Below are 72089 nucleotides of genomic sequence, written 5' to 3'. Positions count from 1 at the left end.
ATAAGATCCCATTCTCACAACCACCATGAAAAGGTAGTTTCTATTTGTGTGTTTAAGGTCGGTGTCATCACTAGATTTTTTTTCCATTCAAGCTTGACCTTGAATGCTGCACTCTCCCCCCTAGTCCTGCCTCTTCCATATGGTATCTTTCCTCTTGTAGGGGAAAAGCTCGCAGTTACCACACACGTTTAACCTACAACTGGGTGAGGCATGAGTGGAGATAGGACAGGAAGACCATTTTGGACTTTTATTTGCAAGGCAGATCTTTCAACACACCTTTTGCAGCAGTAAAACTATTTCTAATTTTATTCAGGAACAAAAGGAGAGAGAACTCTGACCTTTGGGCACCCCTCTTTCAAGTATCAACTTTTTCTTCTTGTATATCTTTCCTTTGAAATAAAAATACATGTGGCTCATTTCCTTGACTTCAACATTTTCTATTTGCATGACTTAGAAAAGTTACTTAACCTTTCTGTGACTCATTTCCCTGTCTATACAATGGTAATAATAATAGTGCATCCCTTGCAGTTTGTGTGAATTAAGTGGGTTAACATACAGTGTGACTCTTAAATCACATGAAAAAGTTTCACCTGGCACATGAAAAAGTTTCAGATATGTTGGTGCTGTTGTTGGTATTCCCCGGGCCACATAGTTTGCGCTGCCAACATCTCAAGGGATATTAGGTTTCAGAATTAGGTTGGGGTCTGAGATCGTGTATTTCAAACAAGTTCCCGGGAATGTTGCAGCTCCTTGGTTCATGCTTCGAGGAACAAAGCAGTGGAGTCCTCTCAGTTCCTATTGTTTGACATTCCCATGTCTGTGTTTTGTCTCTCACAAATTGGCCCCTGTGAGAAACCACTACTGTTTCAGTGCCCTAGAGCTATTGTAACAAAGTACCACAAACTGGGTGGCTTAAAATGACAGAATTGTCTTCTCGCATAGTCGAGAGACATGAAGTTCAAAATCAAGATGTGGGAAGGACTGTGCTCCCTTTGAAGTCTCTATGGAAGAACGCCTCCATGCTTCTCTGGCTTCTGGGTAGTTCCAGGTATTCTTAGCAGCACTCTAATCTCTGCCTCCATCTCCACATGACCTTCTCTCTTCTTGCATTGTGTGTCTGTGTCTGTTCTCCTCTTCTTATGTGGACACCAGTTATGTAGGATTAGGCCCCATCCCAATTCAGTATCACCTCATCATACGAATAGCTGGATCATCTACAAAGACCCAATATCCAAATAAGTTCACGTTCACTGATACTCGGGGTTAGATCTTTAACATATTTTTGGGGGGACACAATTCAACCATTAATGCTCACTTTCTTTTTGTCTTTATAAAAATGGCTATTTACTTTCTGCGCTCATTTTTCTTAATAATTTTGCTTGTGTGTTGTTTGCATAAGAGGTTGGAAAAAGTGTTACTGCTTCTGACCCTTTGTAGTGGATAAGCCCCCTTCACCCATTTATGCTAACCAGGCTGTCCTCCTTTCTGCCTTAAGGCCAGTCATCTTACCATATTCGAGAGACCCAAATCTTCCATAACACAGTATTTATGTTCTTTTAATGCATTTCTCTTCAGTGACCTTGATTTGGCAATGAAAATCGCTATGTCATTCTCATCACATAAATCAGGCATACTGTGGGTCTCAGCTTTCCTTTTGGTTCACTCCTTTTACTAAGTTGTTACCATTTTCTTTCTTTTCTTATTTCCTTCCTCTTTCATCATAATACTGTTCCAAGGAACTCCTTCATTCCACAGCTCATTCCAGCTACAGATGCAAAATCTCATTGCCTTATCTTTCATGCATACAAAACAAAACAAAACAAAGCACTTAATTCCTCAAGTAAACTAAAAATGCAACAGCTTCTTAGTCATCCAAAGTTCCAGAAAATCCTGATCCAAGACTGCTTTTAACGCACACTGAAGTGTTTACAAGACCCTGTGGCCCTTCAGACTCCCACAGAACAGGTATTATAGGTTGCTGAGTTGATAGTACAACCATTTCGTTCTTGACTTTGCTGCTCATTTTAAATTCCCACACTTATTGTGAAAGAATTTCTTTCAGTGGATCTGTTTATGTATTCTGGTGAATCATCTGTCACAGTTGCTTCGAGTCACAGGTCTGGGACACGCTGTCAATTTCACAGTACAAAGTATAAGAGTGAAAAACAGAAACATGAAGAGAGGGAAAACACTAAACTTATTAAAATAAAATGCAAGCATTAACATCTGGGAATGTAAAACAACCTTCAAAGGGAGTTAAATAGTTTTCAAGTAAGAGAAAATGTATTTGCACGCCCACAGTGTGAGATAATTAGAAAAGGCCTAGGTGAGATGCCACCTAGTACATGACTCCCAGCAATGTGTAGCCATTGATAGAGGAGACTTTCTCTCCAAGCTCCTTATTTCAGCAGGAACTGTGAGGATTGAGTTGATGTTTCCAGGCAATCATGAGCAAGCATAGAGACACAAATCAATTTGAAAATATATTCAAAATACTCTAGCCCTTCTGTGCAGGCCCAATATATGAGTACCTACTTGCACTGATCACTTTGTTTATTCAACACATATTTATTAAAGATCTCCTGTGAGATAGACCAATGACCAATGTCACCCTCATGCAGCAGATGTTACAGTGGAGGGGACATTCTGAGGCATGACAGAAAAAATGGAGGAAATGAAGCAGGACTGGGAAATAAGAAAGTGAGAGGGTGGGACTTGCTATTTTGTATACCAGGATGGTCAGAGAAAAACCTTCAGATAAAGTGGCAGGTGGGCAGAGATATCAAGGAGGGAAGGAAGCAAGCCAAAAGAAAGGAGCTCTAAATTAGGAAGATGGATGGCATGTTCTAGTAAGAGCAGAGAAGGTACATGGGAATAGACTAAAGGGAGGAAAGATAGGCAAGGTATGGCATGAGATCAGAGAGGTGATGGGAACCTAAATCTTATAGGGTTTTTCAGGCCAGTTTAAAGAGTACCTTTTCCTCTGAGTAAGACAGGAAGCTACTGAAGCGTCCACAGCAGAGGAATGATTTGATTCAACTGTCTGGGAAAGGATACCTCTGGCTGCATAGACTGTAGAGAGACAAGGACAATCCAGGAAAGATATTTAGAATGCCACTGCAATAACCAAGCAAGAGCTGATAATGGGTTTGACCTGGATAGTAGCAGAGAAGGTAGTGGGATGGAGTCGCAATATGGAAGTGTTTTGAAGATACAGAGGACAAGGATAGCTGAGGAATCAAACGGAGTGTGAGAGAGAAATAATAAAGACAGAGATTCTTCTTCCAAGAATTGTGGACTGAGCCCTTGGGAGGATGAAGTCACTACTGATGAGATGGGAAAGACTGAGGAAGTTGAGGTGGGGAGGTTGGAAATCAAGTTTGGTTTTGGATGTGTTCATTTGGAAATACCTATTCAATTTCCACATGGACATATCAAGGAGGCTTTGGATCTGAGAGTCTGGAGCTCAGGGGAGAGAGTTGGGTTCTAGACATTTGGAAGATGCCAGAATATGGATTGTTCTTCTTTATCAGTGCAGAAATTACCTGACTTTATCCAACCTAAGCAGTCATACTGTACATGTTAACAACACATTTTGCAGGGCCAATTCTGGCCTTTTGCAATGTTCTTCTGGTTTCTAAGATAAATAAACATATTATATGTTTCCCACTGGATGCCTTTGCTGAGATCTTGTCAGCATTTCCAAAACAGTCCTTATTTGAGCGACACTAAGAAAAAAAAAATCTCTTGAGGAGAAAGAATTTTATCGTTTTTGGAAAAAAAATCCCTGTGTTTTCTTTTACGAGTTTAAAATTGGATAAAAACAGTCAAGTTTCTGTTTCCCCCAAGAGCTCACATTAACAAAAGTGCAGCCTGCCTTAAATGTGGGCTGATAACTTGCTGGTGGTTTGACAGTTATGAATACACAGTCTTGTACCATGAAGAAGGCATATTACTGAAACAACAGGAGGCCTCAGTGGGCCTCAGGCACTGTACCAGCACACTTAACTAGAAAACCATGGAAACATGTATAAATTCCACAGTTAAGGTCATTTTTTCATGGAATCCTAGTATAGACAATTCTGTAATTTGTACTGATTGCTAGTTTATAAAGACTCCATATAGTCACTTGGTCTGTGATACATAGTCTCATATAGTCACTTGATAAGTGAAAAATATAGAATGTTTCTCTTGAAATATAGAAAAAATATAGAAAAATATAGAATGTTTCTCTTGAAATAATTTACTTTTTCCCGTCTTATCACAAAACCAGTTATGTGTGTATGAGGGATAAGAGTGGATATCCTCTTGTGATATTAACATGCTCGTAAAAGAGAAAATAAAATTTTAATTAATTTATTCATTCATTTATTTCTTTAGTTCACACATTTATTGAGGATTTGGAATATTACTGAAACTATGCTAGATATGGAGAAAATAAAAACAAAACAATGCATAGTTTCTTCTCTGTAGTAAAAACTATGGGATGTAAAACTGAGATATTATTTCAATAAACTTTAAAAATGAATAAGAATATATTGTCTGAGAAGGTTCTGGGAGAAAATGAAAGTCAAAAGTGTGTGTACCCGTTCATCGTTAAAAATTATAATGCTAGACAAATTTCCTGTGGCTGTCCTTGACTTTAGGAAAAACATCTGGAACACTGTAAGAAATACCAGGCCACCTACAAATCACACAGCTTTTACTGAGGTCTCGGGAATGATAAACAAAGCTTATGAAACCAGATGTTTCTGGATGGTGTTATTGTGATTAAGATCCTTCTCATGCCATCTGGATTAATAAATAGATTTTTTTTCCTAGGGTAATTCTTCCTAGCTTCAGAAAGTCTCACTGATAAATATATTAGAGGTCTATTTCCCTAACATGAGTGGCAATGGACTTCATAGATTTCTGAAAGGAAAAGTCAGTGTGGAAAACTTTACGCATGAGTAGGCTGTACAGGGTAGCCAAGGTTTAAAAGATGCTGTCATATTCCCAAAGCATACATTTTCTTCTGATAGCCTGTGTGCATTTTTAAACTCCTTTCTCAGAAATAATGCCCCGTCCTTAGTTGACAAATGTTGGAAATGAGGTAATAATGTCAACAGTCTTTTTGTACTCTATTAGAACTCCTTGACCTTGGTTCTTTCTGACTCTTACAAACAGGAAACTGATTTGAAGTTGTTGTTGCTTATTTACATGGAAAAACATTAATTCTTTTCCAGCTTTATTGGTATGTAACTGACATATAACATAGAAACTTAAGGTGTACAATGTAATTATTTGGTGATATATATATACATATATATATATATCACCAAATAATTACATTATTACTATATTATATTACTATATTACTATTATTATTATATATACATATATATATAGCGAGAGAGAGAGAGAGAGAGAGAGAGAGAGAGAGAGACAGAGACAGAGACAGAGAGAGACAAAGAAATGTATACAAGTGGACACTTTGGTCAGCATTGCTTAAGCAGTAGCTTGCCATAATGAGAAGTGTCTGGACTCTGATGGTAACCACTTTGAGCACCTCTTGTAATTGCAGAAGTCAAACTTGACTTATTTGTCTTTTCTTATTAGTATATATTCAGTATTACAATTTTAATGCAATTTTCCTTTCTTAAAATGTGCATACACCTTTTTTAACTCTCTCTCTCTCTCTCCATATATATATTAATGATTTCTACAATACATTTCGTTAACACCCATCAGTTTATATTCATTCTCTGGATTTCCTTTCAATAGCTATAATAATAAGAGCAGTGCTATTTTATATTGATATGGCAGCTTTTAGTTGACAAGTGTATTCACTGATATAGTCTCATTGTTATTTTACAACCAATTGTGCAATTGATTTATATTCTGGTAAGAAAAAAAGAGACAAGAAATAAATAATGTAAAAGGAAGGGACTTTGATAGACAAATGAGATTAAACAAAGACCTAATCCATCAGCTAGGTGATAAGGAAATGAGTTGCTAACAAGAGTTGGGGAGAAAAAGTTCCCTCTGCCTGCTCTATGGTATCCCCTCTACTCCTACACTCTCTTACCTCCTCATTCTCTCATTTATCCATTTCATCCCATTTATGGAGTGAATGTTTGTGACACTGCAAAATTCATGTGTTGAAACTTACCGCCTCAGTGTGATGGTACTAAGAGGTGAGAACTTGGGGAGGTGACTACCATTAGATGAGGTCATGAGGGAGTAGACTTCATGAGGGGGGTGAGTGCTCTGATAAGAGTCTCCAGAGATCTTGCCTTGCTCTGCTCTCTACCATATGAGGACAATGAGAAGTTGGCCATCTGCAACCCTGAAGAGGGCCCTCACTAGAACCCGATTGTGCTGGCCCTCGATTGCGAATTTCCAGCCTCCAGAGTTCTAGTAAATAAATTTATTGTTTCTAATCTACCTAGTCTGTGGTATTTTCTTAGAGAAGCCTGAATTGACTAAGGTAATTCTCACCATGCATAGAGGTTCACATCCCTGACACACAAATGGATCAGAACAGGGCAGCTCTGGCTCAGAGGTGGAAATCCCCAGAGAGGTTATGGGGCTAGTGCAGGCCCAGGTCTCAGAGCTGAAGGAGAATATGCCCAGGGGATCCAGATAGCTCATGTGGAAGCCTGAACTATAGCCTCAGAATCTAAATCAGCTTCCAAGGCAGTGGAGAGCAACCATAAAGATTAAAAGCCCATGGTCAAAATGAATTGGGATAGTCTTTTTGTGTGTGTGTTTATAAGATGAGTGGCATTAGACCTATCAATTTATCACTTTAAGATTAAATGGGCAATAATAAAGACACTTACTATAAAAGTTATTTAGGAAAATTAACTGAGATATGGTATGTAAATAATAAAATATAACATAAAATAAAAGGGAGAATTGAAGTTGTGGCAGGGAAAAGACACTACTTTGAAAACCACTGATCTAGAAAACAGAAATTTTGCAAAGCTCTACTTCTACTCTAAATAAATATTGAAGGACTAGTGTGTATGAAATAATAGATACTGAAATAGAAGGGAATAGAAAACTGGATGATAGGCAAACATAGTTTAAAGAAATAAAATTTCATTGTGAGAAAAATAATATAGTTTCAGGGACAGTAAATTGGTAAATCAACACTGTAGAAATAAGACAAAAGAAAAAGACAAAGGGATGAATGATCTAATGTGATAACAAATAAAAACAGTACAAGAAAATCATCCCATGAGTAATTGCTATTCTTTAAAAACAAACTGACTCAAATAGTGCAAAAGGAATAATCAAAAGCAAAACAGGAAAACCTTCTCTGAGTTGAAAATTTTAATCTGCCACTTAAAATGGGACCATGAAGTATCAAAAAAATAATGAGAAAAAAAAACAATCTTAATGAAACCTGGTAAAGTAACTGGATTTCAAAAATGAATATAATACTAACCACACACACACACACAAAATTACACATGCATAACGTGACACAAGCAACAATAAAAGAGTCTGTCTACAGAGGGAAAATTATTATACCTGCCTTGGACTTCTCTACAGCATTAAACTTCAAAAGAAAATGGAGCAAAATTGTCAGAATTTTCATAGAAAAATTTGTAATTATGTGTCTGCACTCTTTTATGTTATTTCACAAAGACCTGGGTTATAGTAGGTAGTTAATACACATTGGTTAATTTAATTAAGAAGGAATAAATACAAATGTGAGTAGAGCAAACCTTTTAAAATTAATAGGGAACAGAATAATGTACTGGTAATAAACCCACTGAATTTTAAACAAGGAGTATGAGTTTTACTCATTAAGTAGTAATTAGTGTACCTATTTTTCAACTCTACTTCCTGATAATCATTAGCAATATTCTTAGCCTTTTGTTGTCCAAGAGAACAGAATATGATTTTCATTGCCTTCAGTTATTGAAATAAACACAGGTTGTTTCTTGTCAATATACGATAAAGTCACTGATTTGTTCATTCAAGTGTTGGGAGTGTTTTTGATAAACCATCAACAACTACTACTGGCATAACATCCAAAGCATATCCTCAATCTGTCCCCTTTTCATCATCTCCAACCAATCAACACCATCATATGTCACCTGGATGTGATATATTCTGAGTGATTTTTCCTGCTTCAACTCTCTCCCTTTTTCTACTCCACTTCTAAACAACACCACTTCTACAATAACTCAATCTATAAGGCTGTACATGAAAATTCCTTGTCCAACTCTCAGTACCTATATGCCAAGCTTGATCTACTTCAGGGCATTATACTTGCTCTTCCCTCTATCTAGGACTCTGATCTGTGTTACAATGTCATTTGCATGATAATCATTTATAAAACAACATACATTTTGATCACTTCCCATCCCTTTTTCTTGTTTTATTTTTCATAGTACTTAAATTATTTTATAAGTTTATCTTGCTTTCTTGTTTATCTTTTTCTCCCCCAGAGAGATAAACTCCTGGAGAGGAGAGATGTTGTCTGTCTTGTTCTTTGCTGTATGTCAAAACATAGCATAATTCTAGATACATAGTTGGGCATTCCATATATCTTGACGGAATGAATGAATGATTAAATGAATGAATGAATGCTTGAACAAAGGAGACTGGTTGGTTAGTTTCTATACATACCCTCACAACTAACTACTCAGGTTTTGGATTATTGTTCAAAACCGTGCAAACTATTTGCTTTTATTTATTTCCTTTTCCTTCATTTGGAGTGCTCAGGGGAAAAGTCCAGTTAATAGAGATGATTTGTAACTTGTGTTCTGCCAGAGGAATCTGAGGGAGTCACTTGGATACTAGAAGGGAAAAAAATAAGTTCCAGGTGACACAATTTTAGCACATTTAGTAAAGTCTGCATCACTCCTTGTAAATATGCACTCCTTGTAAACACCTACGTTATGAAATGAGCTTGTGCTAGTAGCATTTCTAATACCGAAAATTCATTCTTTTCAACAAGGTTACTTCCATTTTGTCATGAGCATCCAAAGAATGATGATGATGATCATGGTGATGATGATGATGATGATGATTATATATATATAGATATAGATATCTATATCTATATATACACCTATATATATACATATATATATATATATATATATATATATATATATATATATATATAGAGAGAGAGAGAGAGAGAGAGAGAGAGAGAGAGAGAGAGAGAGAGAGAGAAAAGAGGGAGAGAGAAAGAAAAGGACAGAGAAAAGAAGATTGTTCTTCTTCAACAGCTGGACCAAATTAGAAAACCAAATGAAATTCTCTGGGTTGGATTCTGAACCCAGAAAACTGCAGTTGTGGTAAAACACCACATTATTTTTAGCAAACGAATTAGAGAAAATCACATCTGTAGTATTGGGTTCTGAAAATGTTGGTGACTTAGATACCTTAGGAATCAGTCTTCAGAAACTGTAAGGTATTGTTGCTGGTGAAATGGAAAAACAGAGTTAAAGAAGTTTAAAAACAGTCACCTAAAAGAATCCTTTTTGCAAACAGAGCAAGGGTTTGTTTGAGGTTTTTCTATGTTTACACTAGCGCATAATGTCTGAAAAGCCTTCTTTGGTTATATCAGACTGGACATCTATTGAAAACAGTATTTTTTTGAGGTGAGGTAATGTTTTCTGAGTACCCAGAGTATTTATTTTCTTCAAAATAAATATAGGCATAAAAATGAGGGGAGATGTGCTTGAAAAAATATAATATTTATCACATTATTTGAAAATGTGATGCAATTTGTAGAATACATAATTTTAATTTTGTATTATATTAGTATAATTTCATTTCCTAAAACTACTATAATTGTCAGTGTGAAAATTAAATTAAAAGTTTTCAAAGGGTTATTGAAAATGCTCACATAAGTTTAACAGGCAAATTCTTCACTTTATTTTTGGTCGGGGTAAGAATACATAAATAAGATAATTAGATCATAATTACAAAAACAAAACAAAACATAAAGTAATGAATCTTGCATCAGCATGTAGGAATTAATCATTGTTAGGTATTGCCTCTTTCTTAGACAGTTATTTTGATATTAAACTGTGTAAATTTATGATACTAAAGTTAAAAGGAATCTTTAGCTCAAGGAGATAATTGTTTCAATGATTTCATTATAACTTCCTTCATTGTTAGATATACACCGTGTTTCCTCGAAAATAAGACATAACCAGAAAATAAACCCTAGCATGATTTTTCAGGATGATATCCCCTGAACATCAGCCCTAATGTGTGTTTTGAAGTAAAGCACCGAAGACCCAGTTTTATTTTCAGAGGAATACGGTATGCTGCTGCACGTGCGTACTGTTATATCAATGCAAATAAAAATTATGAACTTTTGTACCACACTTTTACTGATTTATTTGAATTGAAATGTTTCTACTTCATTACACAAAGAGTATAATTTTCATGATGTAATATATTATATTATGTGAATTTACCACAGTCACATATTCATGCTCTTACTTCTGTACTTTAGAGTTTCTTCCCACATCGTATTATATAATGTTGAAAAAAGTATTATTCTGATTATAAATCACTTAATATTTTGATATCTAGATATGGGGATTACTGGATCAAAGGCTATGAACATCCCACTACATTTTGCCAATTAAAACAATGTTTCTTAAATTAGTTTCATTTTATAGGTCCAAAAGGGTTTTTTATTATCACTGTTTGCTATTATTTTTGTTGTGGTTGTTTTCTACCTCTTTATACTTTTCTAACTTCATTATAATGATAATCATTGTAGAGCCCAAAGAAGTTAAATGATTGCCCAGGAAAACAAATAAACCAACAAAAACCAACAAATTAGTGAAAGAACTAATGCTACCACCTGTCCTCCAGTCCTGTATTTTTTTAATCACGCACATGCAACATTACTGTTAATAGTATGTGCTAAATTGGCCATGAGAGACTGTTAAATCTGTGAGATTCAGAGCATAAATATTTTTGAAACATAAATTGTTTGAGAAGTAGAAGTTTTAAGAGACCACTGCGGTGCAAAAGGACCAAACTTAAATGCTTTCAGGATATGGCATGAGAAGTGTGGGAAAATTCTGTTATCTCCCAACATTTTGCAAGACCTCACATAATCGCTGGATTACCTCCACTATGAGTTGATTCTTAGAAGATATTCAAGAGACTCCTACTATAATAGAATCCAGAATCCTTTATCATATGTAATGTTTTTTAGGTCTGACTAGATTAAACCATGACCTTCATTTATGTCGCCATTCATTCCACACATATGTGAACTCCTACCCTGTGCAGGAAACACTATGATAGATGCTGGAGGCACTACAGTGAAAATAACATAAAAAGCAAGTATTGTCTGATTTTGTTGAGGGATACATGTGCACGTACATGCACGCATTCTCTCTCTCTCTCTCTCTCTCTCTCTCTCTCTCTCTCTCTCTCTCTCTCTCTCTCACACACACACACACACACACACACACAGTAACAGAAATATAAATAAAAGGCAAATTGTAATAGGTGCTATGACAGAAACAAACAAGAGTAACTGAGACTGGTAGATAACATGCTGAGAGCAAAGCCCAAGGGATTCTAGGTACTATTAAGTATGGTGGAAGAATCTGAGTTGAGTGGGGAATGTGGAGAGGGTTGGTGAGAGAGCTAGTACGCAAAGGGATATGGAAAACATGAGAGAAAGTATTGCCTATGTCAAAGATGATAGAGCTGGGAAGTCATGGAATTTGGAGGCAGACATCCTGTTGCTGAGGCCTGATTTTTCTCCATCTTTAGCACAAGCTTAGTATTAATAATTTATATTAATTAATTCATTGGGTTTTAATAAGGATCAGGTCAAATAATATACACGAAAGGGCTTCTCTATTGTCAATCACTAAAATGTTAATGATCATTATTGTCTTTGTCAAGAGTGATAAACAAGTGACTTTATCTGGCAATCATTACCATGAAATACTCTTTGAAGAAATAAGATGTTAAAATGAACTACTGATGGAGACATGTTTATAGAAACCACACCTGGTTAGACATGGTACATTGGAGTCACAGTCTTCAAACACATAATAGTGTCTTGGACATCTTTCACCACTTCAGGTGGAAAGATTTGTGCATTTGTGGGAAAGGGAGACCTGGGAATTTCATTTATGTTTGAACCCCTGCTCTTTTCCTAGTGTTACTTTTTCCTTCCGATATTTTGAAATATTCCTAGGCAGAAAGTGATATTTGGAATTGAGGAGGGGAGGCACAGGGTTCAAAACTAACCACATATATGTTACCTATATTTATGGAATACTTACTTTGTGATAAAGGTGTTTGCCTTTATCACAAGGTAATTAAAGGAACAGTAAAGGAAAACATAATTGGGAAGTAGGCAAGACAGAAGGAAAGAGGGGAGTCAGTGTTCATAAGGATCCTGGGATGTTCATGGACAAAAGGATATTAGAAATTTGGGGAAATGCTTTCAATGACTGTGGTCCATGATCCAGCACAACTCCACAACTGTTTCTCCATTAGGTACTCATCTTTTTATTTTATCTTATATATTTTTTTCCTTAGTGGCAAAATGAGAGAATGAATCATTTAAGGATTCCACTCTGAGTCATGATCATGAAGATCACAGAAATAAACGCAGACTTGCGAGGACTCATGTCCTCCCTCTTCTGGTTGCCCAGTCTAAAGCACAGCATCACTTTTGGGAAGTACAACCCACATACCCACAGGCAAATTTCTCAGTGTATTTTTCAAGTTACTCCAATGTCTATTCCCAGAAAGGACATTAACCAGACCCAGAATAAACTCATTATAATTTTATTTTTCCTGACTTCCAAAGGAATGTTGAATTCACAATTTGGCGATGTGACAGCTTAATTACTCTACTAAAGATTGCATCTCAACTCACTTCCCTAAGTGAATACTAAAAGCTTAAAAGTAGAAACTCTAATTCTCTAATATAGAGTATAAATTAGGAGACACCATGTGATGTGCCTAGAATTGATTTTAGAAAAATTATTATGAAACATATTAGAAGACATAGACCTCAAGAGCAGACTTTCTTATAATGAAACACATTTGGAGATTTCATTTAAATGTACCTATAGTTCGACAAGAGATTTCATTTAAATGTACCTATAGTTCGATAAAATGTTTGGAAACGGTTACAAGCAGAATAGTGGCTTCTCAAAGATGTTCATCTTTTAATTCCCAGAAGTTGTGAATGCGTTCCATCGTGTAGCAATGAGGAGTTAAGGCACCTGATCAAATTAAGGGTGATATTCGGTAGAATAAAAATAGGGAGATATCCTGGTTATCTGGGTAGGACTAATGTAATCACAGGGTCCTTAAAAGTAGAAGAAAGAGGCAGAAGTGTCAGTGTCAGAGTGATGTGATGTGAGAAAGACCCAACTGACCGTTCGTTGCTGGCTTTGCAGATGGTGGGCTGAAGAGACAAGGAACTTGGGCATTTCTAGCACCTGGAAAAGGCAAGGAAATGAATTCTCCTTTAGAGCCTCCGAAGGCATGCAGTTCCACTGACACTTCAATTTTAATCCAGTAAAACTCATTTTGGATTTCTGAACTCCAGAACTGAAAGATAGTAAATCTGTGCTCTTTTAAGTCACTAAATTTGTGGTAATTTGTTACAGCAGCAATAGGAGACTAATAATGGAACACACCTTGGTCCCTTTTCTCCCTCCCTCACTATACTGAAGGAACTTTGACCTTGTTTCTGTTATTGCAGAATCAGCCACCCAAGAGAGAGTTTGTTTGGGAGTCACAGCCAAACATCAGAAGTGACTCAAAGCCAGCCAGAGATGGTGTGAGACGAACCATCATGAGGACTGCCACAACATGACTGACCTCAGAGATGAGAGACTACAAACTCAGGAACCTCAGTCACCTGTCGCAGGGATTAATCAGGAAGATACCAAGAGGGACAAAAGAACAGTAATAGAGATCCCAGTAGCCCTCCTTCCTTACCTCAGTCCCCTTACACCAGGAAGATATATTCAGTGTCCTCCATACCCAGATTCCATCTTGTGGAAGATAATAATGAGGGAGCTAAGGAAGGCCTGGAAGGCTAAAGGGACAATCTAAATTGAAAGAGACTGTTTAAATAGATAGAGACTAACAAAATGCCAGACAAATTCACATTTCCTGTCATCCAGTGCTGGGAGAAGGGAGATTAAACAAAAAAAAATGAAAAATAAATATTCCGATTTTCTTTGTACATCTGAATGTAGTACATTCATTTTCAATCAATATAAAATGAATAAATACTCTGTGACTATCCAGTTTCCAGACTTGCAATATCTGACCAAATGGAATATTCCTGAAGACCCTGAGTTTTTTTTAACAACTTTCCTCCAATTTACATTATTTGTGGACTGAATAGATAGGCATGAGACAGGTCATGCTGGACACATCTCTGCTTCCCTCCTGGAATCCTTCTGTTTAACCTCAAATTTCCTCCATTGCACTCACACATTTTTCATTAAAAAAAAAAAAAAAAGGTGGAGACACTGTTTCCATAAGAGGACTGAAAAAGCATAAGAGCTATAACGTGGCTCTTTAGTTCATACAGAAGACCATAAGAAATCAGGCATTTGGAACATGAGGTCCTTAGAAGATCATTTCAATAGTGTGACTATCATGCCTGATATTAGCATGAGGCCTCCAAACTTAGGGTGGTCAGATCTTCTAGTATATAGAGAAGCAAAAATAGAGGAATGAATAGAATATAACTTACCTATTTTCGTCTTCTTATCCTAATCAGTTTTGGAACTTGTTAAAAATGTAGATACCTCAGCCACACAAATTCAATCAGTACCTCCCAGGAAAACCTCTTGGGACTCTACATTTTTTTAAAAAATTCCTTCAATGATTTTGATCAACAGCCCACTTTGCAAATCATTGACTTATTTCAAAATTTGAGTCACAACCACTCTAACTGGAGGAACAAAAGAACATGGCTTTTTTTTTTTCTAATATGAAAATATCTCAACCAACAAATCATTGCCAAGATTACTATAATGTATCTGCCCCATTTTCATTATGGAAAGTTTAGAAAGACTTTTGCTGACATCATAAGACTTTTGCACATCCTTTGTTGTGCAAAGGAAGAAATTGGACGTAGGTTGAAATATAATAGGTTCGGATGAGTATCCAAACATACACATTCTGCAGAGGGGAAACTTAGAAGCACAGTAGAGTTTTCAAATTTGAAGTAATTATCATGAAAACATCTTTGTGGTTTATGAATAAGTCAACGACAACTTGTATTTTAAAACCCCAGAGCTATTTTGTGAAATTTCCTTTTGAAGCTTAGGGAAAACCAAATAACTCTGGAAAATGTGTATCATCTGAAAGTGTATTAACTACTTAATCTTACAGGTCAACCATTTCCTTGCAAATATTGTTATAATTGAGAAAGAATATTTGTAATGAAAGGTACATATTAAATTTCAGAACCAAGGCTTTCAACACTAAAATAATGAGTACTTATTCCACTCGATGTTAGACATCAATTTGTTTTTAGTGGAACCTGTTTTATAATGAGTCAACATTATATCATTTTCAAAACATGCTGCATGACTTTGGTACTGAAAAATACACTTTTGGGTTATTTAAATCTTCAAAACTTTGTAGTTTTATGAAGATATGCTTACTAGACTCCTAGGAAAGTGTTCATTGTAAATATATTAATCCCAGAATATTTTTAATCTTATATGTTATTTTCACATAGTTAAATCTTTAATTAATTTAACTCCTTGGAAACCTATGTGTTCTGAACCATCATAGCGTTAATCAAAAGAAAAGAAATTTATTTTGAACTTTGAGTATATCTACAGCCAATCTATTCATGTATTCATCTGCAAGAGGCCAGTTGATTCCCATGTACAGGGTCCTCCACCCCCCTGTACATTTGAAAAGCTTTCCCTCTGCCTGGAAATGCGTGAATTATTCTCCCCTTGGCTATCTCCAGCTCATCCTTCACTGATTTTTCACTTTCTGATGTAAAAGCTTCTTCAGTAAATCAGGGCCAGTTCTGGTGCTGCTGCTCTATGAAACGGTAGTGTCTTGTTCTTCTTCCTGTGGAAGAACTTGCCACACAGTAAATAACTGCATGTTTATTTGCATCTCTTCCACTTAGACTTTGTGCTTTGTAAGAACAAGGGCTGGTCTCTAGTGCAATATGGTGTCTACATCTTTATAGACATTTATGAGTGGACTGATGAATTATTGGGCTTCCCTTTAAGGGACAAATCAGAATTTTTAAAGCTGCCTCATACTTATTTTATAGTTTTCTATTGATTTTAATTTGAATTGCATGTTGGAAATTAACCCCATAAGATTTTTTCTCAGTGCTTGAAATCTTTAAATTCTTAATTAGATCCCAGCTGCAGACGTTAGAAAGGAATATTTTTGTGCAATTAACTCATTCCTGCAATTCCTCATTGCAATTGTATGTATCAAATTCATCCATCTTCTTTGTCACCTCTCTAGTTCAAGCCACCATCTTCATTTCTTGCCTGGACTAATGCTGTTGTGTCCCATTTGGACTTTCTGATTCCTTATGTTATTATGTTACTTATAAACAGTCACTAGCATTCCAAAGCACTTGAATGAAAATCCAAAATGCATAGTATGAACTATGATGGCCTATAGTCATTGATCATTGTTACGTAATCAATTACAATTTGCATGACACTTAACAACCAAGATTTTACCATCTGCATTAAAAAATTCTTAAACCTCTGCATTAAACATTTTTTTCCTCTATTTCTTCATCTTTTCAAAATCAGTTTAAATATAGATCATCCAATAGGGAGACTTTCTCTGCTTTCCCATGGGTGTATTCTCTTTGCATCATATTATTTTATTGTACAGTAGTTATAATAACCTATAATTTGCATTTAATTTTGCATGTTGCTTAATGTAAACATTAGTATAAATATTAAGCATTTATGAATATTAAATCTACTATTTTATATACTTAACTTTACAAAAATCAATCACTATATGCTTACAGTGTTCTAAGTAATTTAATGTATCAACTCATTTAATCCTCTTAACATCTCCATAATGGAGATAATTAACCTTGTTTTATGAATTGGAAAATGAGGTTTAAAGACTTTATATACATGAAGTTAGTTGCAGAGCAGATAATAGAAGAGACAGAAGCAATGGGTCCCATCTCATGCAATTTGCTTCTGTAAAATGTACAGCCTTCCATGTCCCTCTCTTTCTTACGTGCTGACTGTGGCAGACCTCTATAACAATAATACTAATATTTATTGCTTATTGTAGTTAATGAATTGTTCTAAGAGTTTAACATGCATTAACTCATTTAAACTCATAATTAAAGCTTTTTGAGATGGATAACATGACCATTTCTATTTTAAAGAACTGGCAAACAAAGGCAAAGAGAATTGCTCAAGATCACACAGCACATATGTTATAGATCACTCTTAACTACTAGATTTACTCAGTGAACACACACACACACACACACACACACACACAGATTATTGGGGAAGTAGAAGTCAGGATGCCTGGCATCATTTTCCTATTTTTAGTTGGTTTAGTACACTCTTGATGTACTTTTTAATTTTCATATTTGAAATTATTATTACACTTCCTAGTCCACTCCACTTAAATCCAATTAAATATGTGTAATTATACACATTATACACATGATACTAGACATATAAAGTCATGATACCTGGTAGACATGGTGCACGTACAGTGATGTGCATCTGTCATGAGAGCTCTAGAGGAAATGTCAGAGAAACTTCCAGGTTTGAACTTTGAACATTGAAGCAAAACTACAATGTCATGGGCACATTTCTTGTGCTTTACATGCTTTCGTGAAAAATAAAGGGGAGTTTAATTTGTTCTTACTTATCCTGTCAGAGAAAATTGAAATCCACATCAGCATTGCCCATCACAGAGATGTCTTCTAGTTTGGTTGGTTCACTGATTGAGACAAGATAGTCTGGAGAAAATTTGACCTGAAGAAAATATTTAAAAGAACCTATTTTAAAATAGTTGGACGGTTCAAGAGATTCAAATTCTACCGTAATTCGGTCATGGCTTAGAGTTTTCCAAAGTTAATCAATTTACTATACAGATTCAGTTAAAAGCTAGCTATTCATACACACAGCAAATACTTAGATAAATGCTAAGACAATCCATTTTTGGATGTCAAAGCTCAATATTTTTAAAATGTTACCCACTCCTAAGCTGATTTATAAAATCAATGTGATCTTTTTTCAAATACAATAGTATTGCTTTTGATATTACAAAATGTATATTAAAATCCATCTAAAAATATACAAGTTGAGAATAACAAGGAATATTCTGAAAAAAATACTTTGTTCGCTCAAGAAATACATGTGGAGGACCTGCACCAAGCCGAAGGGAGAGATAATATCTAGAAAGTCAAAGATATAAAATACACTGCTCAAACATGAACAAACAACCTAAAAATAATTCCAGAGAATGGTAAAGGGCAATAAATTATAATATCTTAAAATGATGGAGAATAACTCAAGGGGTCTCATAAACTACATCCATTTGGGTGGTTAGAAAGCTTGTCTGAGGAAGTAAGTTGAAACATAAGTGACAGGCAGTCAACAATTAAAAAGGTCTAGTGCAGCCGTTCTCAAAATGTGGGTCATGAACCTCAATATACTCAGGGAGTCCACAATGTAAAAATTATTTCTATAATATTGAGATGTTATTTGAATTTTCACTTTAATTATCTCAGAAGGGAAAAGCAGAGTTTTCAGAGGCCATACAGCATGTGACAATATCATTGTTCTGATGGCTAACGGAACACCTGCTTGCACATTTTTGTGCTTTCTAAAATTTTCTATAGTGGTAGGTTTAGAGTATAAATGGCAGGTGCAGAATATTTTCAGAGATTAATTTAGTTTGTTCTCGGTAACAATACTGTGTTCCTGCTCTCTTTGTATATATTGGCTATTAATTTTATAACTTAGTTATTGTCCAATCAATCACTGCTTTGTAATCTTCAAATTTTCCTCATGTCAATACAAGTAAGCAAAAGTAATTATACTTTGTGGTCTTGTTTTACAATAATTTTTAAATCTGTTTTTCAAAAATATTTCTAAATTTTTAAATTTTGTCTAAAATGATTAGTATTTTGAATTTAGAGTTTATTCTATAATAAAATTAAATTTATAATATATTCTTCTCTTATTTAAGGATGGATCACTGTCATAAGCAAGGAGATTTGAAGACTTTCTCAACCCATAGATGCATTGCACAAAATTGGCCTTAATAAATTAGAGATTTCTCTAAGTCAAAGAAAGGAGGAATTTACTCCAAAGTCTTAAAATGTGCATATGCTTTTTCCAGAAATTCCACTTTTGGAATTTTCCTAAAGCTACATGACACTAGTACACAAAATTTGCTTTCTACAACATTGTTTGTCATAACCATGAATTAATTGAAGTAACAAACAAAAACATTGAAACACTCACTACTGGGCAAAAATATAGACAAATTTTTATATATTTGTACAATGGGATACTCTGTAACCATATAAAATACGATACAAAGTTATATGTATTAATAAGACAAAATAAGAAAAAATATTTTAGGTGAAAAGTGTAGGATATACAGGACAAGAGACACAGACAGAGAGAGAGATGGAAATAGAATGTTGTCATATATATATATAGGAATTCTGAATATAATATAAAATATAAAATCTGAACAATGATTACTTCTAGGGAGTGGAATTGGAAAGTTAGTCGGGTGAGGAGTTATTTTAACCTGAAATCCTGGAACGCTATTAAATATTTCAGCATGTTATATCATGCATATATATTATTTTTATCATGCAAATGAATTAATGCAAAAATATAATAAAGCCTATTATTGATAATGTTAAAATTATATTTTCATGTAAAATGCAAAGAGAAGTGGAAGCAATTGAAGAATTAAAGTGTTTAAAAATATACATCTATATGAGCATAAGGTCTATGAAGAGGAAAGACAGTTCCTTGGCTCATAAAAAATGCTGAAATTAAGAGTGGTAATATGATATATAGATTATATATTACAGAAGTGTATACCTGAAACCTATGTAACTTTACTAACAATTGTCACCCCAATAAACTTTACTTAAAAAAAAGAATAAAGCTTCACATCTACCAACCATGACCAAGATGATATGATAACCAAACCTCACACTAGAATAGCTTGTCAAAAAAAGCTTTAAAAAAATGAATGATAATATGATTGATGTGAGAAGAGAAAAAACTTTCAAATCCACTCCTTTATTTTCTGATTTGAAAATACAAACCACTTACTAAAAAGGCATTTTCCATTTAAAATGTGTCTATTGAGAAAAGCAGAGCAGATAAGATTAGGCACAACCAATTTGAAGAATAAATACTGTTGTATGCGATAGTGCTTTGAAAATTTTAAGAGAAAGCAAGTGTTCATTGAAATACTAAAAATTAACAACTATATTACAACACATCTATGTAATAAAATTTCACATAATAAGTAAAAAATGGCATTAGAGAATAATAGCTAAGGATTAAGAAAAGTCCACAACTAATTGTCATGTGGAAAAGGATACAAAACCATAAGCATAATTCTGTAATATTTTTGTGAAAACCAAAGTGTCTATGAGTTTGTGTGTGTCGATATTCATACCCTAAGGAAAAAATATCAAAAAATAATTATCTCTGGGCTAGAATATGTATTTTCATCTTTTCCCCTGTAAATATTCTCCAAATGTGCTAAAATTATCATTTTCTTCTTTTCTCCTGCGTTTTCCAAATGTGTTAAAATAAACTACTTTTATGAAATATGTAATAAGAAAATAGTTTGAAACCCCAGTGATGAAAATAGAAATTTCTCCTCTACTAATAGGGAATTGACATTATATTTCATCATGTTCTATGCTCTCAGATTACTTCACTTATGTAAATGCAGTCACATATTGCTACATACAGACTGCAGGGAAATGTGTAATATCATTCATTTACCCCATAGGGAGAACGATGTCACAGTTTGTTTAGATGGAGCACTTGCAACACATTAGCTTTAGCACTTCATATGAGAATAAAAGACCTGTGACAGAACTTTGGAAATTTGTTTAACGGTATCCATCAATTAGATGATCTCTGAACATCATTCTAAATTTCTGGTTTTATGACTCTGAATAATAACTAATAATAGCTATAAGATATTAAACATTTCAATATATCAATCTTTTTTTATTATGCTAACCCCTATACTAATAGCATTATACACATAGTGTGCTGTAATGCTCAATTTTCCTACAGACATCATCATGTCCATTTTAAAGATGAAGACACTAAGGCTGTCAAGATTACGTTGTATTTTGTTTTGTGTTTTTTTCACTTTCACTCTTGGTAGGTGGCTTGAGGAATTTTCTAATCTTTCCACAAAATCTGGGTTCTACTGCTTTCTCATTTCAGGACTGACATGCCACCAGCTAGATGGTCACAAGCAGAATCTGCCATCAGGTTGATCACAGAAAAGGAAACTGTTAAGTTGTGGTGAACTTTGAGAAGTCCAGGTGGGACTCAGTTGATGTGGGTGAAATCGTCTTAATGGTGGTCAGCACCCCTGCTGCTCTCAGGTAACAGAGGAATCCAGTTGATGGGCTGAAGGGGTAACTGAATCATTTAACATGGATAGTGACGAAACCTCCAAAATCCATGACCACACATGACCTAAATCTACTTATGCCATATGCCACCCCAGAGTTCCACAGTGTGGATGGATGTGGGTGTGTGGGTGCATGCGAGTGTCTGATATACAAGGAAAGAAACTATCACTGAGTTATTTTATTTGCCATTTATAAACTGTTGCCCAGTTAATATTTCAACTTGTCCTCAACTGATAATAATATTGTTTATAAAATATTTTAAATAATTACATTAACTACCTGGAGTCAGTTCCAATCTGTCCATCCTCTTCCCAGTGGCTGAAAATGTTCATGATTTTGTTTTTCCATTTACTTGTTAGGTGACTTTTAGCAAATTATTTAGGCTTTCTGAGTCTCCATTTCTACTTCTGAAAATGTGAATTTTAAAGTGGATTTTAAAACATAAAACTTAAAGCTAGAAAAAAGGTTATTATTTCATAAAGAAAAGTGGTGGGGATAGCTGGAATTTTTCAAACAAAATCTCAGATTGTATAATTTGACACACAAAGTTAATGCTTAGAATTGTTTTAATTATCCTCTTACAATGAGCCACTTAATTTATGTGATTGGTTTATTTGTTTTCTTTTCTTGATTTCTTCTAAGTTCATTAATTTCTTCTATATAAAACTGAGGCATTTCTATAATTTTCCTAAAATAATAATAACAGAATATGTTATGAATCACCTTAATTTTCTATGACTTACTTTCAAGATTATCATTCGTTTTTTTAACAGTTCTATGACAAAAATAAGTCATTTATTCTAATATTAATTGTTTAGGTGAATGCATTAGTGGTCATTAACACTAAATCCTTTTCACAGATTTCATAGCGAAAAAAAATGATATAATTAAATTATTTTTAAAAGGGAAAATTTTTACAATGTAGCAACATATTAAAATACCTAATTCAAAGGGTTTTTATAAACATGAAGAAAGGAAAATTTTGGAGGAAAAATCCTACAAATAGAGCTGATACAATCACAAAATGAAATAGACAAGGAATTAAATAGATCTCCCATTTTCTAGAAGCATACATCAGAAAGTGAAATAAAAGGTATATCAAAACAGGCCTTTGGGAGATTACAACATTGTATAACTTTTAGTTTTGAAAAACATATTTCTAGTATGCAATGAAGGAAAGATTATTGTTTTGTAATATTTTAGTGTACTTTTTCTTCTTATTATTATTTTTTTGGCATTAAGCTATTGCATACGCATACTATCCCTAAGTAAGGTTTTGGATAAATTCCTAAATTAAATTCACAAAATAAGAAACAGACAGGATATTGCTGATTGGTTCCAGACCCGAATAGCATAAAACACATCCCCTTAACATAAGAAGTAAACTGAAATGTTAATATTTATAATTTGTATCAGAGATATATATTATTTTTATTACATTTTAGAAACTAATGCAAGTTACCCTCCTGGCCAAAAATTAAGTTATTCCAAGGAAATCCATATGGATTTCAAGAGCACTGCAAAAGGATTCTCAGATTCTGCTCATTTGCATTTTCCTGAAATAATGTATTGTTTATGATTTATGAGACCATTCGATGAACATGATAGTTGGCTGACAGCATCACGCTTAATTGTTGCCACAGCTGCAGAAGGGAAGAGCTTTGCAAGAGAAATGTTCTCACTGTAGATGCCTCACTTCCAGCAGGATGCAATTCTTGGTTAACAGCTATGGCATTTAGGCTAGTTAAGCACATCTCTCTTTCCCATTCATTCCACGGGGAATGTACTGGGCTGTCCTTGCTCACCACGTCCACCTGCACTTCGTTAGAGAGCAGAGCGTTCACATGCCACACCATCAGCTCCCCACAATGACATAACTCCATTCAGAGACTGGCGTGACTGGGCTGGGTTTTCCCCCCTTCAGCTCTTGTATCACTAAGAATCTGGCAGCCAGTCCCGTCCTGACAGCGTTTATAGCATATATTGGTGGAATCTTGTCCATAGTGCATCTGCTTTAAGAATTAACGAAAGCAGAGTCAAGACAGTAAGGTAAGCGCTGTTTTAACTATAGCACTGGGGATGCTGACTGTTTGGGACAGTATTTATTGTAACAGGAACAGAAAAAATTCCAGAGCAACGTTGCCAATTGCTATTCAGCAGCATATCCATAGTTTTGAGCTTAACTTTTACACTTTGCTTAACATGTTTTCCATGATTTATGGATTTGAGATAAACTTTGTACAGTATATGCTGTGTTTCTTGGCAAAGAAAATTGTAAAACATTTCAGGGTTGGAATAAGAAAATATTTAAACTAGACAGTGAAAATGTATGGTAATTAAAATATTTGTTATTTCATGCTAATTAGTTACATAAGTTAGTATTGTCAAACTTAATTTTGCTGCCAAAAAAAGGCCATTTCAATCAGTATTCAAAATATTTTGCCATACATATATTGTTAGAGTTTGTTACAATTTGCCATAAACATTTTATGTTGTTATAAAATGTGAACTGAAGGACTTAGACCCTTTTATTTATGTTTTGTTAATTTTAAAGATTTGGTTTTTTGGACATATGCCTTAATGAACATGTTTTGATGAAATTCTGGGAAATATGATTTACTTTGTGAAAACGCATTTCCTCCATCACCACAGGTATTTGAAAAAACTGGGGGAAAGTAAATAAAGTGCATTTATGCTTCATAGTGGAGTCATTATATAGCTACAAACTCTCTTTGAATTCAGAGCCCTTGTTTTTATTCTGCCAAAAAATATGGAAGTGGTTTTTTTCATTACTATTCAGTACTCACATTAAGTTACCAAGGTCTATTTTAGTGTAAACTGAATTTAAAAAGAGATGGAAGCTTATTAATGAAGCAAGACAAATCTTTACAACATGAACATTACTGTAACTTCTAAAGAAACCGTGCTGTGTAATTGTTCTCATGGCCAAGTCCTGTCAACTACAGTAAATGACTCCATCATTATCTTTGGGAAAAATTTACTAAAAATCTGGTTACATGTTATATTGTGTTAGCTATCAGAGCGTTTCTAGCACCATGTTTTAGGGTTTTATCTGTTAAAATAAAGAGCCTTATAATTTCAAGTGAAAACAGAGATGTTTAACTGTCCTGATACTAAAAATCCTACTTACTCCAAACTACCCAGATTTGACCAGCTTGTACCATACTTCTCAGAGGAAGATGTATTACCTTATGGTATCTATTGGAATATCGACCCTGCTTCACATTTAGGATTTCTCACAGTTACCAACTTCTCCTCAGCAATAACCCTTCACTCCCCAAAGTCCAACTCTACGTCCCATTTCCCTTTACCTAAATATCTGACCATGTACTTCCCCCAAGCAATTAAATTGTGCTTTTTTGAGCCTCACCTTAGACTGTTCATATAAGATCAGTGTTGCAAATAATTTTTAATTGATAGTCTCAATTTAATCCTTTCCTACGTGGCTCCTAATGCCAGTGTTAAATATAGACTTTCCTCAATTCCCAGCTCTCTCCCATTTTCATTCTGTAAGAGTACTAAAATCTAGATAAGTGAACCATGCGTTCTTCAATTTTGGCATGAAGAAGGTAGAGAACTTGTGAGTTATTGACAGAAAGGAAAACTTTAAATTCAAAACGTGGAAAAGAATATCTTTATCAGTTGAATCTCTTAATGGGTTCAAAAATTTTTAGAATTTGTGACATTTTCCCGATTAATAAACATTTGTTTTACTATAACTTACATTCTAAATATTAACTTCGGAACAGTTTTGTTATATGCCTAAAAGTATGAAATGTTAAACAAAAGTTGAAATAATATGCATACACACACACAACCCCTCCAAGACTTCTGTTCCTCTTGTTCAGAATCACCAACAATAACTAGACATTTTAAAGGAATGTACTCCCCCTTCCTCTCCCCCGCCCACACACACACTCATAAGAACAGCTTTCCTCCAGACAAAAACCACAGATTGCCCTGTTCTCAGTAAGGGGTTTCTTAATGAGACACTTTAATGATGTGGAATGGTAGGGTAGAGCGTACAATTTACAATTGTCTTCTCATTTTCATTTTTATGGTTTTGAAGAGTGTTCTGAAGCAGTGTTCGAACGTGGTGGTCAATAGGCACCTTCCATAAACCTCTTGCAGGAAGGCATTTAAAGAAGGAAGGATTTGGAGAGACTGACTCGAACAGTTAGGCCCGGCTTACCCAGAAGGGGGCGCATGTGTATGCAATCTAATTCGGAAACTGTTCACCATCCCATGAGTTGTAAACATACTTCCTTAGCCTCATACTTAAATAAAAATGAAAAATACATCATTAGATGCACGAAAAAAGCACTATAAAATAAAACACATTTTGCAATGAATGTAACATTGTAAATTGAATATCCTTTTTCTGAAAGTATACTATTTTATAATAATATGTTTCCACTTTATTTAGGATTCAAAGCTTTTGTCAAAAAATGAATCTAAGTGCGTTTACTCTCCTCTTGGCACTACTCGGTGGTGCCAGCAGCCAGTACTACTATGATTACGATTTCCCCCTATCGATTTATGGGCGATCATCACCAAATTGTGCACCAGAATGTAACTGCCCTGAAAGCTTTCCAACGGCCATGTACTGCGATGAGCTGAAATTGAAAAGTGTGCCAATGGTGCCTCCTGGAATCAAATACCTTTACCTTAGGAATAACCAGATTGACCATATTGATGAAAAGGCCTTTGAAAATGTAACTGATCTGCAGTGGCTCATTCTAGATCATAACCTTCTAGAAAATTCCAAGATAAAAGGAAAAATTTTCTCTAAACTTAAACAACTGAAGAAGCTGCATATAAATTACAACAATCTGACTGAATCTGTGGGCCCACTTCCCAAATCTCTGGAGGACCTGCAGCTTACTAATAACAAGATCACGAAGCTCGGCTCCTTTGAAGGACTGGTAAACCTGACCTTCATCCATCTTCAACACAATCAACTGAAAGATGATGGCATTTCAGGTGCTTTTAGAGGTCTTAAGTCACTCGAGTACCTTGACCTGAGCTTCAATCAGATGAGCAAACTGCCTTCTGGTCTCCCAGTATCTCTTCTAACTCTCTACTTAGACAGCAATAAGATCAGCAACATCCCTGACGAGTATTTCAAGCGTTTTAAGGGACTGCAGTATCTGCGTTTATCTCATAATGAATTGGCTGATAGTGGAATACCTGGAAATACTTTTAACATATCATCCCTGCTTGAGCTGGATCTCTCCTACAATAAGCTCAAAAGTATACCAACTGTCAATGAAAACCTTGAAAACTATTACCTGGAAGTCAATGAACTTGAAAGTAAGTAGAAAGCTGTGCCTGTATTTAATTGATACATCCTCGAGTTTTTAAATGCCTCAATTGTACAACACAAATATTGCATCTGGCTCCATTGAAACGTGAATTAAAAGGCCAACAAAATAGCCCTCTAACTGAAGTACACAAGAATTCTAGTGCAGTTATTTTTCCAATATCTGGCCTTTCTTTGGAGTGAACAGACAAAAAACTATTAAGATCATAGAATTTAAACACTGATTTCTTCAAATTTAATATCCTGGACTAATTAATCCTCCTGTGTTATCGCCCGATATGTATCTCTTATTATTAGCCTCCTTCATGACTTACATTTGTGTCCTACGTTTATTTCTTGGCAAGATCTAGCTGAGGGAGGAACAAACAAGTCCAGAAGAAGCACAGCTAATAGAGGCTGTCAAGCCCCCGACCCCCCTTTTAGCCCCAGAGCAGCATGTCTGTTCTCATGTTCTTCTCCGACATCTTTACTGGGGACTCAACATATAACTCTGCTATCGTGGCCTCAGTCTGTCTGTTACCCCTCTTATGGGGTGTGTGGCTACACAGCGTTCTTATGAAGACTGTGAGGAAGATTAAGGAAGGGGGATATGAAAATGATTTGGAACGTTTTTAAAATAGTATTACAGAGCCTTTTTTCTTATGCGTTACCCTTCATGCTATTTGGTTTTTCCAGTTTCTCCTTCCTTTCTCTTGTAGCTAGAGTTTATTTTTCATTTACCTTCTGGGTGGGAGCTTGGCCTGATCTACTTGGACTATTTATGCACTCTTCTTGTCTCTTGGGTCATCTTTCAATTTAAGCAGACTAGGTGGAAAATTGACATTTACCATGCCCCACCGTACTCTCTAACAGCTTGGCAGAAGAGAAATCTATGATTCTTGGATAAACTTTTTAAACAAAAAGTCAGTTGGGAAATACTGATTCACACATACAACAATTATATCTGCAAAATAATCTATTGCAATCGAGCATCTTTATGCTACAAAAGTTGGGTCCGTTGTCACATTGGACAAGAATACTGGCATTCCTATCTGAAAAATTACATTATGTCTTATTAGTATGATACTTTGTATTCTGCAACAATTTCTTGTAACTCCTAGTAAGGTTCCAGCATTTGCATGAGTAATTGCCAACTCTAAAATGCCACATGCTCTTTCTTGTATCTGGAAAACCAACTTGTCATACAATTCACAGTCAGTCTATTAGAGCTGAACCTCACAGTTGTTTCCAATGGAAAACTCACTATCTGGCAATATGTGTTCCCACATTATAAACAATTGTGGTTAGGAGAAAGACTACTCAGATTGGCCAAAATGCTAGTGGGATTTAAGATGTTTGAGGGCTGAAGAAATCCTGTTAGATGTGCTGGGTGGAGATTAGCAGCAGGAACAGGCCTTGTGTGAGATAAGAAAACAGAGAGATATAGGAGAATTTGGAGGCATAAACACCAGTGAAAGAAGGAGGAGCGAATGTGGGAGATGGGAAAGGTGGTGGATGGGAGAAATGCTAACAGCCACTCAGTGCCACGTTGAAGTTGAACCCACAGTGCCCTGCACAGATGGTCATTTGGAAATGAGTAGTTACCTTTCTTCCTTCCTAATCCTTGACATTTAGGTATATACATTTCAGGTGGGTATTCTTGTCATTTGACTTTGCACGTATGTCTTTAATTTAGTTTATTTTGCCACATGACAATTATACATTCCAATTGTCCACATTCTCTTAGATAAAAGAATCCCTATAGCCAAAAACTAATCCTCATATTTCAAACTTGCAACACAAAACACTAGCTTAATCACAGATCTACCTAATGTAAAGTAATTCGGAAAAGAAAACAAAATTAAAAGAACACCAATAATTATTTAGTGTATATTAGATGCTAGCACTCTGTGAAGTGTTTTACATATCTTAATTAATTTAATCTTCATACAACACATTGTGAAAGATACGTTATATCTAATATCAGAAGAATGATCCAAAGTCATCCATCTGGTAAATCGCAGAGGTAAAAAAATAATATAAGCCTAAGGCCATGCTTTTTCCATTGTTCCAGGCTAGATTAAATATGTCAAAAAAGTTCTTAGATAATATGATACACTCATTGAATGCATTTCTAAAATCAAGTCTTTCTATATCAAGAACTTAGAATAAATAATTATTGTTCTTCGAAAAAAATCCATTGAATATCCTGATGCACCATAATTATTTTTATTAAATATTGCTGTGTCATTTGGTAACCTGAAATATTTTGTTTGTAGTTCCAAATCCATAGATACATCAAATAAATGCCTTTTTTTTTTTAATGGGAAGAAGTCCTATGAGGTTTTATTATGGACTTGAGGAATTTTTCATGATTGTTTCAAGCCCATGTAATAAAAACAATTACGGTTTTCCATTCTTTCATTTCTAGAGTTTGAAGTGAAGAGCTTCTGTAAGATCCTGGGACCATTATCCTACTCCAAGATCAAGCATTTGCGTTTGGATGGGAATCGCATCACCCAGACTAATCTGCCACCTGATATGTATGAATGTCTACGTGTAGCAAATGAAATCACTGTTAATTAATATCTGCTCATTTCAGTTATATTCAGGTGTATCCTGGAGCAACATTTTATGGTTATGTTTTTGTGTGTGTGTCAGTTTTCATAGTGTTCATTTTCTTGTTGTTCTTTATTCCACGAATTTTAAATTCTGAGATAATATGTTTTGTAAACATTTTGTTACTCTTTTTTTATAGAAAAGATGAAAGGCAGGCCTATTTCATCATGAACACAGACACATACACACACACACAGACAACAAAATTAATGCTTTGTTTGTAATTTAGTGTTTTCTACATCTCTACCGTCAAATGATGTGCAAAGCCTTTTGCTGGTGGCATGCAAGTCAGCCAAGTTTTATAATTCTTAAATCTTAACGTACCCAAAAGAAGGAACTACATACACATGGATGTTTGCTGTCTTAAACCAAATTATCATAATATGTTCAAATTTGTTTAGCTGAAAAATAGGTGGTAAATTTTGAGACCAATGACTTTGCAAAATACTTAACAAAATTCATGAAACCACATGCACTTAAAGCAGAATTTATACTATTAAGAATTTATATAGTTACCTAGAGAAACTTGTCTAGAATTATTTTTCAGTTTAATTCATGTGTATTTTTATTATTATTTGCATGTTATGTTTAACAAGCTAATAGCAAAATAAAACATAGCAAATGGCAGCACTGTGTTTGACTTCTGTGAAATTCGTATTTCTCATGTATAAAATACAGCTATGCACCACATGACATTCCAGTCAGTGATGGACTGCATATATGAGGGTGGTCCCGTAAGGTTATAATGGAGCTGAAAAATTCCTATCACCTAGTGACATCACAGCCATTATAAAATCCTACCGCAAAGCATTACTCACTTGTCCGTGGTGATGTTGGTGTACACAAACCTACCACACTGCCAGGCGTACAAAAGTATAGCACATACAATTATTTGTAGTACGTAATACTTGATGATGATAATAAATAACCAGGTTATTGGTTTATATATTTACTATACTAGACTTCTTAACATTATTTTAGAGTGTATTCTTTCTACTTATAAGAAATAAGTTTGCTGTAAAGCAGTATGCCCTGTTCCCCGGCAGCGGCCTCACACATCCCGTGTTTACATCCCGTCTCTTGATTGCATCATTTTCTCTTGTGCTGATTTAATCCTGTGTTGTTCTGTGTATTCAGTGCAGCCTAAGTGAACAGTGTTTATAAAGTCTTCTAGTGTACTGTCATGTCCCAGGCCTTCACATTCACTCACCACTCACTCGCTGACTCTCTCAGAGCAACTTCCAGTCCTGCAAGCTCCACTCAAGGTAAGTGCCCTGTACAAGTGTACTATTTTTTTTTTCTTTTATATCGTATTTTACTGTACTTTTTCTATATTTAAATACACAAATACTTACCATTGTGTTACAATTGCCTAGAATATTCAGTACAGTAACATGCTGTACAGGTTTGTAACCTAGGAACAATAAGCTATACCATACAGCCCAGGTATATAGTTGGCGAACCATCCAGATTTGCGTCAGTCAGTCTATGGTGTTCACAGATCAACAAAATCACCTAAGGTTGCATTTCTCAGAACATATCTCTGTTAAGTGGTGAATGACTCTATTAGATTAGAAAAGTTCCTAAAACCCCCTCCTTGGGTTTGATTAATTAGCTAAAGCAGCTTACAGAACTCAGGAAACCATTTACTCACCAGATTACCAATGTATTATAAAAAGCTATAACTCAGGAGCAGCCAGATGGCAGAGGTGCACAGGGCAAGGGATGAGGGAAGGCACGGAGCTTCCATGCCCTCTCAGACTGTGCTCCTCTCCCAGAATCTCCACATGTTCACCAACCTGAAAGCTCTCCAAACTGAACCCTGTCCTTTTGGGGTTTCATGGAGGCTTCATCACATAGATATGAGTTGTGAAATCATTGGCCGCTGGAAATTGAACTCAATCCCTAGCTCCTGTTCTCCCAGAGGTGGAGGTATGGACGATCAAAAGTTCTATCTCTCTAATCACGCGTTGGTTCTCCTGGTAACCAGGCCACTATCCTTATGTTCCTTAAGGGCTTTCCAAAAGCCATCCAATTAACATAATAGAAAATCTTATCACTCTTATCACAGAAAATTCCAAAGATTTTTGGAGCTGCGAGCCAGGACAAAGACCAAAATTATATGAAAAATATAATTTGAATGAGCAAACATGTGAATATATTTTTTATAAGTCATTATATTGCAGTATTTTAATCTTACAAGTTGCTTGGATATTTACTCCTATTCCCATTCCTGTTGTTTTTACTGATTCATATGCAATGGTATTCAATTAAATAAGAAGAGGCTAAGATCTCAGCAATAGCTGCTTGGTTGTTAAGCAAAAAAGGATGGATAACTACCAAGACAGATAACGTTGAATGTATATACGTTTCTGAAAATGAGAGTTAAAAAAAAAAATGTACCTTGAAGCCAATACATTTGTAACATAGGGTTAGAGTTTATAATCCAGTAATAATACCTCTCAGCTTTCTATATTATGGGTATCCATGATTCTATACAATGGGAAATGATAGGGCATACAGTTTTATAAAAGTAACTTCTACTTTATCTAGTTAACAATAAAGAATATGTTTGGAGCCATTGTGCAGTCAAAAATACACTCATCCCACGTGAGTGCACACATAGTCTCAAGTGTATCTAAAACAAAGGAAGCATCACTCTAGAGTGCATGTTTTAACAGAACATTTTTAGTGAATTCTGTCTTATGGTAAAATGGCCTATCATCAAAGGACCATCATCAATCAAGACTGAGTTGACCGGAAGATATGTGAAATGTACATTACATTAGATACACAAGTATTTTAGATTGTCATAACTTTTCTACATAAAGGTAGGTTTCTTGAGCTGTGGAAGCACTCTCAGGCCATTTCTTAGTATGAAATTAAAATCTATTTTCTCTCAATGAAACAGTAATACAAAAGAAATGAAGATCAATTAAAAGGAACGTTATAGACCTAAATAATCTTTTACCTCTATATCACTTAGGGAAAACATCTTTTCAGCTGACAGTCTACATCATTAAAAGCCTTTTATTTATCTCTGTTCAAAGTCATGTTACTCTTAAGCCTAAAAAGCAAGACTATAACTTTTTTCTTTTTTTTAATTAGTTCCTGGTGTACAAAACAATGTAATAGTTAGACATTTACACGCCTCACAAAGTGATAACCCCCTTCTCCCAATCTACTACCTCTCTGACAACGTACAAAGCTGTTACGATTCCATTGACGCTATTCCCTGGGCTGTAGGAAGACTATAACTTTTAAAACAGCAATTCCCTTTGTAGTTAAGGTTGGTTGATAAAGACCAAAATGACACTTTCTTATAGAAACATCTGGGGAAAGCACTAGTTAAATCCTGTTATGGGACAGATCCCCTTTCTAGAAGACAGATCTCATCTCTCCAGGAAAGAACTGGAGAGGGGATGTGTCCTGCTTTCTCCTTCACTCTCTGTGAGTCCCCTAGTGAAGGAAGAACATGGAGGCTCCTTTATCTGCTGGTCCCTCACCCCACAGCCTACCCCAGTTAGGATAGTGTTTTCCAAATTTCAACTGTATAATCAACATATTGGAATGCTTTTCTAAATGCAGATTACCAGACGCAATGCCCGAGATATACAGACCCACTAAGTTAGGTAATGTAGGATTCCACATTTTTAAAGAACATCAATGTTGATGCTTGTCCTAGTGGTCAGTGAGTGACACACATCTTTTAAAACTGGGACTTAGTGTGAACACTATGATCAAGCTACTGAAATCCCAAACAGTTAAAAAGCAGAAGAGTCCTTTTGTCTAAAAAAGCAGAATAGAAGAAAGACTGCTGTTTGTGTATATATATGAGAATAAATATTATTTGTTTTCATATTCTAACATATTTAAGTTCTCTAACCCTCAATTTATTCATCTGTAAGCAAGGATAAAAAAGGTAAGTTCATAAAGATATCGTGAGACAATTCTCCCACCCAATTGACTCCAAAGTTGCTTTAGAAATATAATACTTCTTGCCAGCTTATGCTTCTTTCCCCTCCAGTGACCCAATTGGTACTTAATCATAAGAGATGGCTTAGGATTCACTTTGATTAAGTTTTCAAGAAGGTAACCAGGAAAAGGGGTTAACAACAAAGTGAATTTAAAACAGGAATGTCTCTGTACTAGCTCACAAACAACAATGATACTGATTTTGTGTCCTTCTGGATAAACATTCATGTAAATGGATTAAAGCAATGATGCTTAAACAGCTTTTTCCTTTCCTAACATTGATTCACTGGAGACTAAAGTGTAGACTCTGTTTTTGGGTCCATGAATGGAAAAATGAGCAAAGTCCCTCTTTAGTCTTAACATCTCCATTTGAAAATCAGGGCTAAGTCGTGTCTTTATGGGAAAAAGAACTGTGATGTACTGGGGCTTTGAGGTGTGTGAAGAATTATCATGCCCTAATCAGTATAAAACCTACAGCCAGAGGAATGTTGATTTCTTAGTTAAAGTTCTCCAACAGGTAATAGCTGTTTTCAGAAATATTGGAGAGGCTAAAAAGTTGGTTTTATAAAGGACTTGTTTGGTGTTTTATTTTGCTTGTGATCTTTTAAGTTTGGGGTTCCAGTTTTTTTTGTTTGTTTTTGTTTTTCTGTAGCTGTAATTTTATCCTAACGATGGCCTTAGATTTTTCCTTGGTTGGATTTTGCAACTATTACAAATATTTGCTTAACGTGTTACTCACAAGTCAAAGAAAATATTCATTTTATTTAAAGTGAATGCTAAAGCAACTTTACTACCAGAATTAAAATGTGTGTAAAATAACAATAAAAGTTAGCAGACATTCCATAGGTATACAAAATAAATAGAAATATGTATATATTTAAATCTAGATAGTTTTATTTAGTCACTTATGCAATCCATAGCTTTTTGTTTCCTAATAAAGTATAAGAAACTGAACACAGTAGAGTCCCAGAAAGGAGAAATTTACACAACATAAGATGAGTGAGGTCTCATGCATCTTTGTCTCACTTTGATAGCCCAAGATTCCACTTCTGCTTTGTAATAGCTCCTTCCTCACATTTTGGTTGGCCCGAAAAGTATCACCTACATGTCTGTCTTATTCCCTTAAAATAAACCTGATATTCCAGAAAAAGAAAATGCATTCTATGTTTTAAAAAATATTCAAGAGCCTTAGCTACCTTGCCTATGAACGTTATCTCAAATAAACTCTTCTGTAATCACACTGCCATGGCTTTATTCTAAGAGTTGCTCAATTTTCATCTAGATTTCTGAAGATTATCATGTTTTGCCTAATTTCATCATCCACAATGTTACCGGAGTGAGTTTTCTAATATATACATCTGGTCCTTTATTATTTACCTGTTTAAAACTATTCAATGATGCCCCATCATTTACAGGTGTGATTCAGGCTCTTCAATGCGACGTACAAGGCAGCATACAAGGCCCCCCAAAATATCAAAGGCCCCCTGCAGTCTTGTCTTGGGTTATCTCTAGAGCCTCATCTCTTACCAGGCCTTCCCAGGCCTTGCCAGGCCCCACCATGCACTATCTTAAATCACTTGATAGTGCTACCATACTCACCAGTTTGCAGCTGATTTTGCTCCAGTGTGCATGCAAATTCTGTCCTTTTTTCCTGGACTCTCTTTATATTCCTGGCACTTGGAAACACCTACCCATCTTTCAAGACTCATCTTAAGCTATTCTTTCCCTTTGCCATAATTCCTTCTGAATGTTTTCAGATAGAATTAAATTTTTTATCATAGAAATAATATCCTTTATCACAAAAATTATTTATCAAAATTCTAAGCAAGAATTAACAATTCTCTCTGTTGTATCTCCATCTGTAACTTTTTCATTAATTTATTAAACAAATACTTATTTAGCTTCTACTATACTCCAGGAATGGCTTACGTGTTAAGAATTCATTAGTGAACAAGACCAAGAAATTCTTCCCCTACCAAAGCTGATATTCATAATGGATGTATTGGGTAAATATTAGCAAAAGATCTGGTATAGCTCTAATCATAGCAAACAAAATGCATTTTAAGAGAAAATGTATTATTAGCAATGAAACGATTTACAATATCACAACCCGAAGTTTAGTATAACAAAAAAGTATAATAATTTCAAATATATTGGCAACTTATGAAATAGTATCAAAATATACATAGAAAATTGACATGACTATAGAAAGACTTAAATAAAAACCTTTGAGCATTGTGATAGATTTCAAACATTCCTTGAAATTATTACTATTCAAGCAGATTAAAAATCAGCAAAGATATAACAGATAAAGATGACAAAGTTTTAACCTTAATTAATGGACAAATATAATATTTTATATCCAAAAATTAGAGAATTAATATCCTTCTCAAGTTTAAATAGAGCATTTATAAAAATTGATTTCATACTTGGCCACAAAGCCAAATTTGTTTCAATAAATTTTAAAGAATAGTCTATATATCCCATTCTCCATTAAAGAAATTTATTAGAAATTGAAAAGAAAACACAATTCACATATATTTGGAAATTAAGAAAACAATTCTAAAACACTTACGGGTCAAAGAAGATATCAAAATTGAGACCTAGAAATATAAAACAAATAATAGTGAATATATAGTATATCAAAATGAATTAAATCTGTGATATAAGTAATTCAAATATAATTTATACCCTTCAATCCTGTTACTGCACTGGAAATTAATGTTATGAATATTTAATTTAAATAAGAATGATTTTCATTAAAATATGAGATGAAGAAAAGATCTTCACTATCACTATTTCTATTCAATGGTTTATTGGCAATAGAAAAAGAAATGGAGTGAGAATTTAAAAAAAGACAATAAAACTCTAAAATTTTGTAGATCATATGATTGTCTTCATAGAAAACACAAAAGATTATACAAATATATTATTAGAAATCATGACAGAGAGTGCCATTTGTTTACCTATTGCATCTCAGATCCAATGCCCTTTTTTATATATTCTACCATGCTAGGTATAAAACTCTACAAACCACAATTCCTAGGTGCCTTTGCCTGCAGGGGAGACACAGGAGGAAAATTGATAAATGGAAGAAGTAAAGGAACTTCCAGTGTAGTTTTTCTTTTTCTTTTTTTTTTTTTTTTTTTAATGTGTGAACTTGACAAATAATTCTAAAATTTATGTGGAAAAGCAATGAACCAAGAATAACCAAGACACACCTGATGGAAAATGATGGAAGACTTGTCTAACTATATGACTATATAAAGCTATAATAATTAAGATAGTATGGTACTGGTAAAGAATAGGAAAGTTGACCAATAGGATAGAAGAGAAAATATATAACAATTTATACATTTTTATGGAAATTTTATATATAACAGACATGTCATTTCATGTCACTAGGGAGAGTAGGAAATGGGCAATAAAAATCACTGAAAAAAAGATGAACTTGGATTCTTCATCTCACACACAAAAGTCAATTCCAAATATATTAAGAACTTAAATGTCAAAGACAAAACTTTAAAATGTTTAGAAGAAAAGGTAGATGAATATATTTCTGATGTGGAGTCAGGAATGATTTCTCAAGACAAATCATTAAGGAAGAGATTGATGAACTTGTACATCATTAAGACCTCTGTTCACCAAACAATATTGTAAAAGGAAGTGAATGAAAAAGCAGAAACTAAGAGAAGATAATTGCAATGCTTATAATGTACAAAGGCTTAATAACTATAATATATACAGAAGTAAACCAAATCAATAAGACAAAAGCAGACATTCCAATTTTAAAATGGGCAAAATCCTGAACAGAGTTTTCTTGTGGGTTTTTTTGTTTGTTTGATTGTTTGTTTTTGGCACTGAACTTTTTTTATTTTGTTTAAATTTATTTATTGTTTAATTAGTTTCAGGTGTACAAAACAATGTAATAGTTAGACATTTACACCCTTCATAAAGTGATAACCCTCCACCCCCAACCTATTTTCCTTCTGACATCGTATACAGCTGTTGCAATTCCATTGACTCTATTCCATAGCCAGTGACTATATAGATTTAATTATAGTTGACAATCAATATTATTCAGCTTCAGCTTCAGGTGTACAGTACAGTGGTCGGGGATCTACACCGTCCATGGAGTGGTCTCCCTAATAAGACAAGTGCCTGTCTAACAGCCTACAAAACCTTTACAGCATTATTGATTATGCTGGTCAACAGGTAGTTCCATTTTCAATTTTTTGAGACACCTCCATACTGTTTCCATAGTGTCTTCACTAATCTGCAAACCCTACAGCAGTGCACGAGGGTTACCTTCTCGCCAGCAATTGTTGTTTGTTGGTTTATTGATGATAGCCATTCTGACAGGAGTGAGGTGGTATCTGTGGTTTTTATTTGCATTTCTCTAGTGATTGATGATGTTGAACATTTTTTCATGTGTCCGTTGGCCATCTGTATGTCCTCTTTTCTAGGTATCTATCCAGAGAAATCCAAAACACTAGTCTGAATAGACGTTTGACAGAAAACACCATCACAACAACAGAAAGATGTTCAACTCATTAAAAATTAAGGAATATAAATTAAAACCACAAAAAGACATCATTTTTGCCTATTCAATTGTCAAAAATTAAGTCTGACAAGTTTAAAGGATTGGTGGAGATGTAACTATTTTTATTGGTTAATGATGTGAGTGTAAATTAGAGCAACTACTTAGGTAAAAAATTTGCCATTATCTTGCAAAGTTGTAAGTTCGTATATCCTATAGCCCAGCAATTCGCTTTCCACAATATTTCTCAAACCTTAATGTGCATTTGAATAGAACAGGGATATTGATAAATTGCAAATTTTTAGGCGTGAGCCAAGATTACACATTTTTACCAAACTCCCAGGTGTCAGTAAGCTCACAGTGAGTAGCAGAACAAACCCAACATAAATCTTGCATACATGCAAAAGGAAATGTGTATAAAATAGACATAACAGTCCTTTAAAAAATAGCAAAAGGCTGGCAATATCCCAAATATACATCAATAGAAAAATTAATAAAAGGTAGAGTACCATGGAATATTATACTGTAGTGAAAATGAATGAACAACTACCCAATAATATGGATGAATCTTGGTAATAGGATATTGAATAAAAAAGCAAAGAAATTGAGGAAAAAAGAGCTCAGATAACTTGCCCAGAGTTGTACAGTTATAAATGACATCCAGAGATTTCTCAAGACAAAAACTAGAGGGCATCCTTGCTTTTCTCTTACTCTTGTACTTCAAAACTAATTAATCAGCAAATTCTAATGAATATGGCACCAAAATGTATCCCAAATTTGTCTGTTTCCCCATCTCCATTCTACCTCCCCAGTGCAAGCTTCAGTTAATCTGGCCTGAACAACATCAATGTTTCTAACAAGTCTTTCTGCCCCCTCTCTTACTCACTGTTGTGGGTTGAATTGTGCCCCCTGAATACTTATATGTTGACATACTAACCCCCAGTATCTCAAAATAACCATATTTGGAGGTCTCTGTAAGGATAGGGTCCAAAGTCTGTATTCTCAACCACTCACAACACTGTCTCTATCAGATTTCCAGAGCTCGTTGAGTTGTTCTGTTTCATGGGCCAATACATCAGTGAAAATATTTGGGGTGGGTAATTCTAAAAGAAGCTTTCCTCCTAAAGTCCCTCATAGACTAGTAGAATTCTTGGCTTGAAGTGACTTAATTCAGAGATTGTCTGGTGTTTGACTTTACTTTGGGTATCATGTGGATTCTCACTCTACATGAATTTGGTTTAAATACTGCTGTGAAGAGATGAGTGGGAGGACAGGAGAGGTTATTTGTTCTGCTAATTACACTTGGCCAGTGTCAATTCTTTTGAGTTGTTCTATTCCCCAAACAAATGTGTAGACTGAACAGCTGGGCCATTCTTATGGGACCTGAGCATTTTGTTGATAGGAGCATGTTTTTTCTTCTCTTTGGTTACTTAGACTTTCCAAGATTTTGCAGTCATTTTTTTTCGATTTGACAACTCACTGGCAAGAAACAAAAAAGTCCATCTGGTTTTCCATTTTATTTCATGGCATTTTCCCAGAAAAAAATCTGGGATAAAGGTTTTGTTTCAATTTTTTAAACTGGCCCTTAGTCCTGCATACAATCCTCTTAATTCTAGGTTTATTATGAAACTTTTATTGGTCCGAGAAAACAATGACCTTTATTTGTCTAAGATGGAAATTACAGTACAAGGACTTCATGACTATTAAGACGTATAAAGGTGTTCAAATGCCTTCGTCTTGAAAGTGTCAGAAAGTTCTCCAAATCTGTAACCACGACCTGCTGAAAGAAGAATTAAATAAACACATAAAACACTTTGCTAAATGTGTTGGTCATGGCTTAGATTTCACAGTTTCGATCATTTCAGTGAGAAACACTGCCTAGTAAATAGACATTTGAGATTTTAGCAGGAAAGACTGCCATTGATACAAACAAATCACCACCGTCTCAGACGTTGATGTACCCACATAAATTATTTTTCAGATATGGATATGAAAAGGCCCTTGGGGAGAGTTTCATGACATTTATAATGTTGAGAACTACCTCCAACTCTCAATTCCCAACCATTTTCATTGCTGTTTCAGCTATTGCTAAGATTGGAGTTTCCTCGACTATTGATAGAATTCTTAGATATTTCTAGGGCTTCCCCTTTCCCCCCTCCAAAAAAAATAAACCTTTTTACTGTGTTTTTTCTATTTACCTCACTCACTCTTTGAGTTATTAAGTTAAAAAGGTAATAGCATTAAAAAAAATACTTAAAAGTAAGCCTAACGAACGCCAGAAAGTAACTCTAGAGCAATTTTAGCTTATCTTTTTGCAATAGATATATTTTTAAATATTCTCAATTTCAAATAGGACAACCATTCTGAGTTTGCTTTATCTCTAGCCCTTCTTGATCCTTCCCCAGACATAAGAAGCAAGTGGAATTAAATGTCACTTAGACCTTGAAAAAGCAATTGAGATATACTTCAGTGCTATTTGTAACCCTGATAGACGTCTCTGCACTCAGTACCAGAGAAGTCTTTCATCTGCGTACTTTTTTTCTAAACTGTATCTAATTCTCTCTTTAGAGATGAAGTATCAGGCAGGAGTCTGCCAGGTTCCAAATAATTATTTTACTGTGGAAGTAAAATGCTTCCTTTGTTTCTCAAGTAAACCCATCCAGCACCTGCAGAGCTGAAGCCTTAGATACGCAAATTCCAAAAGCATGAGTCCAAAATCTCCCTCCCTGAGAGGATGAGAATGTTTAGCTGAAGATAAAAGAATTCTCTCACTTGCACCTTTTCAGTCTCAAATTTAGAGTGAGGACATAACTGGAAGGTTTAATTATTCATCTGAAATGTGAGCTTAGATGATGGCTCCTTCCCCTTCTCCCCCCTCCTTGTCTATCTTCTTGTTTTTCCTTCTTCTCCTCCTCCTTCTTCTTCTCCTCCTGCTCTCCCTTTCTTCTCCTTCTCCTTCTTCTTCTTCTCTTTTTCCTTCTCCTTCTTCTCCTTCCCCTTCTTCTTCTCCTTCTTCTTCTACTACTTCTTCTTCTTTTACTTCTTCTTCCTCTCCTCCTCCTCTTCTTCCTCCTTCTTTTTCTTTTATCTTTTTATTTCTTCACCAAGGACTGTGTACCTTTCCAACAAATGTAAACAACATTGATAAAATAAATAACTCAATGTGTACAAAGAGGATGTTTTTTAGAAGTCATTAATAGTTTTACTGAAAACTCCTTTAATAATCACAAGAGTTCCATGAGGTAGATACTATCCCCACTTAGTAAACCAGGAAATTGAGGCTTAGAAAATTTTTGTTAGCCAGTCCAATTTCACAAGGAGGGTAACTTCTGCAGCTGAGACTTAAATCCAGACATGTCTTATCCAAAAGGCTATGAACGTTAGTTTTTTATATAGACATTAATACTCACTTTTGAAAAGAAGAAAATGAAGAAAGATTTCCTGGCCAAGTAGGTGGTTTCATACAGGTAGAAAGAGCACTCAGTGGAGAGTAAAGGGACCTGGATTATAGCCATGCTTATGCCACTAAGTATCTGGCTGAGCGATTGCTCCTTTGATCTTTGATCTTCTTTGATCTCTTATATAAGAAGACTGGACAAATTAGGCCACAGTCCCTTGCTGTATGAGTCTGTGCTTTTTAATTGATTGAAAGCCCCAGAGGTAGACTTTGGGATCACCAGGTATCTTATTTATCTTAACATTCTTCTTATTGGACCCCCTTGATGAGCTGGAAGCATGAACACAGTTTACCCAGGCAATTGCAAAAAGCAGGGCTAGGCATATGCCATCCTGCAAAGAAAGCAAAGTTGGTCTTTGCTTAATTCTGTGTTGTTGCCCTTTTTACCAACTCTTTACATTCTATGGTTTCCCAATGGTCCACTCAATCTAAAATAACCTTATGTTACCTGAAAGCTGCCCAGAGACACTAAGAGGGACACCCCAGAAAGGAAATAATTCCCTGGGCTCTTCTCTATTCTTATATACTTAAGAAGAAACAGGTTACTCATTTTATAGATGCAAGTTGGTTCCTCTCTTTCCTTAATTCAAAGGCCTAGTCCATACTACCTATACTTTTCTGATGACCTAACCTCCACAGAACCTCCACAGAACCTCCTCACTCCCTTAATGCACTTCCTCTGCTTCATCTGGTCATAGTTAATTTTATTATGACCTGAAATAAATCAATAATATTCTTTTTCTTAGGAATATGAAAACTCCGAAGGAGACACAGAGATGAATGTGGTCCTCCCAAGGCAGCAAACTAAAGAGGAAATCCATCAGCTCTGGGGGTGGAAGCCTATGTGTAGCTCTTTGGTTTCCTTCTAAAACTGTAATGTATTTATTTGTTTGTTTGTTTGTGTTTTTGGTTACATATTTCTTTGTTTGTTTTCTCTTCCTTACTTATGCAAATAATCCTGGTATCTTTCTAATGTAGCTCCCTTTATGTTTAAATTAGCCTGAATTGATTTTGGTTGTAACTCAAATAAACTAAATTGATTCAGGATGTTTTGCCTCCTTCAGATCCTTGTACAATGTCACCTTGCTCAGATTCTCTTAATTAATTCTTGAAGTCTCTTTACACATCCCATCCCATTCCCTGCACTTGTTACGAATATATATATATATATATATATATATATATACATATATATATATATGTATATATATATATATATATATATATATAATATTACATTACATTACATTACATTATATTACGTTCTCTCATTATTGTTTCACCTCTAATAGAATATAAGTTTTGTGGAGGCAGGTGTTTTAATCTTTCATTTCCAATACTCTGTCTCCAGGATCTAGAATAGTTCCTGGTACATATATATGTTACTTAGTAAATATTTGTCTGGTACATGGACACTTATGCGACTAAAGTGTTGGGGTACTGTTCATCTCTCTTTCTCAGGACCTTGAATCTCCTAATAAATTCTGCTGCTCTGCTCTTCTCTTCCCTTTCCTTCCTTTCTTTTCTCTTCCCTTCGAATCTCTTCCTTCTACTTCTCTTTCCTTCTCTCCACTTCCCTTTCCTTTTTTTCTCCCTCCCTCTCCCTGTGTGTGTGTGTGTGTGTGTGTGTGTGAGAGAGAGATTATCTTTCTGTCTGTCTTTCCACAAAGCCATTTGTGCTTGTTAGTTTGCCTTTATGGTGATGGACAGATTTGTACAATGACACAGGATAAAATTTTCCCTGCCAGACATATGCCTAAAGCTCACCATTCTCATCTTTCTCATAATATAAAGTAGAAAAATTAAGGTGTGGGCTTGGGGAAAACTCAGGATGCCTTCAATATTATTGGCCTCTGATGTCTGACTCTAAGAAAAATGGAATTTTCCATGTAGGCCGATATTATTATAGAGTAACATTGGAGGGGGGATATGTAAAAGAAACTTGCATTTGTATGGTCTTGACTTCTGTGCATTTATTCTCCAGATGCCTGGGGTGAAGAAGATAAACGGAATGCAGGACAGGATAGAGACATGGTGAGCCCTTGGTCTTGGCCATCACTCAATATTTTTTGTCCTTGGATACGGGAAATTGAAAAGTCAAGAGAAAAAACAAATGTCAAGAAACTACAATAAACAGAAGTAACTTGATGGAGGCCAGATTCTTTTTTCCACATGTAATCCATCAGGTTTCCTCACCTTATTATTATTATTTTTTTAGTGATAGGACATTCTATCCAAAGAAATAAAATCAGTTTACTATTAGTATAAATTAAATATGCACCAATTTTAGAAGATGATACACATCATTTTCTTTTGTTTTGTATGATCCTCTTGCTTTTTTCCCCCCTTTCTTACAAGAACCACAATAGGATTAGTAAATTGTGACACATAAGCCTGTTCTACCAAGACATGTATCCCTTTCCCAAATGCTAAATTATAACTGAAAAGGAAAAAAATGTAACAACTGCAAAATTTTTTTTTAAAGCCTCACTTCTCAGAGATTAGTTGGCTTGCTTTATATGTTTTTGACTAGAGAGTAAAGAAGACTTTGTGACTTAAAGTCTTAAATGATTAGGTAGAAGAACTATTAAAAATATGTTTAGACATCACCAGGGCCCATAGTTTCTTATAAATTCTTTCTAATCTGAAGGACATTTCTTATCATTAGTTAATTCCTTCTAAATTGAAATCTTTGATTTATTAGCACCACCTCCTTATTTTCTTCCCAGCCTTCCCCCGGCTTCCCATCATGGAGCTGATGATCTTTGTAGAATCTTCTGTAAAATGGAAAAAAATCTCACTTAAAATGTGATAATTTCTGTCAAATCCATATGAAATCATCTACTGAAGTTGTAAAACGTGATGTAGCTCTAATTATTGTTGGGTATTATAAAGATTGCAGATTTTTAAACAAAATTGGAATTATTGACAAAGATTAACATCGAGCATCATCTCATGTAAAAACTTACCACAGCCAAGAAATTTGAGTCCTTATCATCACCTAGCCCAAAATGTTAAAGGAGAAAGAGGAGTTTGTTTTTTATAACAAATCCCCCAAGTGCTCAATGCAACCTGTTTTGTATAATACTCTCTAACTCCCTCCAACCCTTATTTCATATACTAGGGAACTTCTATTTGGCTAAATACTGATTAACCGAATACAATATCTGGTGAGGGGCTCATCAACAATAATTCTAACAACGCCTCTTTTAGACTCAGCCTGATCACTTACTACTCTTCATATATCATACTTTCTTTTCTGACGCCCATATCCAAATGCATCAGGAGGGATTTAAATACCACTTTTTCAGTAACGTCATGATTGTCTTCTGTCATGAGATCGAATCACCCCCTTTTCCCTAATCTTTTTTCTTCCCTCATTCCCTCTCTCCCTCTCCGTTTCTTTCTTTCTTCCTTTCTTTAATTCATCTGACCTCTATGACATTTACTACTGTCACATGCCCTTTTGCATCTTGTGTTAAGCTTATTTACACATCCTTTAGTCACCCATTTAGAATATGAGTTCTACGGAGAGGAGTTTATCTCCATTTAGTCGAACAAGTATGGAGGCTAACATTTTGCCAAGAAGTATGCTGGACTTGGGGGACACGACGTGGCTCCCCACCTTCAATTGAAGTCTGCTAATGTGTCAAAGCATCTGGTGTACTGCACCAGTTGGGAAAAGAGTAAAGTTTCTTTTTCTATGCCTAGGGAATAAGCTTGTGATAACAAAGGAATGAGCAAAATGAATTAACAGTGAAGTCTATACTTTGTGCAATGATGTCTGTAAGTTCTAAAGAGATAGATACAAGGCCTAGAAATAGATATCCTGTCAACACTGGAGCTGACAGTTTGTCTACAGCACTCCCCACCCAGTCCAGAGGGCTTTTAAAATGAATTGTTACGATAGATTCCATCTGGTGAAAATGGAAAGAAAATGATGCAGGTTTTTGGTTACAGTCCCCACCATGGCATAGCAGCCAATTGGCAGAATGTAAATTCAAGGTTTCTTGATTTTTCTCTCCCTTCTCATAGGCTCAGGAAAGTTCTAAGGGACAACAAGGCTATATTTCCGAGGTGACAGAGTGAAATTCTATGCTCTTCTCTCCACTTTAAATTTAAATAACTCCTGAACGTTAGATCATAATATAGTTTTTAGAAATGCCAGCTTTCAATATGTCTGCTGCAGCTGTGCACTCCCAATAAGCACAAGGGAAAAGATAGTGGTTGAAATCAGAATCATAGTTTAATAAAAAAAAAAAAATGTAAAGAAAACTTGCCTAAAGCGTTATGCTTGGATAATCTGAATCAGCATCATTCCAGAGCCATAGTAAAAATGAAGATTCCTGAACTCCATCTCAAACCTACTAAGTCAGAATCTCTGAAATCAGGGCTTCAGAACATGAAATTTTAACAAACTCCCTGGATGATTTTAAATGTTAAGCCTCCCTTAGGTAAGGGAATTGAAAATGTATTAAAAGATCCAAAAGGAATTTTTCATTTTAAAATGAAATATTTTGGGATTATTTATAAAGTATATTATTTTTGAAATCTGAATTTAAATCATAATTCTTCTAAGAACTTAGAAGAGTAAGATGTATAATTAAAATTACTTTGGGGCACCTTCCCTAACCGTCATAGAGTAAGTATGTTAATAGCAATGCAATCAGTTGGCCACTAAAGGACTTAAGAAGCCAAAGAATTCACATATTCGTTCATAAAGTTTATGGATTTGAGCTAAAATCCTAGAAATGAGTGTAGGGAGTGAGTTGTCAGCTTATAACTACAGCAGGTTGAAGTTGAAGGCTTTTTCAGCAGTTGGAAATGAATTAACAGAGAAAATATTTATTGTCCTTCAGCTGAAAATATTTGGAATTAAGTTGTTTGGCTTGGGGAGAAATTTGTGAAATGTATAGTGGAATATGTAGCCAGCTTTTTTTAGATTTCTAATATTTCAAATAAAATCTGCAATTCTCTACCAGAGGTGGGAAAAATGCTTTGTGGCAAGTACTCCTGGCCAAGTCACTTTAAGTTCCAATAGCTTTGCTTTAGTTTACAAGAATTCTTTTCTATAAAATGTGTATGCTCGTTCAATTTTCCTCTTGCATTTTTTTCTCCAACAATTCTCTTTAGTCAAATTTCAAGCAGATGTAAGAATAACTTTGACTATAAGAGAAAATATACTAAGGTGAAAATACTAATATGCTATTTTGGATACAGTTCTCTTTATAAACAAAATGCTTGAGCTCACTTGAAAATTTCAGCTAAATGTTAAAGAAAAAACAACTATTTCATAGTTTGGAGAGGCAAGGAAAAAAGATATTTTGAAAACCCAATGTCTATCAGTCCTTTTGTGAAGGTGTTGAGTTTGATTTCAGTGTGCTAAGATTATTTCAAAGGGCTTCAGACAGTCATTTGATACCGTCTCATGTGGCCCAGCTGATCATGTTTCCCCAGGCACAACTGGAAACTGTAAGCTTTTATGAAACTGTAATTTGATATTGGTCTTTCCCTTCTGGTTTTGAGGCAAACCCATCTTTATATATAGCAACGAGAGAGAGAAAGAGAGAGAGAGAGAGTGAGAGAGAGAGAGAGAGAGAGAGAGAGAGACTGAAATGTTAAGCAGTCTACAAATAAGATTTTCAGTATCGTTAGACTTAGTTAAAATGATGTGGTAGATATCATTCCATCAGATCTTCATAGTATAAAAGTAAAATGTGAGAAAACACAACTATTAAATTTGGATTTAGGGAAAAGTTTTGATTGTGTAACATTTCAGTTACAAAATGTAAGAATTATTTCAGGGACGATGCATTCTAAACTCCTGTAATACCCTAACACATATTGTGTACTATGCTTATAATTATTTAATATGTCATAATAGCCTTAAACATTACTTATGGGACAGCAATATTGAGTGGGTTTTTTAATAATAAATTAGTCTTTGGGTGACTGGCAAATGGACAAGGAAGTGGTCTGACACCGGAGCTATTTTGAACTCTGAGGTACACTCTTCTGTAGCACTGTCTAGTGTCTTTAATAATACTTAGGGAGCTATATCATGCTTATTTGTAAATGATTGTTAACTTGAGATGATACTGATTTGGAATTGAAATATTGGGACATTGCTCTGCTTAAAAACGTGCTCCGATGGCCACATAATCAAAAACTTTCCTAATATTGCTTTCTACTCAAGTCCTTCGCATTGTTTTTCTTCAGTAATAGCAGTTTATGAGGCCAACATTTATTGCCATCGAATTCTAAATTAATTATAAGCAAAGTAAGTTACCAAAAATAATGACTATTTCAAAATAGTAATTCTCCTTGAACTTTCTAAAGCATTAAACATTGATAGTTAATTGCTACTAAAATTTAAGTAAATTAAGTTTGTTTCTTTTTTTCCTGACTCTGAATCACATAGGTTTTTTTTCTATTTTTTTTTCTTTTGTTCATTTAAGTTTACTTCATTTGTATTTGTACCAGGAAGAAAAACTAAATTACACTATATACAAAATTGTGAAAACAATTTTAATCCTAAAACATAAAAGTTAATGATGATATTTTTTAATGCAAAAAATGTCGATAACTTTTCCTTTGTACCACTAGAAAGTATCTTTAAAAAAAAAAACTGGATAAAGAACAAAAGACCTCAGACTGAGGCTTTCCCAAAACATTTGCAATCATTTTACTTCTGCTTCCTTAATTTAGTAGCTAGAGAGTGGAGAAAGGTTAATTGCATTACCTTCAGTGCAGTTTATTTCTTCAAATTCAATAAATGAAATGCCAGTGATTTCTGGAATCTCCATTACTATACACTGGCAATAAACATAGAATAATAAACATATTTTATTTGGTTTTATTCAAGAATCACACACAAGAAAAGTGTGTTTGTGTTACACTTCTTGAAAACTTTAGCTATTGTGACCACACAAAGGCACCAAAAATTCTTTCTTTATACTTTCTTAGATAACTTCTTTCTTAATCCCTCAATTAGAAACGGTGTCCTTTTAACAGAGGAAAAAATAGCTTCTTATTCAAAATTATGAATATGGAAAATATGGATGTGGTCTCTAGCCAGGAATATGAATGACTATTCCAACAAGAGAAATGGAAAGAACATTGTTATACAACATCCTAGCTGTTTTTTCAAAGAATATCTCCTAAAGAAAAAGTTGGATTCTCAATTAGAAGTAGGGGACAAAATATACACATTGCAAGGTTCAATCATGAAAATAAATTGCTGGTTGAAAGAAAAGGGACAGTGATATATACCCAATAACATTTATATAAATTAAAAATGCATTCATACAAAAAAATAGAATTTTACAGGAACAGATACAAATAAAAAGGTATTCATTAATTACATTAAAAGAATCCTACATGATGAGAGATATAAGAAAGATAAATGATAAAATTGTAAAATATCAATAAAATATGATAGAGGCTTTTATGGACAATTAACACAAGTATATGCACTTGATGTCTAGCTAAATAAACAACCAGAATGCCAGTTTTCTGATTTCACTAAGACATATTTGAGGGACATTTCATGAACCAGCTTTTCCTTCTAGCATTCTGACACTTCTATTTCTTTTGATATTAGTGATATTAAAAACTAAGCTTAGAAGATTGCCTTTGTTCTACATGTGTTGCATATTGAATTATACCTGATCTTCAAAACAACCAATCAGGTAAGTGCCATCATTACTTCTGTTTTACTAATGAAGAAGATTAGAGGAATCATCCAAAATCACAGCCAGTCAGGTTCCTGACTCTGGAGCCCTGCCTCACCGTTGTCCAGATGCCACTGCAATTATACACAGAGCTGATGTCGGTGTTAAGCGTATAATTACATAGTATCTTTAGCTGTCCTTTTAATAAACAAAATAATTTTACCCTCCAATAATGAAACTACTACAGCAGTGCTTTCATTTAAAACTATTTTGCTCTAATATATTTTAATTTTTGAGGAAAGTGCAAAAAATCCCTAATCATGGCTTATTTTTTCCCCTAAAAGTTTTAAGAAGTAGAAGGATTTAGCAAAATAAGAGGAGGATAAAAGGAAAAATAGCTATCCATATGGAATATCCAATATTCCAATATTAAATATTGGATTCCAGAGAGTAGTTATAATCAGTGGAACTGAACAGTTCTATTAAAATAAAGGATACGTATGATAGCTATTATGGTATTAAATATTTTTTTTTGTAACCAATTGTCACAATGGAGAAAAGAGTTAAGAATTAGTGGCTTAAAATTCACGAAGAGAGGTAGCTTAATATTGTTTTGTTAGGGAATTAATGGTTGACTAAAAGGGCTATGAGAGCTATTGACAGAATTTAATCCCTCTTCCTTATCACATAAGCACCTATTAAGCACCTATGACATGCCAGCACAATATCGGTCAATCAAAAAAAATTAAAAACCGGAAAAATAATTGCCTGCCATCAAGGAGCTCCCAGCCTAGAAGACAGATGTAGAAACAACCACAGAGTGTTTTAGTTGGAATTATTTGAGTCTATATTGGGTACAGTAGTTTCTAATAGGAACATATATTTATTTCTGTAGGTTGGGGATAGGAACTACGGAAAGATTTTATGGAGGAAGAGTGTTTTACTTGAGTGCATGTTATAAGATGATTTCTGGTAGAGGAAACAGAAGCAAGGCTAGGTGTGAAGATATGCTGTGTATATCTGATATGCTGTGTATATCTGATCTACTAGGTAAGGCTACAGCCTCAAGTGTGGATGCAGAGTGGAGTCGAGGCCTGGTTCTGGGGTAAGCAAAAGAAAAATCATGGAAAAAACTCCTGTGGAGAAGGAAAAACTGACAAAATCGAGTTTAATGTTTTAGACAAGAAATTGTATGTCCCTGGGTAAAAGACAGTCACTTTTTCATCTACCCCAACTCCCAATTCTTTTCCTGTATGTAGAGAACTGTCCTTGATGTAATCTTAGTGAGGCTCAGTAGCTCTTAAATATCTCTTCTCCCCTTACCCTCACAAAACCCGGTGGAGCCTATGGCAGTTTTAGCCAAGAAAATGCCTGTTGGTGGTTTAGAATTCATCAATGGTCCCCAGGGAAGGCTGTCAGTGGGACCCTCTGGTTTCCGTGATATGCTGCTGTAATGGCAGGGACAGCTTGGCCAGATTATTTCTACCTATTTTCTAAGAGTCTCCTTTTTTTTTTTTTTCTGCTTGTTTTCCAAGTCCAGTCTTCAAGCCTCCTCTCATTTATGTAATTCCACTGATCACCTTCAAAGAAACACTTTTGTTTGGTTAAAACACCCAGTATTGCTATCTAGTGTTTGTAGCCTAGGAGCCTAACAAAGATATTGATACCAGAAATCTGTTAATAATATCAGATTGTTGGGAAATGTGGGGAAATGCAAGAGTGGTTATCTGCACAGCTTAGGTATTACATAAGGCAACCAAAACCTCAAAAGTATACAGGAATGGGAGTCTGGAAGACAGTGACCCACAAAAATGGAACACGTCATCTTCAGTTACCTGGTGTGACACATCTCCTGAGGGTAAGGCTTTGAGGGACCATATAGCTATTGTCACTGGAAGTATAATATGAAGGGCATGAAACAGGATTGAAGGGCAGGGTGGCTGCAGCTAAAGGCCCATGGAACAGCTGGAAATGAGAGCACAGAAAGCTCACATTCCTAAATCCTCCACTTGAGTTTAGGGCTTGAAATATAGGCGGTTTATAAAAGGATTTTTAAGAGGTGAAGGTCTCATTTCTTTCCATTGCAGGATGAGAGAGGTTTTTTTTTTTTAATGTTCTGAATGAGAATGAATGCATTATTCATCTTGCCATCTAGTCTCTTCAGAAAATGTTAGAGACCTGATCTGGAAACAGAGGGCCCCAGGAACTGGAATAGGGACTCCACGGATTAGTGGGATGTGCCTATGATCTCCAACCCCACTGAACCTCCTGTGCTTGCCAAGAGAGCCCCACTTTACTTAACTTGTAAAGCAATTCCTGCTTTTGTGAAGATGCTACTCCCTCAACTCAAGCATTTACTTGAAGAGGAACTTCATTCTTTTCATGCCCATTCCCCTTAATCTTCAGTGAGTCCCAACCTACAACAAGAGGTAGCAATATGATATCAATTAAAAAGTAAAATCTAGGGATGAAAATATACTCGAACTACCAGAAAGACCAAACTCATATGGACTAAATATTCTGAAAGATAGATTCCGAGGCTACTCAGCCAAGGAGATATAATGATACTATTAGATCAGGCTGAATTTGGTTTTTTGAGTGTACTCCCTGCAATTCTGGATTCATTAAATTAATTTAAGCAACTGGGAGTCTGTCTGATTGTTTGCTGGAACACATCACAAAATGGACCTCAGCAGACGCTTACATTAAATGAAATTGATCCCTTATAATATATTATAAAGGCAGGAAATAAAAAAATTCACAAAATTGAATTCTATAGTGGATTTATCATGTATAACCACCCATCCACCTTCATCAAGCATTGAGAAATATATTGGGGATAGGAGTATCTTTAAAAAACAAACAAACAAACAAACAAAAAAGTAGCAATGCTTGTCGGTTGCTGGTGGAAACCCCAGCAATAAAAACTGATTCCCTGATTTCAATGAGGAAGGACAAATCTGGAGTGGAAAAGATTAAGTAGTGTCATTTAGTTACCAATGAGTAAAATAGATATATTTCCCACTAATAGGTATAAGGATCAGCATAAAGTCAAAATGGGCTGATCCAAAAAGAACTTAATAGCCAATTGAAAATTAAATTTCTGAGAATGAAAGAGATGTAAAGTCCTTCATGGAGTTGTTTGATTTGTAAAGTCAAACGCCCTCCAGAACTGCTCATTAAAGCCTTGGATGAACCATTGTGACATATGATGCAGAATATCTGCCCTTCATTGAATTTTTAAACTTTAGCCCAATCATGGACCTAGAACTACCAGAGTGGAAGAAAGGATATCTTGTCTTAAATAAGCACTTTGCAATGATATCACAAATATTATACATTTGTGATGTACATATGTGTAAAACCAATAAGAACAAAGAGAGTTTCTTTGAATTTTGGAGGCTACATATTACTACACGTGAGTCTGGTGCTGAGAAGCTGTAAGACTTGAGTTTGTCCCATGACAAGAAAAAACTCTTCAGATACTTGAGATCACAGTGATCCACTGCTTATCACTCACCAGATTAAATGATGTTGAAACAACGTGAGGCAGATCAGGTCGCTATATGCAGTGTGTGGTAAGAGAATTCATCCCCTAGCTTTCCAAAGCAAGGACATGCTGTATAGAATAAATGCTTACTATCCTTTTGAGAAACTAGACAGAAAGGGAAGCTACACAACGATGTGACATTCACTGCCTGTAAACTCAGTATTGTCTGATCTGTCTAGCCTAATTTGAATTGCCCAGCAGTGCTGACTCAGCAAGTACACAATATAAATGGGAATGAGACCCAATAGGTCCTAGTCCTGTGGCCCATGATGTCCCTCCCTTCAGTCACACATATTACCGCAAGGGAGCTTTCCCTATGACCAGCTGACTGAGAAAAGTATAAATGCAATCAAGATATAATCGATGTTATAGGACATGCAGGAACCAGTTGGGAGTGGACTGCTGCAGTATATTGGAGTATAACTCCAATCTGGAATGGCCTGGAAGGGCAGTTTGATAAGAAGATCAGGATAACAAGAATACATATACAATTCAGTGAATATCCTCAGATTACTGGCGACATCATGAGTCTAGTATTAGGTTGGTGCAAAAGTAATTGCGTTAAAAGGTTAACCATAAAGGCAAAAACCGCAATTACTTTTGCACCAACCTAATAGTAGTATGTTCTCAACATTTCAATCAAACGTTGCCTTGCAAGAGACTTCTTCTGAAGTGCTTTGGAAATGAGCTTTAAGCTAATTGGCTTTCAAGCTGCTCACCTCCTGTCATCTTACTATCTTCGGAAAGACAGTGGTGCTAAGGCTAACTTGGTAGAAATGAAAAGGGCTGGAAAAACTGGAAGAAAATTACTGGAGAGCAGAGTGGTTCTGGGTAGTTTAGTAACAGAGCTCACCCAAGAATCACAGAATTATTTTTATTTTTTGATTAGGTAATGAAAGTCTTCTCGTATTGTCTTGGACAACTGACACCAGAGATAGTCACAAATATCAAAGTCTAATAAAAACATGAATAACTTAGAGGTGACAGAACTTATTAGTTTTGGGTCAATTTAGGAATCAGAGTAGCTTCAGAATGATTTCAGATACAAAGGCTAAACTATAAATAGAAGATTATTTGCTGTTTATTCACAATAGCAGAAAAAAACTAACGTTAGCAGTCTTAATAAAAATATAGTTATTAAAAGTACAGAGAGTAAGCATTGACTTTTTTTTGTCAATAGATACCCAACACACACACACACACACACACATTGTGGGGACAGGAGAGCCAGGAGTGCAGTTTCCAGGCTCTCGGCCTCACATAGAAAGGTGCTGGCTCAAGTAGTAAATGGCCATCATCTGTGATTGGATGGCCATCAGCTGTGGCTAGTTGGCCATCAGTTGTAACCAGTGAGCCATTGGCCACTAATATAACTGCCGTGGCTACGCTAGCAGAAAAAATGGGGGCTAGCAAGAAGATGGTGACTGAGCCAGCAAGCGACGCAGTGAGGGTTGCGAATAGTGTGGCTCCTGCTTCCTGTATCTCCAACCCAGTCGCCAGCGAGAATATAGTGGTGTGACTCCCCTACCTAGGGCTCCGTGGGTGTTCCTTTTTGGCCTCACCTTATCCTGAGTTCTTGTGTGGGGAGCGGGACAGGAGGCCCCGCAGGCCGCCCCGCATGGCACACATATACACTCATATACATACATATGTGTGTATGTGTGTGTGTGAACTCACATGTTTAAAAAAATGTGTTTATTGAGCCCATCTATAAAGAGTTGGGCTTTTTGATTTTTGAATGAGATAAGGGAAGATAGTAATGACTTGAAACAAAAGAATGCTGTAGAAAAGGAGCAACCGGATAACAAGTTCCCAAAGTAAATACATGATATAGAAATTTTAAAGGTCAGAAGATATAATTAAGGGACTCTGTTAGAAAGCATAAAATATTTTTGAGAAGGGAAGTAGAGGAGATAAGATAATTAGACAATCGAACCACGAGGTGCACTATCTAAAGACTTACAAAAAGAGAAAATAGAAAACGTATTGATAGACTATATAGGCATGAATTTTGGATTGAAAGGACTCCTTCAATACCCAGTGTGTGATAGATATACACGATCTCAAGGCATATTGTTGTAAAAGTTCAGAAATCAAAGATGAAATTGATGCATTAAGAGAAAATGTTTTCTCCTAGCGGAAGTCCAGGTAATTATACACAAACAAAGCTCCTGGGAGCACCTAACTAGTCCAACCATTGCTAAAATCGATGTGTCAGACACACATTCCCCCAAGTTTGAAATCATACTAGAATTTTCTGTGTTTTACACCCTCATGCATTGCCTTCTCTTTTAAAATGTCAATGATCTTCAGCAATGTCCCCAGATAAATTCCTCAGTCTTAAGACAATTTACCAAAATATCCTTCCTATGTTAATAGGAGGAAGTAGAAGCAAGATAAGCAAAGAGGAAACAATATGAAGTGTTAAAAGGAGGAAAACGGTTTAAAACAACAATAATAACACAACTTAACAACTTAACCCCATCCCAAGTTTCTAGAACAACTATTCTCAGGTAGGCCAAGTGCTGACATCACATTCTCTGCTGAAAGAAATTTCTGGGCCTCATTTTTCTTACACGGAAAAAGAGAGTTTGAAGAGATGATATGTAAGTACTCTTTGAGCTTTAACTTTTTTCACTATGAAATTTTCCTACGTTTCTGAACATGTTCACCTTCTTTATCTCATTTGATTTTCAAACAACCCCTCCTAAAAGTCGGGGCAGGTGCATCATGGATAGAATTAGGCTCGTGATGCTTACAAATAACCTGTGCAAGCTCAGACAACTAATAAGTTGCCTAAAAGAAACTTTAATTCACATGTTGTTGTTGTTTCACCATATTTCTAAGACTCTCTACTATGTTTCTATTTACACAGTTATGCTGCTCAAAAAACTTATGGCTATTAAAGTGATATTTATGCCTCATGTATTTATTTGTAAATTTACTCATACAGTAAATATTTATTGACTGTCTACTGTGTCTAAAGTTCCATGGACTTCTAAAATATCAATGTGTCTTTGGAGAGCTAATGCCAAAACCACATTTAGGCCTCCTTTCTCCCTCTTAGTAGAGTCAGATAAGACTGAGCAAAGTCTTGCATTAATTCTTAAAAGCACAACTCAGACATTCTCACCATCATCTTAATTTAATTTATTGAACTTCCACTAGAGCAGTTCCAATGAAGAGTTTAAGTCTTCATTCTTCAGGAATCAGTAATCAAAGGAAGGTAGATTAGATCGTTATAGGAAAAATAAATAGAGTATATTCTAACAGTGGAAACATCCTGGTTTTAGTCTGGAAATAATGATACCAAAGCTGGCAAGCATTGTAGATGGTCATTTTTATTTATATCATGTCTCCCAGAATCCTTAAAATGTAATTGCTATCATATGCTCATAAAATAAGAGGGAAGAGTTAAGAATTATTTCCAGATTTCTGGATTAAAAGACTGAGTAAGACAATAGTGTCACTCAAAAATACAGAATGACAAGAGCAGTTAGAAATAAAGAGATAGTGAATTGCATTATATATTACATACATATAATATAAATATATATATGTATATGTGTATACACACACACACACACACACACACACACACACACATATATATGACATACAACAGGAGATTTCTAGAAAGCAAGTATATACACACAATGGAGGGCAGACCTTCTTCCAGAGTCTGGCTGGACAGAGATACACAGTAGTCATCAAAATAGAGGGAATAGTTAAAACCATGGAATAGCACATGAAATATGTATACAACAAAAAGGGCACAGAACGCAGGGTAGAATCTTAAACAGCTCTAAATGCTAGATACACTTTAAAAAAATGTTAGAGGAAACAGAGAACTTCAGTATATAGACAGAGAGAGGTCAAAAGAAAAGGGGAAAACTAAGAATGACATGAGAGAAACTAAGACAAACATTTAATTAAACGGGAGGGTCAGCATTCTCAAAAGTCACAAATCAAGTAAGCTAAATACAGATAGACTTCAATAGGTTAATAAGCAAAAAGATTATTGCTGATTTTTGTCAGAGCAATTTTAGGCAGTGAAGGGATGATGAGAAGCCATATTTTGATAGGTAGACCACGGATGGAATGGTGAACAGGAAATTAAGATTGAAGGCAACCAGTATACTACTTTAATTTCCTTACAATGAACATGTAACAGCATTTGTGTAATAAAATTAAGAAATAACTGAAAGAAGTTTCCCTAAAGGAGAAAATTAAGAAATAAGAGAGTAGCTACAGGTGGACTGTGCAGGTTTGAAGATTACCTGTTGCTTATATCCTGAGGGTTTAGAAAAAGAAGAAAGAGAAAAGAAAAAGTGCAGTAGATAGAGAAAGTCATTGTGAGAAAGCAAATGACATTTGTTTTCTTTTTCTTAAAATAAGATATGAGTGTACCTGTAAAGCTGTGAAGAGATCATGTATCAATCAGATCTCAGTCTATAAAAGCTCTTAAACTTGAATGCATTTCCCAGTTGAGAATATAGGGCTCATATTAAATAAAAAAAGGCTTATATTTCCATAATCATGTAGGACAAACTAGAGCCACCTTTAGTTTGTGAGGTAGTCCATTACTATTTAACAGATGACAAACTGAGCTCTAATTGACCTGCCAATGGTTAAGAGAGAGGAGGCAGATAGTTCAGAAATGTTCCTTTGAATCCAATGCTCTCTCCTCTTCCCTGTGCTGTATCTCTGATAATACTTATATGAACAGTTTGAATGAGTCATATAAATTAAGCTTTCTGATCAAGATAGATTATGAAAAGCAAAATAATTGCAAGCAATACAATAAATAACCTCTGAAAAATGAGTTTTGTTATTGGTGTCTTTCATCAAAAGGCATAACAATTTTTTCCACAAACATAAGAACTATAAGACATTATCTTGGGCTTATATGTTAAAGAAAAAAAAAACATTAGCAGTGAGACAGAATGTCCTGTAATGGACTAAATGCAAAATATCTGTGATAGTGAAAAAAATTTATTTAAAAAATTATTTGGAATAAAACTAACAGTAGGAAATAGAGAGGCAAAAATTATTTATATAAAACAGCCTAACAGCACATTCAGTGCCAACATCAGGTATGGCTTTTCAGATTTCTCTTAAAAATGTTTCAAATACAGAGAGTACCAAAAAAAAGTATACACATTATAAGAAAGAAAAACAACTATTAAAATTGTAATAATATATACTCATAGCAAAAGATGAATATAAGTCAAAAGATGAGTATAAGTTTTGGCACCCCTGGTATATTTTTCTATCTCTTTTTCCCTTAATCAAACACAATATATCTAAAAAGAATTTTAGAATCTGTTTTATATGAGAAAAAAATGTTCCATATAAACAGAGGACATTGGCCCTTATTTCTTTGTATTCTTTTTTTTTTAAAGATCTTCTAGAAAAAAAAAACACACACACACACAAAACATGCTTTAAAATCTTTTTGTTACACTTGAAACCAAACTGCTGATAGATCAGGTCTAGATATCAGTACATTACAAAATCTTTGGAAATGTGAATTCAGAGTAAAAATTGCCCTGAATTGTTGTTATAGGTTCTTGAGATTAAAGTCAGAATTTCCTGTGCTGGGCTGCCTAGGTAACGAGGTGCTGTGGTTGTTGGAGGGGTTAAAGTTGGAGCTCATGATGCATGTATATTTGGGAGGATTCATAAAAACACGACAGCGGAGCTTGGGTCAATCCATTACTGTGGATGAGCAGTGACCAATAGAAAGGGAAGAAGAAGGTCCAAGAAAACTGAGGTAAGCGGGCTTCTGAAGCCCTGTCAAAAGTGGAAACAATAGATCAAAAGGTGTACGTGGTGACTGGTCAGCGTAGGTTTTATTTTTTTTCATAGGAGGTTTGACAGCATAAAATAAAAACAAATTGCTTTAGTCAAAGTTTTGTTGGTTATTCTTTCTTTATTTCTTTTCGTTTTTTTTTTTTTTTTTCTTTTTTAACTGATTGTTAGCAAACTTCAGATCCAGACACAGGACTCAACGGTATATTCCTGGACAGTAAGGTAAAATATTTTGTACTTTTTAAAGCTCTTAAAGTTAAGAATCTGAAGTTCTGATTCATCAGAGGCAGGGTTACAGCTGCAATAACTAAAACAAATTTCTATTCTGGAAAAAAAAATATTTTAATGTGTCTTTGTTGGAAGATGACCAGAGTAGCATTCTGCAATTGTAAGAAATTTGACAGCTTGCGCAAGCAGCTCTGCACTTGTCATTTCCCTCAATTTAGTAACAAAATTGAGGCATCAGCATTTCATAAATGATGTTGATGTCATCTTTTCCAAAGGAATCAGTAAAATTTATTCAGTCCTTATTACCAAGTGGTTGAACTAAATGTATATTGGTTGACTGTTACTGTTGTATATGTATATATATTTAAATATATGTGTACATATATATATATATATATATATATATATATATATATATATGCATGTGTGGATGTATTTTTTCCTGTTAAAATAATTTCGTGGTACCAATAATCTTGTTGATATTCAATGGGAAGTGTTTATGTTTTTCAGATGTACCATCTATCAGTAAGTGTTAACCTATCATTTGCTAGCAGCCATACTGGAAATATGGAGCTCTAGCTCCAGCCTACACATGTTCTTTGTTTTGTTTTGTTTCTTATTAACCATAGTAATGCTATAGTTGATACATTATTTACCTATTTGCTATGTATATAGACAGAATTTGGAATCCATATTCTTTGGCTGAACAACTTGATTCTGTACTTATAATATTAGAAGTCTCTCCCCGGACCCCCGAACAAAACTTACCTGAGAAGTTGAGCAACAGAGTAAGAGATTAATCACACACTTTTCTTCAGATTTTTAAATCTTCCTCACAACAAACTGCTAAAACATTCTTTGATCACTTTCTTTGGTTCAAGGGCCAAAGAGCCTGGGAAATCTCATCCAGATGTTCTGCTCATTTTGGAATAAAAGTAAAAGCATATGCCTACTTCTTAGGAACAACACAGACTTTTGAATTATTTAAAGGTCATTTTTTTGTACTCTTGTATTCAATCCGGGTTTCAGTTAACTCCCTTGCATTAAGTAGCTTGAAATGGAAAAGCACTTAGAGATCCTAAAATTTGCTTTCCATTTCTCAGTTTTCATTGTGATTGGGTTAAAACCAGAAAGCTACAAGTTGTTGAGTCAGTTTCAGTGTTTGCAAAATGTTTTGCACAGAGTGTCTACTAAATAGATAGGTATTAACTGATATCTGTGTACACAATGATGGTGTGTGTTTACCTTTCCCTCCAAGAAGCAATGTTTATTGATCCTTTTGGTGCATACACTTCTTTAAATATCAAGAGCCTCAATATCTAATAGTTGTGTCCCTTATTCTATAATGGCAGGTACTATAATGGCAGCCACAGTCTGTTTCATCATCTGGATGGTATTCGTAACAGATTCTGTATGGACCCGAACTGTGAGACAGGTCTATGAGGTACATGATCCAGAGGACTGGAATGACCAAGACTTCGATTGTCCCCGGGAATGTTTCTGTCCCCCCAGCTTCCCTACTGCTTTATACTGTGAAAATCGAGGTCTCAAAGAAATCCCTGCTATTCCTTCAAGGATCTGGTATCTTTATCTGGAAAACAACCTGATAGAAACCATTCCTGAGAAGCCATTCGAGAATGCTACCCAGCTGAGATGGATCAATCTAAACAAGAACAAAATAACTAACTATGGAATTGAAAAAGGAGCCCTGAGCCAACTAAAGAAACTGCTTTTCTTATTTCTGGAAGATAATGAGCTAGAGGAGGTACCTTCTCCATTGCCAAGAAGTTTAGAACAGTTACAATTAGCGAGAAACAAGGTGTCCAGAATTCCTCAAGGAACCTTCAGCAATCTGGAGAACCTGACCCTTCTTGACCTGCAGCACAATAAACTATTAGACAATGCCTTTCAAAGAGACACCTTTAAAGGACTTAAGAACCTCATGCAGTTAAATATGGCCAAGAACGCCCTCAGGAATATGCCACCAAGATTACCAGCCAATACAATGCAACTGTTTTTAGACAATAATTCCATTGAAGGAATACCAGAGAATTATTTTAATGTAATTCCTAAAGTGGCCTTCCTGAGACTAAACCACAACAAATTATCAGATGCAGGTCTCCCTGCAAGTGGTTTTGATGTATCATCAATTCTAGATCTTCAACTGTCTCACAATCAACTCACAAAGGTACCCCGGATCAGTGCTCATCTGCAGCACCTTCACCTTGATCATAACAAAATTAAAAGTAAGTAACCATCAGGGTGTCTCTTGGACTGAAATGGTCATGGTCATTAAATGAATTCTCTATCTTCTTTAAGAATAACAATTCTGTTGGGTTCCCCACCCCCCCCCAATGAATGTGCCCTTAGATTTTTTTAAAGTGTGTTTCCAATTTTCAGTATTATGTTTTATCCATTTACAGACAGTCTCAATGAACCAAGAAGGTCCAACCTTCAAACTGCAGATTGAAAAGTGGACTTTAGTGATCCACAGAGGGCTATTCTCTATCTATTGGAGAAACATACTGACTGGTCTTTAACTCCGAGGAGATTTCAGTATTTCTGCCTCACTGAGTAGATTTCTTTCAGAAAGTGTTCCAAGCACAAACAACCTCATGAATAGTAACAGAAGACATATAATTTAGAAGGCATCAGGAATACATGTATGGCCTAAAATCTACAGCACAACTGCTGCCTGAAAACACCCTAATTAGAGTCTCTGCTTTAGATGAGAGGATTTCTCAAACTTAAGTGTGCACTGACTGGTGGCCCCACCTCAGAGTTTCTGACTGAGGAGGACCAGGTGAGACCAGAGACTTCTCATTTCTAACCAGTTCTCAGGTGATGCTGAGAATGTTGCTCTGGGGACCATGCATTGGGTACTGTCAGGCTTTGCTCAACTTAAATGGAAACCAATGCCTCTGGAGGTTGGCAAGTCAAGACGAATGATAATCAACAAGGTAGAATAAATACCTTCTTCTTCCCTGAAAATAGCTTTTTATAAGGGAGAGGGAGAAGAGTGCAAAGTGCCTTGGAGGCAGAGAGCCACTAAGGGAAGACGTAGTTGTAGAAAGGAGAGGCTGAAGACTTTAAAGGCGTATTTGGCACCTTCACAGTTTTCCTTGAGATCAGGCTGACTTTGGTGTAGAAACAGGCAATGCCTTGGTGTAGCTGCCGGGGTATCGGGAGCAGCTGGCACCTATCCAGCCATCTTCAACCCCAGCACAAGCCCTTGAGGAAGGTAACCTTGAGGAGACTTCTCTGGAACAGCCTTAGAAAATGCATGCCTAAAGTAAGGATCAGTCATGTGGTTTGTAGGAAAAGAACACAGACAATTGTCAGAAGTTTGTGCTTCCTCATTATTATTCACAAAAATTTTCTTTAAGCATGTAATCACATAAATATCCCATTTATAAAAAAGAGGCAATTTTCTACTGGGCGCCGCTCAGTTATTCAAGACTTGCTTGGTTTTCCTAAAGCATTCTGAGCACAAAATCCAGGAAGTAATAAGCAGGTTGCTGCCATAGCAGCTATTTTTCCATGGTGATGAGACAGGTTATTGACTCCTGCAGTCAAAAGCAAAAGATACTGCTGGCCCAGGGACCACAGTGGAAAAGAAATGTTAACAGCTGAATCTGTTCCACTGAACCAAATACTGTGTTTCTCCAAAAATAAGACCTAGCCGGACAATCAGCTCTAATGTGTCTTTTGAAGCAAAAATTAATAAAGACCCAGTCTTATTTTACTGTAAGACCGGGTTTTATATAACATAACATAACATACATAACATAACATAACATAACATAACATAACATAACATAACATAACATAACAATACTGGGTCTTATATTAATTTTTGCTCCAAAAAACACATTAGATCTGAGTGTCCAGCTAGGTCTTATTTGAGGGAAACACAGTAGTACAACAGACTATTGACCTGAATATACGCAGTTTTTTTCCTAACAAAAATTCTGTACTTCTGCAGGTGCATTCCTTATCTGACAACAAAAGCCACACAAATATTCGATGTGGGAAATTAATTTCAAGCGATTCTGTATGGGTCCCTGTTTATGAATTAGGGATTTCCCTGAGAATTTGAGAATGAGGGTATCTAGGAGTGACATTGCAAAAATTAAACACACAGGTAAGCGCATACGAAGGGCACTTACCTCATTATACAAAAGTACACAAAGAAGAATAGGACTCTGTACTTCTTCACTCACGTTTTAAAGAGTTTTCCCAAAGCGTGTTCTCATATGTTTCTATTTTTCAACTGTTCTCATAGCTTAGCACGCTTCAAAGTCACCTCGAGGGCTGTGTCTGACTCAGCAGGTCTGAGGTGGAGCCTAACCATTTAGTTCCCAGATAGAGTATTGATACTGCTGGCCCACGGACCACAGTTTGAGAACCACAAATTCTCCTCAAAAGAGCCTCGTTTGCTATTATTAGGAATTTCTGAAGAAAGAGAAACTGACGCTCAACTGGGGAGGATATTTGCCAAGAACAAAGAGTCAGCATAATAGCCAGGGCCTGAGCCTAGGACTTCTCATTTTAAGTATTTTTTTTCCCCACTCATAGAGTATAATTACAGCACATTTTTCTTCAATTCTGAGAATAAAAAACTTTAGAAAATTTTCTATCAATACAAGTAAGAATAATTTTAACACCAACAACATCAACAAAAAGAAATTTATTTATTTGTTTCTTTATGTAGATATCAAACATGGTCATTTCTATGTTCCAAGAAAATACATTTAAAATAAGTAATTCTCTGGTTAGAATTATTGGCTTACCATTATATCATACTGAGTTGTAATAACTGTTAAAGTACTTAGTTCTTCTGGCCACATAATCTACTCTAATTGTTAATAAAGTGGTTTCCAAGAAATACACCTTTTATCTGAAGAGTTCTCAGAATTTACAAGGCAGTAAACTTTTCTTATGCAAAAGTATGGCAACACTTATTTATTTCTTCTGAACACCTTAAGAGATTTTAAATTTGGCAAAATGTTGTCTATTCAAATAAGTTACTTCTAAGTTACCTCTCAAAAACACCATAATTAATTTATGTAAATATAACTAAATTTAGAATACACATTTAATTTTATGTTCCATTTATCCACACATGCTTTGATTATGGGGCACGAGGGCGAAAAGGGGGTAGCACATAAAAGGGACACAATCTATCCAGTAGGCAAAGGACGCTTGCCTACTTGAGAGATTGTTCAGAAGAAAAAGGACCAGGCTGGGATCCAGCTTTGCCCTCACTTGCAGAAATACCTTGTGTGTATTACCGTCTGAACCGCCAGTCCCACAATACCTAGGTGGAGAGAATAATAATATTGCCTGATAAAAGCTGTGTGATGATGATAAGGTGGTAATGTATGTGAGAAAAAATAACTTTATAAACACAAAACTGTTATACAAACATGAGTCATTATTTTTAGCTAGTTCAATTCACAAAATGGCCTAAGATCATAGCAATGCAACCTCACTGTAAGCATAAAATCCTTCAACACATTATATATCTGTATGTGCCAACAGGACACAAAGAGAGCCATTGCCCAAGTTAGGTGAGTCTCATCTTCTAAGGGAGATCTCTTGCTTGAAATAGTTCCAAAATGAGATTTAAAGGCAATATACAGATTCATTAAGATCAATTATTACACACACTTCTCTGAATTTTGCTAGTTTAAGAGGCCTGCTCTCCAGAATGCTCCTGAATCTCAATATAATCCCTGATGCCAAGGGCTCTCCAAGGCAGGGGCACAATCCTAACCATCTGAAAAGGCTGATGGAATATTTTCTGGCTTGAATTCTTTGTAATTCAACTCTTGGCAAATTTCCCTTCCAATTACACACATTTATGTATGAAGACTCAAGGTAGTTTTCTGTAAGTATTACCTATGTACTCTTACGTTAATTGTACTTTTTAAAAAACTTGTCATTATACACTATGAGTTGGAAATTGTGCATTTTAAGGTAATTTTCAAGCATTTCCTCTAATCAACTGACTTTCCACCCATGCGTCTACCTATTCTTTCAGTACCAGCTCTGAACCGTTGTCTCCATCTCTAATGCCCCTAAATCTTACCTGTCTCATGCTACAGTAAGCTAAGCATACCTTATCTCACCTTGTTTTTCATCACAACTTTGAACAATGTGTCCTTTCTGGCGCTCTGTACTAAGTATAGCAGAATATGGAGTGAGATGATTATACATATGTTACCTGTTTTGTCCAGGATTACTCTCATCAAATGGGTATGCACAACCCTCAACTTAACACAAGAATTATTTGCATCTCTGCCACTTTCATAGATCATAAGACTGGCCCTCCATAGACTGTTGTAATAGTTTCTTGGTCTTTCTTTCCCTGATTTCTTGTGTTCTAATGCATTCATTCATGCTATCTTTGTCTCCCCAGATGTGAACGTCTCTGTAATATGTCCTACCCCTTCTACACTGCCTGCAGACCAAGATTCCTTCAGTTATGGACCTCATCTGAGCTACCTCCGTCTGGATGGAAATGAAATCAAACTACCAATCCCAATGGATTTAATGACCTGCTTCAGACTCCTTCAGACTGTCATTATTTAAACACATCTTCAACAATCCAAAATTGGTTTAATAAGCTAATATCTCTGGTATGAAATTCGGATACCATTCATAGGTTTAAGACAAAAGTCATATTCCCAATTCCTCTTGGTAACCCTTTTTACTTGTGCAGCTAGTTTTTTTCTATTCAAAGATGCTTTCATCAATGATATATAAAACAACCTACTTTTAAAAAATAAAACAGACACAGAGTGAAGATAGTTTATCAACTCAAAGATAGTTATTTTTTGTCTCTTTCACAGTTTATAAATACCAAATAACGCAATTGCATTGTTATGCCCTAGAACAGACATGTTTGTTTGCATATGTTCAAAATAGCTTCTGCAGATACTATATTTACCGTATAAATACAGCAACCTAACAAGAGGTAGGAATATCTGAAGAAAATTTAAAAATGAGATATTTCTTTATCATAATTATAAAGAAATAATTAAATTCAGATAAACAGCTAAGTAGCTTCTGTAGGTGTAAGTTTAGTATTTCCCCCACGAATGGGTATTAAATGCATCAAATACTTCACAACAAGAGAACTTTAGTCATTTAATACCAAATAACAGGGCAACAGCCATTTTTAGTTTCCTACTATTTTCTATAGCTGCTGTTCTTAGATATAGTGCAATGTATTTCAGCAATTAAAGTCCTAAGTTTTACATTTATTATAACACACTTCTGATAGAATCTTAAGTGTTTTAACATTTGAAATCAACTTGAATTGCAGTGTTCAACATATATTTGTCAGTGTTTTTTCGGATATTTTTAAATAAAAAGAGTGAATGCTTTTTAACAAAACAAAAGTAAAATATTTATTTCAGGGGCATTACTCACAAGTTTTAATAAGAGTGTATTTTAATTGAAAGTGTTATACTAAAATTATTTCCATTTCTCTAGCATGAATATATGCAAATATATTTTCTCACTTTAGTTTTTTCCTTTTGTTACAGTAAACATAAGAAAAAACTCACATTTTAATTACCTGACATACTCGTAATAACACCTATTTCACATGAGTTAAAAAATATTCCAGAATTTTGTTAAGTAACAAAGTATAGTTTACTTTAGATTTCTGATTTTGTAAGACATATGCTATAAACAATAAATATTCCATCGAGATTAATGCATGCTTTATATATTTTTACACAGTATTTTGAAAAATTCTATAAAATTTTATATATGTCCCTAGAAAAGGATCATATATATTTTCATCTGAAACAACAGATGAAAGAAAACCTAACATATTACTTTACTCCAAGGCTTCTTAGAAACTTAACATGTTATTCTGTAATGTGAATTCCCAAGAAGAAAACATAATGTACAGTATTTCCTACTTATTTTCATACCAAAACTTACTTGGGGTGGAAGAAAAGAACCAACTAACATACTTTGAACATTTAAAAAAAAAAATCCTGGATGAAGGCAAGAAATTAAATTAATTAACATTAAGAAAAAAAATAATTTTTAAAAGACTTCAAAGCACATAAATAAAACTATGTCATATATAATTATGTCATAAAAATGCAACTAATCAGATATCTTTAGGCCAGGGAAAGGAATGTGTTGAGAGAAACGTGTTAACCTTAAATATTTGAAAACTTGCCATGTGAAAAGTAGATAAAACATATTCCAGGAAGCTCCAAAATGAAGAGTATAACATATGGGGAAACAAATTATGAGCCATATTTTAGTTCTAGCTAAGAAAGAACTTTGTAATAGTTAAGATTCACTCAGCAATGAAAGCAACTTTTCTTGAGGTAGAATTACCCACCTCTGGATCTGTTCAGAGAATGAGTGATGATTCTGGGAAATAATATAAAAGGGACTTCTGATCAGGAAGAAAAGTTGTGAAATGTCCTCTTAGACCTTCTCCAACTCTAAGAATTATCTTCCTTGATTCCTGCCTCCCTCCTTTGCTTCCTCCCTTCCTTCCAGCTTTTTTTTTTTTTTTGATATCAGAAAATACATTTTGAGCATACATATCACACACAGGGGATTTAATAGTGCACACAGTTTATAATATACTATAGTGGATGCGAATCTGTGATAAGTGCCATTAACAAAGAGCTGTATGGTACAAAGGAATTACTAATAGTGATTTGACAGAAAGATTCCCTAAAGAAATGAAGATTAGGAGAAACACATAAGGATGACAAGTATTTCATAACAAACAATAGGAGGGAAGACTATTACAGGTAAGGTTTAAAGACTCTGCAGCCATTAGGGACGATTTGAAAGTAACTGAAGTTGTTTTAGGTCAGAAGGGATCGTGGTCATTGAGAGGTAATGTCTTGTAGTGCTAAAGGACATTAGTCCTGAAGTAAAATTGCTGAGTTCACAATCCAACTTCACTGTTCTGTGGTCCTAGGCGGAATCTTTAAATTCTCTGTGCCTCAGTCTCTCCTCATTTACCAAATAGGACTAAGCAATACCACCTTCCTTATGGTGAGAATTGAATGAGTTAGAATATGTTAAGTGTCTTGAACAGTGCCTGACACATGGTAAATAAGCACTTCATCGTCGTTGTAGTAGTAGTAGTAGTAGTATTATGTATGTATGTATGTGATATACCTATATCTATTTAAATACAGATATTTATATACCTGTATACTAGATATATACCATATATATGCATATACACAACGTTTCTTATTGGCGCAGTGGGTAGAAACGTTTGAAGGGAATCAAGACTAGAGGTGAGAAGATGAGTTAGGATTTTAGTCTTACATGACATATAAAAAAAAAAAAAACTAAGGTAGTGTGGAGTAAAAGGGAACTGATGGTAGAGGTAGAAATAGTAGTGGACAAATAGAGAATTAAGAGGCAAAATTGTCAGGATTTGGTGGTTGATTGGATAAAAAGAGTGAGGGCAACCAGGGTATTAAGGTTTTTGTTTGCATAATTGAATAGATGCCGGTACATTTTCTAAGAAAAACATGTTTAGAAGATCATGAGATTGTTTTTAGATGTGATTCGTTTGAAATTATTTTGATTCATTCAATAAGAGGCTTTGTGTAAGTTGTTGAATAAGAAATAGTGTTAAAAGGAGAGCTCTGGATAGATTTATGTAAACAGTGTAGGTGAAATTTTCTAGATTCTGTTAATACTTCCAATAACTTTGGAAGAATTCCACATTTAAATATTCATAATCTCTTGAGGTAAGACTGAGGTAGGGGTGGAGATAGACTAAAAGGCAAGGAATAATTATCGTTATTGACAAATAAAGCTATGAGAAATACAAGGAGTTTCTATCAGTAAGTTTTTAAAAATGTATGCACATAGTTAATATAAAGTCTCTAAAATTTACAAGTAATATGCTGTGTTTTCCCCTAATGTTGTATAGGTTGTGACTATTACAAAAAAATTCAAAAATAAAAAAATCAAGAAAAATAACTAAAAGAGAAGCTCTGCTATTTTTGAAGTTATAGGATCTTAAATTCCCATCCTAGTCTCTCATTTCGCGACCCTAATGAAAACAAAAAACAAAGCAAAACAGTATTATCCATAATTGCTTCATGTAAATATCATAAATTTAATTCATAGGCAAGAAAAAAGGAGCAGAAATCAAAGAATGATAATGAACAATTTATTAGCAAATCATAATGTAAATTTTTTGAAAGGTGATCTTTTGGTGGTAAAAGCCCTATAACAGATTTATTTGATTTCACTAAATTCTCTTTGAAACTAAAAACATAATAATAAAATAGACCAAAGAATTGGCATGGTGGAAGAAAATCTCTAGGTGACATTTTTGATAAAATTGGTGTCAAACCCCCTTCCTCAAACCACAAAATAATTGAATGTAAATATGTGTGTGTGTTAATATATAGATGGATGGATCTATAAAGATACTTAAAATTTAGTGTTCTAAGAACCACGCATTGGCCAGCAGGAGTGTAAAGTTTATTGGTTAAAGTGAAGATTATAGCTCACATATGAAGGATGAATTTTTTTCCAAGTTAACCATAAAAATATAGGCAAAGAATATATAACTGTCAAACAAATATAAAGGGAAAATAGAGTGACAAAGAGTACTTATTGAATTCAAAAGAAGTCAAGAAGAGAAAGTTTTTTGTTTTTTTTTTAATGACAAATAGGAAGCATATAACAGAGTAGTGCCTTTGGTAATTACATGGTATAATGGTTGGGAACCTGCACTTTGGAGAGAAAAGACTGAATTTCAACTCCAGCCAACCAATTCTTGATCTTTGGCAAATGTCTTAACATTTCTAAGCATTGAATCTTTGTCTTCAAAATAGGAAACAATACCAACTATCTTACACAGTTGCTGTGAGGATGAGAGAGAGAGCAGATGTGTAGTTCTTATCACTTGACACATAGCAAGTACCCAATAATAAACATTTAATTATTAAGAAAGACTCCAATATACACAATTGCACAAATTTTTCTCCAGACTAGACCATTTTGCAATAAGAAACTGAGAAAAATGAATGGTGGAATGGATCCAAGTTAAACGTTTTAAGTTTTGGTGAAATGGAAGAGTAAACAGGCAAGTGAATTTGAGAGGGATGGAATGGGGGCTAGTAAACCAGGAGGCTGACGTTGAACAGTGAAAGAAATGAAATCAGGAGTGACACATAAATTGGGAGAAAAGACTGAAGACTCAATGGGATGAAGTACAAGTTTGAGAGGAATTAGAGTATACATAACTGGAAGGAAAGCAGTCTTCTCAGCCTGGGAGACTTACGTAGCCCAATGTTGAGAAATGAGAAGATTCAAGGTGACACCACAGGGAGAAACTGCCAAAATAAAGCAAGAAGGGAATGCCATTGAGGTCAAAGAGATCAAGGAACCATGATTTTGTAAGAATCTCAGATGCAAGTGCTTACAGTTTAACACTTTGAAAGGAAGAGTCAACACAAAAGGAGAAAATTTTTGAACAATACAAATAATTTAAGCATCTTGTTCAGTGTCGTGTAGCTGTTGAATGACAAACACAGGATTCAAATCCTGGTAGTCTGGCTTAAGAGCTTTTGTTTTTGACCCCTATGTTATACCACCTCTCATGATAACATATGCTATTATAATTGAAAAAAAAATTAACAAAATTATTCTAAGGTAATACGTGTATACCTATAGCAAATGATTATTAAAATACCAGCTTAAAATACAGTGAAATGTCCTATTCATGAAAAACTGTAGAAAAAAAAAATATATATTTTTTTAATTTGAGGTGGATCTCAGAAATATTTTCTTCAGAATATTTTTGTACTGGGAAGAGAAAGAAAATGATATATACGTGTATTGGAGAATTCAAATCTGTTAAGCAAATAGAACATATAATTTGAAAATTCACAAAATTATTATCTTGAAGTTTTAGTTTATTTTTCTACCTCTGGAAAAATATCACTTTCTTTGTGACATTCAGCTGAGTAAACAAAATGGAAGTGTAGAAAGAGACTCATTGTCAGTTCTGAAAGGTTTCTGAAGACAAGTTAAAAATTGTCCTGGAAAAAGATCAGAACAGTAAAATGACTAGCTGAAATGGCTTTTGCAAAACTCACTTGAAAAGTTATCCATAGCGTATGTCAGAGTGCCAGGGTTTGTTTCCAACAGGGCAAGAGCTCTGCCATATATTTCATAAATATATTTCATAAATATATTTCATAAACTTTGCTGAACTCCTCCTTGCATTAAAATTGACATAACAAAGCTGTTGGTTACTGGCAATATAGCCTTGGAACACTATACAGGCCAACAAGTAGAAACATTGCCTTCAGAGTAATAGAGAGATGAAACAAAGATGTTTTTCTACAGAAGATTAGAAAAATTAGATCATAAACACAGTCTTTATACAGTTAGGAGGAAAGGCCCAGGAAGTGACTTAGTAGTTACTGATGTAGTAAAATTGAGGATGGTGAGATAGAGTAATAAAAGCATTGAGGATGTAGAATCAGGTTCAAATGAATTTGAAACCTAGAATTGCTAAGAGAACAAATTACACAAACTCTTTGATTATAGTAAGCAGAAAAGTAATATGTACTCCAGTACTTTGCATGACAGTTCTCTGAGGATAAGTAACATATTTAAGATGCCTAGAATATAACAGGTGCTCAATAAATAAGATTATTACCATTAGTATAATTGATATTATTATTATGGTTATTATTTGAGGTTCTTAGACAAAGATGTGCTAAAAAGTTTTAGACAGTCATGTAACTGGAAGGAATGTGATAAAGTAAGAATAGTTAATGACGGAGTCTGGGGACTTGGCATATAGGTAGTCACTGTAAGAGTCTTTCAATTTTGTTCTAAAATTTTATAAAAAAATATCTAGAGGCAGAAAAAGGACTTGATAATTTATTAGTTCTTTTTTTTACGTATAATATCCTAGTGGTTTGTAAAAGCTACAAAATACTAATAATATTAAACCTATTTAAATCTTCATTGTGATGGAGAGGTCCAGTTTTCACCCATATCATTTTCCTTTCTTTCTGGTCACACTGAAGGATTAAACTTTCCTATCCCTTTGAAAGAAAGCAGAGAATCCATGAGACAACTTCTGGATGCAATGAGTGGAAATGACAGGTATCACTTCCAGGCCAAAGATTTCATTGTTGAGGTGCAACTTTCTTCTTCCATCCCACTATTGTGAGGAGAGGAAAAGTCCATATGCTCT

General features: G+C 34.9%; 2 protein-coding genes and 1 long non-coding RNA gene across 17 annotated transcripts; 2 read left to right on the top strand and 1 right to left on the bottom strand.

Moving 5' to 3' along the window:
- Nucleotides 1-17892: 17892 nt before the first annotated feature.
- Nucleotides 17893-38001, bottom strand: LOC308502669. Its single transcript, XR_013994058.1, has 3 exons — nt 37890-38001; nt 36157-36184; nt 17893-17996 (listed from the first exon to the last, which is right to left on the bottom strand). It is a non-coding gene; the product is annotated as an uncharacterized lncRNA (long non-coding RNA).
- LUM (lumican) lies at nt 23321-30573 on the top strand. Its single transcript, XM_081060744.1, has 3 exons — nt 23321-23713; nt 26112-26998; nt 29419-30573. Exons 2-3 carry the CDS (start codon nt 26134-26136, stop codon nt 29571-29573), a joined length of 1020 nt encoding a protein of 339 aa, XP_080916870.1. The 5' UTR covers nt 23321-23713; nt 26112-26133; the 3' UTR covers nt 29574-30573.
- On the top strand, nt 29636-68806 carry KERA (keratocan). 15 transcript variants are annotated; one of them, XM_081060737.1, is made up of 9 exons: nt 29636-30871; nt 42325-42451; nt 43563-43612; nt 49182-49269; nt 50302-50356; nt 55181-55407; nt 58787-58837; nt 60196-61089; nt 65268-68185. In XM_081060737.1, the coding sequence occupies exons 8-9, from the start codon at nt 60204-60206 to the stop codon at nt 65438-65440; spliced, it is 1059 nt and encodes a 352-aa protein (XP_080916863.1). In that variant the 5' UTR covers nt 29636-30871; nt 42325-42451; nt 43563-43612; nt 49182-49269; nt 50302-50356; nt 55181-55407; nt 58787-58837; nt 60196-60203; the 3' UTR covers nt 65441-68185. The 15 variants fall into 15 exon arrangements, with proteins under 15 accessions (XP_080916863.1, XP_080916864.1, XP_080916867.1 ...); XM_081060738.1 differs by lacking the exon at nt 55181-55407; XM_081060741.1 differs by lacking the exon at nt 55181-55407 and having other exon boundaries at nt 43563-43752.
- Nucleotides 68807-72089: the final 3283 nt, after the last annotated feature.

This window comes from Rhinolophus hipposideros, assembly GCF_964194185.1.
Source record: "Rhinolophus hipposideros genome assembly, chromosome: 9".
Lineage (NCBI taxonomy): Eukaryota > Metazoa > Chordata > Mammalia > Chiroptera > Rhinolophidae > Rhinolophus > Rhinolophus hipposideros.
Note: the sequence above shows the minus strand (reverse complement) of the source record. Positions and strands in the feature narration are given on the sequence as shown.

Bases quoted from the DNA above. Each gene is read 5' to 3' on its own strand.
- LUM (XM_081060744.1), top strand. From the start codon at position 26,134: ATGAATCTAAGTGCGTTTACTCTCCTCTTGGCACTACTCGGTGGTGCC. The intron at 26,999-29,418 runs GTAAGTAGAAAG...TTTCATTTCTAG, and splicing joins GGAAGTCAATGAACTTGAAA to AGTTTGAAGTGAAGAGCTTC.
- KERA (XM_081060736.1), top strand. From the start codon at position 60,204: ATGGCAGCCACAGTCTGTTTCATCATCTGGATGGTATTCGTAACAGAT. The intron at 61,090-65,267 runs GTAAGTAACCAT...TTGTCTCCCCAG, and splicing joins TGATCATAACAAAATTAAAA to ATGTGAACGTCTCTGTAATA.